The sequence below is a fragment of the Capricornis sumatraensis genome, chromosome 22 (assembly GCF_032405125.1).
Source record: "Capricornis sumatraensis isolate serow.1 chromosome 22, serow.2, whole genome shotgun sequence".
NCBI classification, from domain to species: Eukaryota; Metazoa; Chordata; class Mammalia; order Artiodactyla; family Bovidae; genus Capricornis; species Capricornis sumatraensis.
Genome location: NC_091090.1, coordinates 53,925,397 through 53,995,290, shown reverse-complemented (window position 1 = coordinate 53,995,290; position 69,894 = coordinate 53,925,397). Strand labels below are relative to the sequence as shown.

The window sequence follows — 69,894 nt, the reverse complement described above, 5'->3', positions numbered from 1 at the left end:
CCCCCCGTAAAGTCAGAGGTGTAGATGAGAGCATAAACAGACTCTGGCTTTCGGGTTAGATGCTCGGGAACAGGGGGTTTCCTTTGCGTATGCCAAGCCTCCTTCCTCATGACCTTTGCCATGGGCGGAGTTCCTCACGCTGGCCCCCGGCAAAAAGCCATTTCTGTTTACAATCGATGGTCTTGGGAAGGAACTGATGGAAAATAAGACCGATTCAAATACTGTGCAAACAGAAGTAGCGACACGTCCTCACCTCCTGTCTTTTCAGCTACCCAGGTGTTTATGCGCTTCCTCGACTCCTCCGAAGCGCTGACAAAGTCCAGCTCTTCCATCTCTGCTTGGTAGAACACGCGGCAGGCATCTTTGAAAGACTAGGAGAGACGGAATGACAGAATGACATGGCTACAGAAAGAGACAACGCCAACGGCTGACTTCACCACGCATAACCTCGACACACATCATTCGATGGTTACTTGTGTAATGTGCAAACGAATGTGCACAATTAACCCTCAATCCACTTTCTCAGTTTTCAGCTACAATAAATAAATAACTCAGTGAAATCACAGGCTTCCCAGGTGGCACAGTGGTAAGAATCGGCCTGCAAATGTTGGAGGAGCCTGGAAGGCTGCAGTTCACAGGGTCACGAGGCTGAGCATGCATGCATGAAGGTGGAGGGAGATGGGTTGGTAGCAATAAACTGGTAGAACTAAAAAAAAAAAAGGTGAGAATAAACGTGTAGGTAATAAAGCATGGAGCAATAAAGCATGGAGCTAAGACGGATAAAAACAAGTAAACCAGGTTGTAAAAGAAATTCGTACCAGCCCATACAAACCTACAAATATTTGACCTCATGCTGACTATATTCACTTTATACCACCTGTTTTAAAACAGTTAATTTAGAGTATGAAACAAGTGTGAAAAATAATGAAAAAAGTTATATAACAGAATAAGATCGTTATCCTAAACATACAAAGAACTCAGTTTAAAAAAAAAGACATAAAACCCATATTTAAAACTACACAAAGGACACATAAATAGGCAATTTTCAGAAAAGATACAAATGTTTGATCCACATGCAAAGCTGCTCAGTCTCATGAACAATCAGAATGTTGAAGGCTCAGGCCTGTAGCGCTGAGCAGAGGGTGGACTGCCCACCCGCTACCCTTCCTGAGGACGACGGGGAGGGCTGCAGCCGTCAGGGCGGGAATGAGGCAGAATTCACTGAGATCTGAGAGCCTCCTCTGTCCCTTCCTTCTAAAGTCCATCTGAGTAGCACACACAGGACAGAACCACACACACACGGTCCCTGCCGGCTCAGCCCGGGCTGGGCCACACCCCACACCCACCCAGGGGCTGGCGGCTGCGTCTCAGTACAGCCACCCCTGAGCACACCGCCCACCACCTTGAGAAAGGGTGAGGCGGACACACACTGCTGCTGAGGCTGAAGCTCATCCCTGTGCCCACCAGATAGGAAGAGCAGATCTATCAGAAAAGACTTTGATGCTGGGAAAGATTGAAGGCAAAGGAGAAGGGGCCGACAGAGGATGAGGGGTTGGATGCATCACCAACTCAATGGACATGACTCTGGGCAAACTCTGGGATGTAGAGAGGACAGAGGAGCCTGGCCTGCTGCAGCCCACGGGGTAGGAAAGAGTTGGACACGACTCAGTGACTGAACAACAGCAGGCACACATGCACTGAGAAGCAAAGACTTTCTCTATGTACAGGGGACAAGCCCTGATACTGGGCGTGGGGGCAGGGCGGGGACGAGAGTGGGAGGACTCTGGCCTTGTCTGCCTTTTTATATCATAAGAACACACTGAGATGACTTGAGGTGCGTATGAAAAAAATTTTAAAACCATGAAAGCACTGTAATTAAATAAAACCAGAGAAAAAAAGACAAAAACTTTAAAAAAAATTCTGCATAGGAAAAGATAATCAAAATATTTACAGGTATAAAATAATTGAACGTCTCACAATGCACCAAAAAATTCCAACAGGTGAAAAACAACATCAGAAATATTCTATTCGATCACTTCCCTGTTTGGGCCAACTCATCTCCAAGTGTGGTATGGTCTGTGTTAGTTCTCTGACAATCAACTCATCGAAGCTTCAGGAACATGTGAACAGGGCTGTTACAGGGCTCCTCTTACAGGCAATGACCGAACGGTTCCAGGAAGCGTGAGGTCGTGACTGGGGTCCCACATCCCGCCCACCGTGTGGGTCTCAGCCCACAAGGCCTCTCTGCACCACAAGGCCCGCCTCCCATCTACACAGGACCTCAGTCTCTATCTGCCTCCGGCAATCGGGAGTATGACTTACCAAGAGGAAATCGTAAGTCTTCTCTCCAAAAAGCCTGTTGGCGGTTCTGAGCAAGTACTGTGTGCCGGTCCTATTAACTTCACTGAGAAGCTTCTGGAAACCCAGGTGGACATCTTCACCTCCGCCACTGCTCTTGCTTAGAGAAAGCGTCTGAAATCAAAAACAGATAATACCCTCCACTGCAGTACGCCCTGACTACAGGAAATGGACCCAACACTAAAGTCAGCCTAAGCACCGCACTGATCCTCACCGCAGCTTGAAACAAGACTCACGCAAATAACGGCACAGTGGCTCTGGGAAGGCCCCCAGCCCACCTCCCGCTCGGGCTCAGGCCACGACGGCGGGAGAAGAAATGCCCCTGGGCGAGCCCAGGGCCCTGTGCTTGCAGTCTGCCTGCAGACAGGGCCGCGGACCAGCCTCCCGTTTCTGCACAAACAGGCCACGTCTTTCGGTCTGGACTGGCCTCGGAACGGACTCTGACCACTGGGACAAGAAGTGGCTCTTCTGGGCCGAGGCCTTTGTAAAGGCCTGGCATCTCCACGTTCCCAGTCTTGCCCCTGTTGCCAGGGTGCAGAAATGCCCAGCCATCATGCTGGGGCCTCGTAACAACGCGGCAGAGCGGACACATGGAGGAGAGTGCCTAGCAGATCGGGGCCGCTCCTGGACCAGGAGGAGCCCAGCGGGCACCGTGCGGCCAGGCCGCAGAGTCCCAGGCACGTTCCTGGTCATTCCCAGTCGTGGGCGGTTTGTTCGGGAGCCACAGAGAGAAGGTCCAGACAGCTGTCTGGCGCGGATCCACAGTAACACAGGGCTAAAGCCTGGGCACGGGCTTTGCACCCAGCGGCCGGCCGAGGCCGGAGGGCCGGGGGCACCACTGCTGGAGGAGAGGAGGTCGGGTGGGAGCCCTGGAGAGAGGCCCGTGCAGGGCAGGAAGGCCGGCCCTCCCCCTGGAATCGGAATCTGCACAGGAGGTGCCCAGAGAGAGGGCGGCCCCTTCAGAGCCTGGGAGAGCGGGAGGGGAGAAGACAGTGCCGAGCTCAAGAGGGGACTGCTCCCTTTTCAGCAGGACTTAAAGGGAATACGCGCGTCTCCCAGGTGGCGCAGTGGGAAAGGATCCACCTGCCGGGGCAGGAGACAAGACTCGCGGGTTCCATCCCTGGGTCGGGAAGATCCCCTGGAGGAGGACTGGCAACCCACGCCAGTGTTCTTTCTGGAGAACGCTATGGACAGAGGAGCCTGGAGGGCTGCAGTCCACAGGGAAGCAGTCAGAGATGACTGAGCAGGAGCACCCGCGTATTTGCATCCTGACACTTGCTGGGTGGAGGGGGCAAGTGTTTCTCACTCCCAGCCTCTCCAGCTGGCACAGGACCCTGAAAGTGATGGCCTTAGGGAAGAGGTCAAACTCACAGCCCTGGCTCAAGGGCGCGATCAGGACTCTGTTACACCTGGAGGCCCTCTGGAACCCAGGACCTTGGGAAGGGTAACGGCACCCCACATGCGGGAAGACTGTGACCCCCAGGGAGCCAGAGGTCAGCGCCCCGCCTCCACTGTGGCCCAGGAGCTGACGTCCACACCCTGTGCCGCCAGCCCGGGCTGGCTCTGGGCGTCTCGGCAGGATGGGCCTCGGCCAGCACGGCCTTGAGCAGCGGGTCCGAGCAGAGGCTCGATGAACGCTTGCTCGTTGAAGCCTGTCCTGCTGGAATCGGGTGCTGTGCTGTCAGGAGCCCCAGGCCACACACCAGAGAGACACTGGAGGGGGCGCCCAGGGAGGGGCAGACAGGGGAGTAGGCCTGGCTGTCGAGCAAGGTCTTTGGGATTCGGATTGTGGACCCCGTCTCACCCGTCAAAGAAACAGCGTCTTCTGCCACTCAGAACAGGCTTCCCGAACGTACCTGGCACATCTGTGCTGCGGTGTTGCCCTTGGCCCCCATGAAGACCATGGCCAGGGCAGAGGAGAGGCTTAGGGGCGAGATAAACACATTTTTCGAGTTGTCCTCACCCAGCTTTTTCAGAAGGGTCAAGGCAAAGGTGCCATTTGCTTCTGACAGCTCATCCATGGTGGCGAGGCTGAAAGGATGGATTTAAAATCAGTGTCACGCAAATTCAGGCCACAGGTCGACCGTGTCTCACTCTGCTCTTAACTGTTGTTAGCATTGATGCTTTGCTTCGAAGAGAAAACAGGTACACGCACAAAACTCGGTTTCCTCGGGGTTTCCCCTGCTGCCCCAGGCCCAGGCCCTGCTGACTCCCGTGGGGACAAGGGCCTTGGGACGCACCCACGTCCACCTCCAGGGCCCGGCCTCGGAGGTCGCCAGCCCCGCCACGGAGGGTGTTTGGTGCAGAATAGGACACTGTGGGGCTGGGCGGAGGAATGTGAGGGTTCAGGGCCTCTCTGCCAGGTGTGAAGGGATGACAGCTGAGAGATCCCCAGTTCTTCAACAGAAAGCAGTGTCAGTCCTAGATACCAACCTGGGAGAAACAAGCAGGTGAGCCCGAGGACAGGGCCCGAAGCCGCAGGGCGTGCAGGCTGGCAGCCCCGCTCCGGGCCCTGCATCAGCTCCCTGATTTCTGCTCCCTGCATGAGGACGGGGACGCACCAGGTAATCTGTGCTCCTGATGGGTGCAGGGCAGCTCACCCCAGAACACTCCACTGCAGCACACTGATTGCTCTGAAGTAAAGTGACTTGAGAAACAGCTGGTGCAGAAAGCATACGCTGCCCTTCTTCTGTTCCCCCTGGAGCTGAAAATACATCTCCACGTGGAAATACCCTCCTGTACCAGGAGGTAGAGAGACATCTTTATGGCCAAAGAGGGGAACAAAAGGCTGAAAAGGCTGTTCAAGAAACCAGCAAACCCTGTTACTTCACGACCTTGCTGCCCCAGGCAAACCCCGTTGTCTCGTCAAATCTTTACACACACAAAGCTGCCTGCCTGGTCACTTCTTGAGCCTTGTTTCTTCGAGGTTCGCACAAAATTCAGTGGGGTTGGTTTTCTGCTATTGATTTGTCTGAGGTCCATTTAATTCCTAGACCAGCCGGGAAGAACCTAGAGGAAAGGAAACAGCCTCCCACCACCACATACACACATTCTCTTTCATCTTTAATATCCAGTTTCTTGCTCAGTAGCTGAGTCACGTCTGACTCTTTTGTGACTTCGTGGACTACAGCCTACCTGGCCCCTCTGTCCATGGATTTTCCAGGCAAGAAACTGGAGTGGGTTGCCATTTCCTCCTCCAGGGGATCTTTCCGACCCAGGAATGAACCCGAGGCTCCTGCCTTGCAGAAGGATTCTTTCCACTGAGCCCCCAGGACAGGCGTTAATATCCAATACCTTAACACTAATACAGAGAAAACCAGAAGGTCACTTGTCTTCAAAGGCCACAGCGAGGCTGGTAATAGTTCTTTTTCTCCACTGACAACAGTTGCTGATGGTCATTAAAGGCGAGAGCATACCCACTCCCTGTAAAATCACTAAACTGAAAAGGAAGGAATGAAGAGGTGAGGCCCAGAGGGTTTGTTCAGGATACTCTGACCACAGAAAATACATCATTTGTGAGATAAGTGAACAGCCCACGCTGATGCAGGCCCCGAAATCAAACAGGAAGCGCCGCTTCGTGCACTGCCCCGGGCACTGACACAGAGCACCAGAGGCAGCACCGAGCCCCCCAGGCAGGGACTCGGGAGGGTCCTGGTCCCCAGCGCTGGTGGGAATTGCTCTGATAGTTCAGGCCCTGCAGACTCAACTCAGGAACAAGGCACAGGAAAGTCATCAAAAACAACACAAAATGAGCCTAATTAGCAAACTCCGTGGCGGCTGACCTGCAGAGCAGCCAGAATCCAGGAAGCGGTCCACCACGGGAAAGAATGGAGCCAACGCAGCTCCCGAAAGAGCCGAGTAAAGAAGCAGCTTAGTTCTGCTGGGCTCCAAGGAGCAGAGTGAGAGCTGAGCGGCAGGTCATGGCTCTGCAGTCCACCCCTCATCCCTGTGGCAGCGCCCCCTCCCCAAATACGAGAAAGAGGGAGAGAGGGCAGGAGAGCAAACTAAAACCTCCTTTTTCAAATAGAAACTTGAACAGTTTGAGAACCATTCATTTCCAATACGGACAAAGTAAGACCGCAATTTCTTTTCACTCTGTGCAAATGATGCTACAAAGTGGTGCCCCAGTGTTTCCAGTGTAATTAAGAATTGCTGTTTAGCCACTAAGTCCTGTCCGATTCTTTTATGACCCCGTGGGCTACAGCCTGCCAGGCTCCTCTGTCCATGGGACTCTCCAGGAAAGAATACTGCAATGCGTTGCCACGACCTCCTCCAGGGGTCCTTCCTGACCCAGGGTTCAAACCCATGTCTTTTATGTCTCCTGCACTGGCGGGCGGGTTCTTCACCACTAATGCCACTAGGGAAGCCCCGGGGTGGATCAAGCAGCCTTAATCCCCATAGAGTCTGGTTTACTGGGGACTTGGCTCCTGCGCTGTCCCTGCCTGGTCTGTGTGTGTGTGTGTGTGTGTTATCTAATGTGTAATCCGGATGGTTCTTTCTACTCTATAGGTTTACTGAGGGGGTTACGTCAACTGACGCCTGGCCCACAGTCGGTGTTCAATAAATGGTGAATGGAACTGCACACGCTTTTCCTTCTTCTCGTGTCCAGAAAGCTTGGTGGGCGAGCTGTGTGGGCTTCCCGGGGTCTGACAGCAAGCCCTTTGTGTGTGTAGCGCGCTCTTAGTGCAAGCAGAAAAGAACAGTGGCTCCATTTACACTCGTTTCTCTCTACTGTCCTGGCTGGAGTGATCAGGCCAGAAGCCGCGCTGCAATACAACACTTAGGACTGGAACTGGCCTCATGTGGTTCCAAATACTTAGTTTACAAGGCCAATATGACTGAAACCATGGCCTTTCTCTGGGGTGGTATAACGCTGAGGGTGCAGTTAGTCACCAGTTGTGGGGAATCCTAGACACGCTACGCCCCAGAACACTGATAACCACAGCCCTTCCTGTTTATGGGGACCTCAATCCAAGGGATACTTTTCACACGCCCTCTCTGTCTCAGCCTTAAAGCACACCAGCGGGGAGGCACACAGTCTGGCCAGTCCCAGCAGAACCCGGCCTCCCCCAGCAGCTCAGTATTCCTGGCAGCATGTGAACGTTCATTTCCCATACTTTTTTTTCCCCTCAAACTAGAACTTTATGGGGGGTGGGCGGAGAGAGAAGGGAAGAAAGTAACTCAGGTTGTTGGGACCTGACCTGAGCCATGACAGGCTCGACAGGCCACACTAGGCCTAAGCTTCAGGTTCTTGTGAGCATAAGTCACAATCCTGGGAAGCCCCACAAGGTCCCCGATGACACCAAGGTCCCCAATGACACCAAGGTCCCCCCCGATGACGTCAAGGTTAAGTCAATCACCACGATGACCCAAGGTTGAGTCAATCACCACACGCCAACTACACTATTGCTGAGACAAAAGACCGCCTGTATATAAGCAGCTGTGATTTAGAGCTCGGGGCCCTCGTCAAGATTCCACTGTGCTGGATGAGACTTGGGCCCTGACTCGAGCTAGCAATAAACCCCTTTATGCTTTTGCATTGCTGTGGACGTCTTATTCTCTCAGTTTTGGGGACTCAGACACTGGCCATAACAAGGTGCCAACTTATCGAGCACCCAGGTGCGACTAAAGTTTCTCCCAGGCCCTCTTAGCCCTGAAGATGCCCACTCTCGGAATACTGCGCCTGCAGCGTGTCTGGCGAAAACAAAACCAGCCGTAACAAGCTCTGAAACGGTCCTCAAGATCATCCTCGCAGGCCTGAGGGACCCTGAGCGCAGGCCGCGCGGTGGGCAGGAGACCGCTGGGCCCCGGGTCCGCCTGGGCACTCAGGCCGGCTCCTATCCGCCCTCCGGCCTCCGCCCCGTCCCCCGGGTCCGCAACGCCCGGCGCTCGCAGAGGGTACCTGGGCGCGCGGGGCCCGGGAAGGCTGGGTGCCGCCCCTTGCGGCGCCTCCGGTCCCTGGTCTCGGCCGGCGCCGCCGCCACACTCACCGGGTCGCCACGTCCGCCGCGGCCGCCTGACTCGAAAGGAAAACCCCGCCCGCCGCCCGCCGTCCGCCGCCCGCCGCCCGCCGCCCACCGCCCGCCTCGCGCGCAGGCCCGTTCCGCGGCCCCTACCTCCCCACAGGTCCTCGAGCGCGGCCGGAGCGGGCGGGGCGAGACAGAGTCGCCCGGCCAAAACACCGCGCCGGGAGGGCCGCGCCGGGCCGGACCGGACCCGAGGGCGAGGGCCGAGCGTCAAGGGCGAACCCGAGCGGGAGGGGCGAGGAGCGCAGGACCGGAGGGCGGGGCCTAGCGGGAGGGGCGGGGCGGGCAGGACAGGGGGGCGTGAACGAGTGGAATGGGCGGGGCCGAGAGGGACGGTGGGGCGGTCAGGACCCGAGGGCCGGATCCAGCGGGAGGCGCCGGGCCGAGCAGGAAGGGCGGGCCTGGCCGGAAGGGACCGAACTGGACCGGAGGGCGGTGCCGCACGGCTGGGCGGGGCCGAACAGCAGGGGCGAGCCAGGCGCCAGATGAGCCGCGAGTCCGGTCCGGCCGCAGCGCGGGGACCGCTACCCGGGGCCGCAGGAGGAGCGAGGCCCGGCCCTAGGAGGCCTTCAGCGGGCGAGCCCCGGGTCTTCGCGGGGCGCACGGGCTGATACGTGGTCCAGAGAGGCGCCGCCCGGGCACCTGGGCTTGAGTCTCTGCCCGAAGCCAGGCGCGCTCCTCCCGGTGCACAGAGGCCCGTGTGAACCAAGCACGGTGGGACCCTGGCCTGCCGGCCCAGCGCAGCCTTGGAGGGCGGACAGGGCGCCGGTGACCGCAGTAGGGAAATTAGCGACCTCGTCTGAAACATGACAGGTTCAGTTTGGAAACCTGGGAGAGCTGGGGGCGTCCCTGGTGGCTCAGAGAGTAAAGAATCGGCCCGCAGCATAGAAGACCCAGGTTCGATCCCTGGGTGGGGAAGACCCACTGGAGAAGGAAAAGGCAGCCCACTGGAGTACCCTTGCCTGGAGAATCCCATGGCCAGAGGAGCTTGGCGCCATTGCAAAGACTCGGACTTACTACCCACACACAGGACTGTTCAAGTCTGAGTGTAGGCTGTCAGCCCACTTTGGTGATGGATACACTGTTAATTCTCCCTATTGCTTCTATCTCTCTTCTTTTAATGACCGCACATTGAAATCAAACCAGATGATCCTCTATTAAATGTTGACATTGTTTATTGTGTATGACAAGTGTTTCTTTTGTTGATGAATCCTTCGAACCTGAAACGAAAGGAAAACTTGCAGCGAAACAGTTGGTGTCTCGTGTTTAGAGAATTCGCTTCAAATGTGCAGACGATGCCCACAAAGTTTGTCTTTGTGACCCCGGCCAATTCATCCCTGGTGCGAACCCTGCAGAACCCCTGATCCTCAGAAAGAAAAGGACATGTTCTTTCCCCACTTGTCCCCAGGTAGGGGGCTGGTTTCCTCTCTTTCCAGTTCAAAGGACTCAGCACTCCCTGGAAAGTACAAGTAAACAGAGCCTGTTAGGCATGCCTCAGGCAGTCTGAATTTCCAGCCAATGCTCTGGAACCAGGAACAAAGGAGGCTGACCGAGGGTCTAAACACAGCTTTGTCATTTGTGAATTGGGGATTGTTACAAGTCAGTGTTTTCATTCGCTGTGCTTTATTTTTGAAAATAACCCTTCTTTCAAATGTTGGAAATAATACATTGGCAAAAATACTTTTAGAAAGCACGTCGCAACCCATATCCAGGTCACTTAACACAAGTCAGTTTTGACACACACAGCAACTCACCCAGGACCAGATCACAGAGCAGCCACTAAACGTCCCCCTGGGTCAGTCAGCATTCTGTCCTGCTGAGGCTTCAGCTCTAACACAGAAGGAGAGGGTGCTCACCTCCTCACCGCAGGTTCTACCGGGACGTTTGCACCACTAATAGGATTGTTTCTAAGTGAATTTTCCAGCATTGCCTGAACTGAGTGACTCATGAAACGCTAGAGAATGTCTGCCTGATGTCCGTGGTGGAGATGCATGCAGATTGATAAGGCTGTCTGAAACTAGTTCACTGGGGACTTAAATGCATAACAAAAAAAGACACCCTAATGGGTGAGACCAGCGATGATTATGTCAATTGCTTACTGATTCACACTAATTAAGTGGATATTTACTAAACATCTGTAATGCAAAGCTCTAGACGAGTCCAGGGGTGGAACTTCTGGCCTCCAATGGAGGACATGAAATAAGTTCCAGGATATAAGCTCCAGGCAGCTATCTATATCTGTCTGGCTTCCTTAGAGACAGTGACCCCTGGGATGTTTCCCACAAACAACAGAAGTAATCCAGATGACACAGAGCATATCTGGTTAGCATCCACAGTCTTTACAAGCTTTTCGGATCTGATGGCCCAGCAGTACTTGCAGAGAAACTGCAGCAGCCCCGCCCAGAGATTCAGGCGTGAAATGTGCTCAAGGCCTGGTTCTTCTGAAAGACAGACCAGGTGGGCAGCAGACAGCACACTATGAGGCCGTGGACACAGAGCGGGATCCCTCATATGGACAGAATGCCTGAAACCTTGCCTTTTGCCAGTGTGTGTGTGCTCACTTAGTCATAGCCGACCATTTGCAAGCCCGTGGCCATGCACTGTAGCCTGCCAGGCTCCTCTCCCCGTGGGATTTGCCAGGCAAGAATATTGCAGTGGGCTGCCACTTCCTTCTCCAGGGGGTCTTCCCGACTCAGGGATCGAACCCACATCTCCTGCTTTTCCTAGGGAGCAGGTGGATGTTTTCCCAGTGTGCACCTGGGCAGTGACAGGTCATTAAAGAAGCGGGTTAAAATCAGACTCTGCCCAAAGAGAGAGAATTGATGAGACTGCTCCCTCCTTGGGGCACTTGTTGTTCAGTCGCTGAGTTGTATGTGACTCTGCGACCCCATGGCCTGCAGCACACCAGACTTCCCTGCCCTTCACCATCTCCTGGAGTTTGCTCAAGCTCATAATCATTGAGTCCATGATGGCGTCCAGCCACCTCATCCTCCCTCGTCCCCTTCTCCTCCCGCCTTCAGTCTTTCCCAGCATCAGGGTCTTTCCAGTGAGTCAGCTCTTCCCATCAGGTGGCCTAAGTATTGGAGCTTCAGCATCAGTCCCTCCCATGAATATTCAGGGTTGATTTCCTTTAGGATTGACTGGTTGGCTCTCCTTGCAGTCCAAGGGACTCTCAAGAGTCTTCTCCAGCACCACAGTTCAGAAGCGCCACATGGATTCAGACCTCCGGCTCCTCCATGTCTTCTCTTTCGGGACAGTTTGGGAAGGACCCTGAGCTCCACCCGAGCAGGACAGCCCTCTCCCACCACGCTCCCTGCTCCTAGATTTACTGCAAAGACCTCAGCTTCCTTGAGCGCTTTTGGGGACCTGGGCAAACATCCTGCCTTCTTTCCGGCTAGCAGAGGTTCAGGCACTGACACCAGAACATGTTTGTCTGGGGGGATCACCCGGCTCTCCTTCCAGATGCATAGGGACCACGTGCGAGACAGGACTCCTCACCCCACCGGCTCTCCTTCCCTATGGCGACCCCGGCCTGCCAGCGGGGTGACCCAGGGTCCTCAGTGCCCGCCTGATGTTGACCTTCCGGTGCCCCTGCCAGAATTCCTAGGAAACTCCAGCGTGAATCGACTGCCTCCACGGTCACAGTTAAGATAACTGACTCCAAGGGGAAGACAGAGAGGCGCAGCCAGGCACTGCCCTCCTCCCAGGAGATAGTAATCTACCCCACAGCCCGCAGGCCGGGAGCCCTTCCCGAGCTGTGCCAGGCAGCCAGGCGGACTTCCCACCCTGAGGGCCTGTGACCTCAGCACAGGAAGGCCAGGCCCACTCCACATCACACCACACAAGCTGGGGGCTCCCCCACGAAGCTCCCCTAGGGCTCATGGGCCGGCCTAGACATCCTAAAGTTCATCAGGAATAAAGAACCACTCTCGACACTGCAACCTTCACCGACTCACACATGAGCTAGGAAATTATTACGAGGAGTAATTGCTACCGTCCACGGTTCTCAGAGGAACGGAGAGGCAGAGCGAAACAGAAAGGCGCCCGGCAGTGAGGGGGCCCCGTGTGCACCGCAGGCCCTCCCCACCTTCTGGGCGACTCCTGCACGCGTTCCTCTGTCTCCTCTAGACACTTCCCTGAGGGCGGGACGTGGGAAGGAGGCCCTCTCCCGGCTGACCTCGGCCACCTGGGCAGCGGTGAAACCCTTTGGCTCCCAGGAGGACCATGGCCAGGACCGAGGAGAGGCTCACGGGAGAGAGAAGCACGTTGCCTGAAGGGCCGTCTTCACACAGGGCCTTTGAAAGGCGGAGGGCGAAGGTGCCATTTGCTTCACAGAGTCGTCTGTGAAGCTAGGTTTGAGTGAGGCCCTCAGTAACTCTGAATGCCGTCCACCTGACCCAGGACACTGTCCTTTCAGGGTGGAGCATAAAATAGTCTACGGAGCAAGATCCGTGTATGGGTGCTTTCCGTCCTAATAGAAAGTCCACGGTTAAGGTCGCTAACTATGTGTGGTCCTGGCAGCAGGTCAAGAGGCTGAGAGCCTCGGGGAATGAACACCAATGGCTAACGGGGGCGCCCACCTCCCCCGCAAACACTGCTGGGCTCCTGGGAGCAGTGAAGTCCAGTCCTTTCCCATCTGAGAAGGGGGAGGACAGGGCCAGAGGGGAGGAGGGGAGAGACCCCTCGTGAGAGCCTTGTCGGCCCTCTGCCGGGTCCCCACAAGGCCCCGTGTATCGTTGCACGTACTCCTGAGGAACCCCTGGGAGATGTTCAGTTATGAAGCAGACCAGGTCTCCCCATTTCCCAGCTGATAGCTGAGAAATGTTTGAGAAGCTGAACTGGAGCCAGACAGGCTGGAATCCGGGAGGAAATGGGCCGTGAGGCGAGGAATTTCCACCTACAGCGGCTGCTCCGTGCCAGCCGGGCCTCGGGTCCTGATGGTCAGCAAGTGCCCCTGAACCCCGGCCCAGCTCAGGGCGCCTGCCCTCCACTCCCCAGCCCTCAGGGACCCTCGGACACGGGACGTGGGGCCCAAGCTCTGTGCTTTTCTTTAAAATTTGAAGTTCTTTCTTTACCAGAAACAGGATTTGAAGGCTCCCTCCTTCCTTCCCTCAACAGCCACGAGCGGACACGGAACCTGACATTGGAAACCAGGTCCCGAGGGACACAGGAGAGGAAAGGACTAAAGACAGGTGTTCAGGAGAGGACCGTCAGGGTGACGGGGTGCAGCCAGGGCGAGCACTGAGGCCGTGGGAGAGGCAGGGGAGGTCAGAGGGCGTCAGGCAGGCCAGCGCGGTGGCCCCGGTCCTCCTGAAACCGGACATGGACCAGACATGGCACGGCCATCAGCCCCCAGCCCACCTGTGGCCGTCTTTCCTTGGTAACGAGACCTTCACTCACACCACGGCTGGCCTCAGGCCCTGAGAGGCCCCTGTATCCTCCCGGCCCAATCCAGCCCCCCACAGCCACCACCAAGCCTTGCCTCCTGTCCCCTTAAAGCTCTCCCGCCAGGCTGGCCCTGACCCCACGTCTATTCTGGCCCGCATTCTCCCTGCTGCCGCTCGGAGCCTGAGAACAGGAGTGTCCCCACTCCCCACCTCCCGCCACTGAGGCAGGCAGAGGCGGTCCTGACCCTCCACTCGGGCTCTTGCCTGGGGCTCAAACACACTTGGCCGACAGGGCTCATCCTCCTGCCAGACCTGAGAGCTCCTTCAGCCCCGCCGAGGCGCTGGGACCTCTGAAAGCTCCGCTTACCCAGTTCCCCATCCTTCAACCAGGAAGTCACCCTTCTGCCTCCAGGTGGCAGCGCAGCGGCTTCTCCATCCCCACCTTCTAGATGTGACCTAAGCCCGTCCCCCGCCGGCGCTCCCCTTCAGCTCTCTCTCGCGCGGGAGGGGCTCACCTGCCTCCTCAGCTCCAGATGCTGACAGCTCCCAGCAGGGAGTGGCCTCTGGTCCCGGAGGCCCCGCGAACAGAGCCCGAAGGGCGGGGCCTCCTCCAACCCTGCCCCGCCCACAACTTGAGGTTCAGCCCACTGCCCTGGGAGCTCTGGTTCTGGTTCTGGCCTCCACGGATGCAGACGGTGGAGGTGCGGGTCAGGGGGTGGGGTGTGGAGGGCGAGGGTGGGGGCGGGTAACAGTCGCGGGGTGGGTAAGGGGCGGGAGTGAGGGTCAGTGTGGGCCGACCCAGGCCTCCGGGAAGCGGAGTTTTTTCAAAGTCTTTATATGGTGATCTGACTTTCAGCTCTAGAGAAGAAACCGAGTTGGTCCTGGCAAGCGCACCCAGCAGGTCTGGGTCACCCGTCAGAGCACCATCTCCCACCACCACCACGGTCAGTCCCCCTTGGCCTCCTAACTCTCAGCCCAGTGAGCCCTCTACGGGTATTGTTAGCAAAAGACCATGCCTGCATCTCTGCCTGCGGGCACTCAGATGCCATTTCTCAGCAGCCTACAAAGAGCAATGCTGAGCATGGCCCTGTTCTGCAAAGATTTCCTGACCTTGGAAGGCCTTTCTCCCTCTAAACGTGTTTCTTCTGTAACTTTGAAAAACCTTTCTTTAAAGTATTTTCTTCCTTTACTTTGAAGGCCTTTCTCCCTGTAAACTGGTTTCCCCCATGAGTGCTCCGTCCTTGCATAATGGAGATTGTCAACTCAAATAGCAGGGACGTCTCGGCCTCTCCCCCGAGCGTGGCCCTGGGCCGGGCGCTGGGCACCTGGCTGAGGACACGACCTCCGACCTGAGGTGCCTCACAGGTGATGAGAACACCAGGTGTGCTCAGAGGTACCTCCTAGATGTAATGAGAAAACATCTAGATGGTGGCAGCCACACACAAATTCCCCAAGAAAGTCCCCGGCAGACACTGCACTCTGGACGGACTTTATGGAGGAGCTTCCATGTTCTGTATGGTTCCCGCTAGGTGACCAGCCTTGCTGCTGCTGCTAAGTCGCTTCAGTCATGTCCAACTCTGCGACCTCATAGACGGCAGCCCACCAGGCTCCGCTTTCCCTGGGATTCTTGAGGTAAGACTATTGGAGTGGGTTGCCATTTCCTTCTCCACTAGGTGACCGGCCTTAGGACAGCCTCATTCTCCTTGACTTGATTTTGTGTCCGTACCATCAACCGCAGTGTCTGGACAGATTTCTAAAGGGATGGTGAGGCTTCCTGGGGGGTGCGATTATGCACAAATGATAAAGCTCTTCAGCCAGACGCAGAGGGAAACAGCATTTTAGATCCAGGTCTTCCCGGGGATGTCAGAGATCAGGTCCTCTGAGAATGACCTGGGAGGTCCTGGGAGGTGGTTGGGGGGGGGGGGCACAAGGAACCCAGAGAAGGGCGCCCAGTGGTTCCGGGTTCCACACATCAAGTGCTGGGCAGTCGGCTCCCCTGCTCCCTACAGCCCGGTCCTCAAGTGTTTTAGCTTCTGTAAAGAAACAGGAGGTGGCCGGGAGGAGGGACCCTGAGCCAGGAAGGTGTCCCACTATTTGGCAACACTGAAAGAGCAGGCTGATGGTTAAAAATGAACGTTGATTAACCAGGAGATTCCTGGATCATGAGGCTAACCCAGCACCACCCCCAGTGAGGTCAAGACCCCGAAATGGCACCAGGAGCTGAGATGAAGGATGTGTGAGTCACAGAGGCGCCCTTGGGGTCTGCAGCCCAGTCAGAGGGCCGGGACCCCTCCTCTGCTCACTAATCTCACCCCACCACCACCCTGCGTGTCACATGGCAGAAAAGCGGGACTTCAAGTATGGCTGTACGGAGGGTTTTTTCCAGACCAAGGAATTTTATGAAAACTACACAGATTGAAAGCTTCAGTTTCACAAAGAGGTTTCTCTCTAAAAGCCCTGTTCAGTCCTAATTAGATTTATGACGCAGAGGAAAGCACCAGGTTGGACCTAAAGAGACACTCAAGAAGAAGTCAAATGATAGGGGTAAGATTCCCTGAGACTCAGAACTGAAGCAATCGCGGTGTGCCTCAGAAAGGGGTAAGAGGTCCTGGGTGGGGCGGCGAGGGTGGCGGTGACCTGCCCGGGAACGGAGAGCTGGGAAGGGAGGACCCGGGGTGGTCCCCCCACAGGACAGCGGGAACAGGGAGTCGGGGGGACGCACAGGCTGGGGTACAAGGGGTGGGCGTATGACGTGATGCCAAGGAGGGGGGCCTCAGAAACAAGAAAGGAGCAGACATAATTCACAAGCAATATTCAAATTCAAAATCAGAGTTTCAGACGTGTATCTCTCAGCCTGTGTTTAAGACTTGTGCCAGCGTTGCTTGTATTTCCTTCTCATGAATGTCTGAACCTGACTTCCTGACAGCAGTTACACCTATTAGCTCCACAGAGTTGGTGGGCAGAAGACAGTGCGTGTCACATTTGTTAACTTCAGTGAGAAGTGATGGGAAGCTTGGTACACATCTGTCTCCACCACTGTTGACGGGAAATACCACCACTGACTTTGCACGTCACCCACTAGGCCCCCAAAGAGAAACCTCCAGACACACCGCTGTGCTGGAGATGTGGTGGGTTCCAACGTGAAAGGGGCCCAACTATGTGTCCAGCCAGCATTGCTCACAGGCAGCACCGCTGACAAGTGGGGTCAGATGACCATTCCTGACGTGGCTCCTGTGCCCCTCCACTAGAGGCCAGCTGCGCCTCCCTCCATTAGGACAACAGAAACACCTCCGGGCGTGCCACCTGTCTTCAAGGGGGACAGTGCCCACCAGCTGATAATGATGTCACAGACTCATTCAGCCCAGGAGGGCATAAACCATGATAACCGGAGGAAGACAGGAAAAATCTGTTTGGGACTAAATCTAACCTGGCCTGGGGAATACAGGGAAGGGCATATATAGAAATGAAAGTGAAAATGCTTCACCAGCAATTTCACAGAATTTTCCAGACCCAGCGGAGACTTTGTCACAATGAGAGTTTTGGTGATTCCTGTATCCCCTACCACCCCGACCCCCAGCCCGGCCAGAGATTACCTGCTCCATGAGCAGAACCAGGACCCCGGGGAAGCCCAATGGGATCCCTGGATGCATCTCAGGCGAACGTGCACACACCCTGGCGCTAAGTGCTGTGGCTGATCACATTACATGTGAACCACATACATGATATGGAGCGTATGTTAATGTCCTGCGTACGGCGAGGTTTCAGGACACATTCACCCTGAGTCTGTGGTGATCGGATATCGGAAACCAAGACACCTGTTTACTCACCTGTTTACTCAGCCAGTCCTGGTTACTGGGGCTGATAACCGGTGACTCTGGGCAACAGGCCCCGGTGGGCGAGAGCCCCATTCCCTCAGCACCCGCCGCCAACACTTCTCTGAGCCGGAACCACGCACACTCAGCTCTCAGAGCCCAGAGCGGCACGCCGGGGGCAGGGCAGGCGTGACCCAGCTCTAAGCAGGGGAGACATGCTGAGGAATCAGGTGAGTCTGAGCTGAGAACCGCAGAGAGCCCCCGACTGCTGCTGGCCCGCCTTCAGATTTCTGTCTTCACCACCATCCAGAACAGAGTTCCGCAGAAAAACAGTGCGATTCTCAGTGAAGAAGAGCCACATTTAAATCACCATGTCCTGAAGTGGTTTGCCAGAAGTTTTACCTTCATTTTCCATTCGAAGGATTCTTAACAAAAGAAACCCCTTGTTCAGTTCATTTCAGCCCCTCAGTCATGTCCAAGTCTTTGTGACCCCATGGAGTGCAGCACGCCAGGCCTCCCTGTTTATCATGAACTCCCGAGTCTGCTCAAACTCATCGAGTTGGTGATGCCATGCAACCATCTCATCCTCTGTCACCCCCTTCTCCTCCAGCCCTCAGTCTTTCCCAGCATCAGGGTCTTGTCCAATGAGTCAGGTGTTTGCATCTGGTGGCGAAAGTATTGGAGCTTCAGCTTCAACATCAGTCCTTCCAATATTCAGGACTGATTTCCTTTAGGATTGACTGGTTTGATCTCTTTGCAGTCGAAGGGACTGTCGAGAGTCTCTCCAACACCACAGTTCAGAAGCATCAATTCTTTGACGCTCAGTCCTCTTTATGATCCAACTCTCACATCCATACTTGATTCTGCAGTTATAAGACCATTCCATTAAGCTGGGGAAGGGCTGTCTGTGCCTCTGGGGACACCTCTGGACAAAAGCAGGGCTGGGTGCATAAGGCAAGGATGGGGGTGCGACCGTGTCAACCAGCAGCTCTGCTGCTCCAGGATTTATTTCACTTGCTTTGCTCAGTCGCTAATTTGTGTCCAACTCTGAGGCCCCGGGGACTGTAGCCCACCAGGCTCCTCTGTCCACGGGGTTTCCCAGGCAAGAATCCTGGAGTTGGCCGTTTCCTCCTCCAGGGGATCTTCCCGACCCAGGGATAACCCTTCATCTGCTGCACTGGCAGGCGGATTCCTCACCCGGGAAGCCCAAGGAGCACTGAGGGTGAGCCAAAGGCCAGAGGGACATTGACCCGAGGACGCTGGCTCGGAAGAGGAAGGTGACTATTCCTTCCCAGGAGGGAGGAACATGCCACCTGCACCTGTGACCTCAGATAGCCAAGGAATGTTGCAAGTACAGGCAGAGCAAGCTGCCAGGACCGTCAGGCCCTCCTTCCGGGAGGCTGAGAGTGAGGAGTGGAACTACAGGGCTGGGCAGTGCAGGCACTAAAGCAGAGAGCCACCACTTTCCAGCGGTTTCTGAGGTTTGAACAGAGAGAGAGGAAGGGAGGGGAGCCTGTGCCTGCTGCAGGAGGTGGGGGAAGGGAAGACCTCTGTGCAGCTGAGTCCACAGGCCTCTGGAGGAAAGCGCCTCCTCCTTAGGGGACCTCAGTCACTGTCAGCTGACTAGACCAGGCCCCCCCACGTGCTGGCGGCCAGTCTGCCTTACTCAGAGTCGACTCATTTATTCCTCATCTCCTGTAAAAACTACCTTCACGGCAACATCTCGATGGGTGTTAGACCAGTTAACTGGTCCTCTGAGCCAGTCAAGGCGACACACAAAATTAACTGTCACACTGGGCTACCTCGTTTTTCCGGTGGTCATGTATGGATGGGAGAGCTGGACATAAAGAAAGCTGAGCACCGAATAGTGATGCTTTTGAACTGTGGTGTTGGAGAAGACTCTTGAGAGTCCCTTGGACTGCAAGGAGATCCAACCATTCCATCCTAAAAGAAATCAGTCCTGAATGTTCATTGGAAGGACTGATGCTGAAGCTGAAACTCTCATAGTTTGGCCACCTGATGCAAAGATCTGACTCACTGGAAAAGACCCTGATGCTGGGAAAGACTGAAGGGAAGAGGGGAAGGGATGGCAGAGGATGAGATGCTTGGATGGCAAGACCGACTTGATGGACATGAGTTTAAGTAAGCTCCGAGAGTTGGTGATGGACAGGGAGGCCTGGCGTGCTGCAGTCCATGGGCTTGCAGAGTCAGACACGACTGAGTGACTAAACTGTGCTATCTGTTTCTCTCATGGAAACACATGCTGTCTGGAGTTCAAAAACCAAGTATAGAAATATCCCGACCAAAATGTCTATATATTTTTATGTGAAAAGACTGGATTGAGATCTTCCATTTCTCAGGATTTGCTTTGCGCTTGACTGGTACTCAGCATCTGAAAAAAGACTACTTTTCTCCATAAAAAATTCTGTAGTCCACGGCTGGACTGGCTCCGTAATTTGCAGGGCTGGTGCAAAATGAGAATGCAGGACCCTCTGCTCAAAAGCTATAAAGACTCTGAAGACAATGAAAGCAGAGCACCGAGCCGGGGGTCCTTCTGGGGGGCCCAGGGAGGCCCACTGGCCACCCCTCCTTGAAGCCAGAGCTGGTCACAGACAAGATCAACCGGGAGGATGGTAAGTGACGGCGAGCGTGGCTCGGTCACGTCTGACTCTCTGTGACCCCGAGTTTGTGGGATTCTCCAGGCCGGAATCCTGGAGTGGGGAGCCAGTATCTCCCGGGGACCTTCCCAACCCAGGGATCGAAGCCCGGTCTCCTGCACTGCAGGCGACTCTTCCCGGCCTGAGCCACCAGGGAAGGACTATGACGAGGACAGGAATTCCGAGTTTATTGATGACAAACACACGGGAGATTATAAGGCAATTCTATTAAAATTTTAATAAGATCATATTGAAAAACACAGTTTTGAAGAAACTGCCAATGACATTTAACACAGTAGATTCAGCTAAGAGAGAGACGGGCAGAGGCCGAGCTGTGTGACAGATTCTGTAACACCCGGGACCATGGCGTCCATCCTCACAAGTTGCTGCTGATGGCCTGATGGGGACGAAGGACAGACGCCTCTGACCCTGGCTGGACAGACAGCTCACTTCAGGTTAGAGGGAGGCCAGTGGACCCCGCACTGCTCTCCACTCAAACCTCAGCATCGGCTAGGCGCGGGCCCCATGTCTCAGCAGGGAACACGGGCGGCTGCAGAAAGCTTCGTGCGGTGTAGTCGCTCATTCGTGTCGGACTCTTTGCGATTCCATGGCCTATAGCACACCAGGCCTCCCAGTCCATCACTAACTCCCGGAGTTACTCAAACTCATGTCCATTGAGTTGGTGATGGCATCCAACCATCTTATCGTCTGTCGTCCCCTTTTCCTCCTGCCTTCAATCATTTCAAGTGAGTCAGCTCTTCGCATCAGGGGCCAAAGTATTGCAGTTTCACGTTTAGCATCAGTCCTTCCACTGAACATTGAGGACTGATTTCCTTTAGGATGCACTGGTTGAAACCTTAGCCGCCTCTTTCTTCCGGTACCTGCGGGAGGATGGAAAGTCACCCAGCATGCATCCATGACGTGCTCTGAAAAGCCCCCATCTCGTGAACAGGGCCTGTCTGCTCATCTCTGACCCCAGGGGGCAACTGAACATGCTCAGAGAGTGTGGACGGTCAAGCACTTGAACAGGCCTCTGACCACAGACCCTCCAATGCAGACACAGTGGCTCGGGGATGGACTTCTCCCGGTCTGGGTCCACGGCCCTCCCCTCTTCTCCTGGTTTATGGAGGGCTCACGTTCGGGGGTCTCTGAGGCCCGCTCCCCTTCCCCGTGGCTGCCGTAGCCTCTGCTTCTTTCTGGTCTCAGGAGCAGGGCCACCGAGCAATGGAGACAGGGAAGCCCTGCTCATCCTTCCAGGCCTGGAGCAGAGCGCGCTCCCCGAGGACCTGGACGGGGCGGGCGGAGGGAGGACCCAGAGAGCAGGCAGCCAGTGCTCGCCACCAGCAGGACCACCGAGCGCCCACCTCCGATGGGAGCTGCAGCTCCGAGAAGGCACGGGACACAAAAACATACACACAGACACACACACACACAAACACAGACACACAGAGACGGACACACACAGAGACACAGACACACAGATACACACACACAGAGACATACACACACAGACCCCCCCACACACAGAGACACACACACACACAGGTGCACACACACACACACATACAAACACAGACACAAAGATACACACAGGCACACACGCAGACACAGAGATACACACAGACACACACAGACACAAAGATACACAAAGACACACACATACACACACACAGACACATGTACACACACAAAGACACACACACACACAGACACAAAGACACACACACACAGATACACAGACACACACACAGACACAAAGATACACACAGACACACTCACACAGACACGCACAGAGACACACAGACACACACACAAACACACACACAAAGAGCACAGACACACACACAGACACCCACAGACACACAGAGACACACACACAGCACAGATATACACACAGACACACAGACACACACACAGACACAGAGATACACAGACACACTCACACACACACACAGACACACACACAGACACCCACAGACACACACACAGGGGCAGTCACAATCAGCCTTTTATTTGTGGACTTTTGCCAAGGTCACTTGGGGTTCCAGACTCTTTGCAGAGAATGGGGAGAGCCGTGAGGAGCAACGGGGGGCCCCCACCACCTCGTCACGGCGAGCAGAAGCGGCCGCAGAACAGGATGGCCCCGGTCTTGCCATGCTGGATGAAGAAGAGGAAGGGGCGGTCGGCACAGAACCGGGGCACGACACTGAGGGCGCGCATCATGACCACTGCCCCTGTGGCAGCCGCGGCCTCCGTGCCCTCCTCGGTGACCTCCACGAAGGACTTGTGCACGACCTTGGACAGGTACAGGTCTCGCCGGGTCGACATCCCTCTGAAGTCAGCCTGGGCCTCCTCGAAGGCGTCGGTCATGCCCAGTTCTTGGAGGATACACTCCATGTCGTAAGTCTCCTCCAGCGTAAACCGGGGAAGAAACACCTCGACCTCCTCCTCGTCCATCGCATCCGGCTTCATCCACGCGACGAATTTCTCGTAGGTCAGGGCCTTCTCCACCTGGAGGAGAAGGTAGAAGATCTCAGGGTCTGCAGCACCGCTGCCCCAGGGACCGTCTGCTGTGACCCACACACCGTGCCCTGCGGGCCACACACGAGTTCCCGGAGCCCAGTGCCCAGCACGGATCGGGACGAGAGCCGAGGCTCAGGCCACAGCTGCCTGGTTACCGTGTACACGTCAGTGCTTTCACTGGGCAGCAGGATGACCATGTTCAGCTCTTGGCTGACGTAGGGAAGCACCAGAATCTGGGTGCTTATTTCTCCAATGTAGGATATTTTACAGGTGGACTTCTTGAACATCATTTGCACAGGTTTCTCCACGTTCTATAAAGGAAATGGATAAACGTTAACTTGAAACAAGACCCGTGGACACGCGGGACGAGTCATCAGAGCCGGCCCCCTGCGCCCACACACTCTGTCTTGTCTCCAGACCACCCCCTCCAGCTCCGCATCGTCAGCTCGTCTGCACGGCTCCAGATCCCACCCCTGGTTCCCAGCGCTCAGGCCTCAGGCTGCTGTTCTCCTGCTGACCCAGGAGGGCTCCACTCGGACGTTCCCGGCAGGACCTCGCCCCCGGCGCCTACCTGCCTGACATCTCATCTGGACGCAAAGGAGCCTGCAGCTCGGCTCGCACACTGGCGGCTCGTGTCCCCTCCACCTGTTCCATCTGTACGTTCCCACCTCTGCTCATGGCGACACCACTCATCCCGCCGTCAAACCCTGCCGTGTCCTGGGCACCTGGCCTTCCCGCCCACAGCTGACCATGAACAACCATGTGGGCTCTGGTTTTAAAGACAACAGCGCTGCCTGGTGGCTCAGGGGCAAATAATCCGCCTTCCAATGCAGGAGACACAGGCTCCAGCCCTGGTCTGGGAAGACCCCACAGCCCAGGGGCTTCTAAGCCCACGGGCCACAGCTACTGAGCCTGGGCTGAGAGCCCGGGAGCCTCAGCTCCTGCGGTCACGGGCCTGGAGCCCGAGCTCCGCACCAGGAGAGCACCAGCACGAGAAGCCCGAGCCCCGAGCCCAGAGGGCCTCCGCCTCGGCAGCGGCAGGAAAGGCTGAGCGGCAAGGAGCCCCGCACAGCCGAGTAAATAGATACAAGGATCAGAAAACCACAAGGCAATCTCACTTGTGCTTCCTACCCCTGCCACTCTCAGCCCAGCCACCGTCCTCAGGAAAACTTCCAAGTAACCTCCCAGGTCCTGCACACGGGCCCGAGGGGCTCTGGGGCATCAGAGCCACTGTGAGAGGCCACGGGCAATGTGAGAGTCAGAGGAGGGACACAGGAACCAGGAACCCGGGTCGTGGAGACCGCTAGGGAGGCTCCTGGACGCCCTGCAGAGAAAGGCGTCTGTGTAGGTAGCTCCTGACGGGAGGGGTCAGACGGTAGGATCCAGGCCCATGAGCATCACAGCCACAGTCTGGAGTTTGAACTGGGTCTCGGGGGCTCTAGCAGGCCCAGAGAGCTGCGAGCTGCCCCGTGGGATGTGCTATACAACACGGTACACCCGCCGCACGGACCGCCCCTGATGACACAGCAGAGGAGGAGCGGGGGAGAGGAAGCCAGGGTTTGCCCGGATCCACATCTGGGCCGCCAAGGCCACACGAGGCTCACGTTCCTGAAGGTCAGCCTCCTGGCACAATCCATAAACAAAGGGGACCCCAGGGACCATTTCCAAAACCTCCTTTGCTTTATGAAACATTCTTGCTCACCTTGCTGACTCTGAATGGCCTTTCCTCAGTGTGCTCTTTGTTAAACTGTTTATCCCAGTTTCCTTTGAAGTAGATGGCATTCATGAGAACCAGACGTGTTGTGGGGTTAACTGAATTTGCAGGGAGCAAGTCTCTAATTTTACCTGCACGGAAGATTTAAAGGACCAGTTAGCTAACAGGGTTTCCTGGTGAGGTGCTGGGCAGGGTAGTTACTGGCCCGTCCCCTGGAGGAGTCAGTGCCCAGACCAGAGGGTTCACTGTCCCCCAGACAACCACGTGCAGCGAGTTGTCTGACTACTCGATAAGTTGGGTCCCACTCTTTGTGACCCCATGGACTGTAGCCCACCAGGCTCCTGTGTCCTGGGGTTCCCCAGGCAAGAATACGGGAGCAGGTTGCCATTTCCTCCTCCAGGGGATCTTTCTGACCCCGGGATCCAACCCGCCTATCCAGCTTTGGCAGGTGATTCTTTGCCATCTGAGCCACCAGGGAAACCCATGCAGGGAGCCTGGCCTGAAAGCAAAATCAGGGACAAAAACCTTCAAGTCTCTGCTCAGAAAGATACCATGAGTTGCATAAAACACATAAAATGAACAAATAAAAGGGCAGAATTATTCACAGGGACAGAAAAAGGAATGTTCAGTCTACAGCGTGAGGGGACCCTCCTGAAGGGGAGAGGTCAAAGCCAGTGTGGAGACCACGGAAACGAAGAAGCGCAGGTGGCCCAGGGTCTGACCGTGTGTCCTGCAGTGATGCTCAGCGACCCGCAGAGCACGCACTCTGCTGGACAGGCAGGGAGGTGGCGCCGCATCCAGAGTCTTCCTTCCACCCTTTGTGAAAAGGCAGACTATGGGAACATTAACTGCAACAGCCAAAAGTCAAAGTGTGATTGCTCTGGAAGAGGTGCACTGAATATTGATGAGGAGGGGGAAAGCTAGAGAAATTGATTGCTGATTAAATTTCAGAAGTGGATTTGAAAGTTCCAGGTCTTTAGAGAAAAAGCCATTTCTGTTTACAATCGATGGTCTTGGGAAGGAACTGATGGAAAATAAGACCGATTCAAATACTGTGCAAACAGAAGTAGCGACACGTCCTCACCTCCTGTCTTTTCAGCTACCCAGGTGTTTATGCGCTTCCTCGACTCCTCCGAAGCGCTGACAAAGTCCAGCTCTTCCATCTCTGCTTGGTAGAACACGCGGCAGGCATCTTTGAAAGACTAGGAGAGACGGAATGACAGAATCACATGGCTACAGAAACAGACAGGGCCAACAGCTGACTTCTTCACCACGCATAACCTCAACACTGATCATTTGACGGTTACTTGTGTAATGTGCAAACGAATGTGTGCAATTAACGTTCAATCCGGATTCTCAGTTTTCAGCTACAGTGAATAAATAACTGAGTAAAGCACAGGCTTCCCAGGTGGCACAGTGGTAAAGAATCCGCCTGCAAATGTTGGAGACGAGGGTTTGATCTCTGCAATGGGAAGATCCCCTGGAGAAGGAAATGGTAACCCACTCCAGTATCCTTGCCTGGACAATCCCATGGACAGAGGAGCCTGGTGGGCTACAGTCCCCGGGGTCCCAAAGAGTCAGACACAACTGAGCAACTGAGGACTAAGCAACAACAACACAGCCATTCAGGGCAACGTGGCCACAATGCCGCCAGCACACGTTCCGGGCTTCCCTCCTGTATGACCCTGGAAAGGCCGCTGCGTCTCTCTGGTTCCTTGCCCCCTGGAAGCAAGGACCCAGTGGTAGCTACGTCTCAGAGGTGCTCTGAGGACCAGGATAATTGCCTCTGTCCGATGTCACGTGGCTGAGTTCTCCCCACACCATGGACCCTGCATCTCGTGGTCCGGGTGTCTCATTTCATAGAACCCTCACGTCATTCAGGCTCTGCCAACCTACTGCTCCACTCTTAATCGGGGCTTTTGAAAAAGACGTCAGTGTCTCAGTCCACGAAAATAGTCTGGAAGCAAAGTGGTCACCTCCAAGTCGATACCTCCTCATACCCTTGGTGACTTCAACAGCTTTTAAACACATCTGAAAACAAGGGCCTGCTTCTTAAATTACTGTTTAGTAATAATGACCAGTCAGAAAGCAAACTAAAGGAATATCTCATTATGCACTGCGATTGGTGTTGGATCCTTGGACACTCGATCACTGTGAAATAACTGACAAATATTTTGAATGTTTTATTTGATAGCCCATATCAAAATAACATTTTAAACATCAATGATTTTCTTCAAATATCCTCTAGAAAAGAAAGGAACTTAAGGAAAATGAGCCAATTCTTTGTGTTTATTGGGAATTTTTCTTTTTTGTATATCTAAGGATTACACAAATATGACAGTACCAGGAGAAGGAAATGGCAGCCCACTCCAGGGTTTTTGCCTGGGACAGTCCATGGGCAGAGGAGCCTGGCAGGCTGCAGTCCACAGGCTTACATGCCTGAGCACGCAGGCATGAGGGTGGAGGGAGATGGGTTGGTAGCAATAAACTGGGAGAACTGAAAAAAGACGGCAATAAACGAGCATGCAGCTGAGACGGATCAAAACAAGTGAACCAGGTGGTAAAAAAAATTCACACCAAGCCGCACAAAGCGTACAAATATCTGACCTCATGCTGACTACATTCACTTTACACCACCTGTTTTAAAACAGTTAATTTAGAGTCTGAAACAATGTGAAAAATAATGGAAAAAGTTATATAACAGAATAAGATCGCTATCCTAAACATACAAAGAACTCAGTTAAAAAAAAAAAAAACATAAATCCCAAAAGTAAAAGTACACAAAGGACACATAAATAGGCAATTTTCAGAAAAGATCCAAATGTTTCATCTACAAGCAAAGCTGCTGAGTCTCATGAACAATCAGAATGTTAAGGGCTCAGCACGTGTAGCGGTGAGAGAGGGTGGACTGCCCACCCACTACCCTTCCTGAGGACGGGAAGGGCTGAAGCCAACGGGGCGGGAATGAGGCAGAATTCACTGAGATCTGAGAGCCTCCCTCTGTCCCTTCCTTGTAAAGTCCATCTGAGTAGCACGCACACACAGGACAGAACCACACATACACAGTCCCTGCCGGCTCGGCCCGGGCTGGGCCCCACCCCACGCCCCCCCAGGGGCCGGCAGCTGCGTCTTGGTACAGCCACCCCTGAGCATGCCACCCACCACCTTGAGAAAGGGTGAGGCGGACACACACTGCTGCTGAGCCTGAAGCTCCGTCACTGTGGCCACCAGATACGAAGAGCCAACACGTCGGAAAAGACCCTGATGCTGGAAAGATCGAATCCAAGGAGAAGGGGCCGACAGAGGATGAGGGGTTGGATAGATCACCAACTCAATGGACATGACTCTGGGCAAACTCTGGGACGTAGAGAGGACAGAGGAGCCTGGCTGGCTGCAGCCCACGGACACGACTCAGTGACTGAACAACAGCAGGCACACATGCACTGAGATGCAAAGACTTTCTCCGTGTACAGGGCACAAGCCGTTATGCTGGGCGTGGGGGCAGGGCGGGGACGAGAGTGAGAGGACTCTGGCCTTGTCTGCCTTTTTATATCATAAGAACACACTGAGATGACTTGAGGTGCGTATGAAAAAAATTGAAAACCATGGAAGCACTCTAATTAAATAGAACCAGAGTGAAAAAGACAAAACTTAAGAAAATTCTGCGCAGGAAAAGATAATCAAAATATTTACAGGTGTAAACCAATTGAACAAGTCTCATAATGTACAAAAAACTTCCAACATGTGAAAAACAACACCAGAAATATTCTATTCGATCACTCCCGTTTGGGCCAACTCACCAGCAACTGTGGTATGATCTGTGTTAGTTCTCTGACAATCATCTCATCGAAGCTTCAGGAACACGTGAACAGGGCTGTTACAGGGCTCCTCTTACAGGCAATGACCGAACAGTTCCAGGAAGCATGAGGTCGTGACTGGGGTCCACACCCCACCCACCGTATGGGTCTCAGCCCACAAGGCCTCTCTGCACCACATGGCCCGCCTCCCGTCTGCACAGGACCTCGGTCTCTATCTGCCTCCGGCAATCGGGAGTATAACTTACCGAGAGGAAATCGTAAGTCTTCTCTCCAAAAAGCCTGTTGGCGGTTCTGAGCAAGTACTGTGTGCCGATCCTATTAACTTCACTGAGAAGCTTCTGGAAACCCTGGTGGATATCTTCACCTCCTCCACTGCTCTTGCTTAGAGAAAGCGTCTGAAATCAAAAACAGATTATACCCTCCACTGCAGTACGCCCTGACTACAGGAAATGGACACAAACTGAAGTCAGCCTAAGCACCGCACTGATCCTCAAGGCAGCTTAAAGCAAGACTCACGCAAATAAAGACACAGTGGCTCTGGGAAGCCTCCCAGCCCACCTCCCGCTCAGGCTCAGGCCGCGACGGCGGGCGCAGAAATGCCCCTGGGCAAGTCCAGGGCCCTGTGCTCGCGGTCTGCCTGCAGACAGGGCCGTGGACAGGCCTCCTGTCTCTGCACAAACAGGCCACGTCTTCAGTCTGGACTGGCCTCGCAACGGGCTCTGACCAGCGGGAGACAGGAGAAGTGGCTCTTCCAGGCCCAGGCCTTTGTAGAGGCCTGGCACCTCCACGTTCGAGTCTTGCCCCTGCTGCCAGGGTGCAGAAATGCCCAGCCATCCTGCTGGGGCCTCGTGACAACGCGGCAGAGCGGACACATGGAAGAGAGTGCCTAGCGGATCGGGGACTCTCCTACACCAGGAGGAGCCCAGCGGGCACCGTGCGGCCAGGCCGCAGAGTCCCAGGCACGGTCCCGGTCATTCCCGGTCGTGGGCGGTCTGTTCGGGAGCCACAGAGAGAAGGTCCAGACAGCTGTAGGTGTGGTTGCACAGTAACACAGGGCTAAAGCCTGGGCACGGGCTTTGCACCCAGCGGCCAGCCGAGGCCGGAGGGCCGGGGGCACCACTGCTGGAGGAGAGGAGGTCAGGCGGGAGCCCTGGAGAGAGGCCTGTGCAGGACGGGAAGGCCGGCCCTCCCCCTGGAATCGGAATCTGCACAGGAGGTGCCCAGAGAGAGGGTGGCCCCTTCAGAGCCTGGGAGAGCGGGAGGGGAGACAGTGCCGAGCTCAAGAGGGGACTGCTCCCTTTTCAGCAGGACTTAAAGGGAATACGTGCGTCTCCCAGGTGGCGCAGTGGGAAAGGATCCACCTGCCGGGGCAGGAGACAAGACTCGCGGGTTCCATCCCTGGGTCGGGAAGATCCCCTGGAGCAGGACATGGCAACCCACGCCAGTGTTCTTTCTGGAGAACCCCATGGACAGAGGATTCTGGAGGGCTGCCGTCCACGGGGAAGCAAACAGTCAGAGATGACTGAGCAGGAGCACCCGTGTATTTGCGTCCTGACACTTGCTGGGTGGAGGGGGCAAGTGTTTCTCACTCCCAGCCTCTCCAGCTGGCACAGGACCCTGAAAGTGATGGCCTTAGGGCAGAGGTCAAACTCACGGCCCCGGCTCAAGGGCGCGATCAGGACTCTGTTAAACCTGGAGACTCTCTGGACCCCAGGACCTTGGGAAGGGGAAGGGCACCCCACATGCGGGAAGACTGTGACCCCCAGGGGCCAGACATCAGCGCCCCGCCGCCACTGTGGCCCAGGAGCTGACGTCCACACCCTGTGCAGCCCACCCGGGGCTGGCTCTGGGCGTCTCGGCAGGATGGGCCTCGGCCAGCAGGGCCTTGGGCAGCAGGTCTGAGCAGAGGCTCGATGAACGCTTGCTCGTTCAAGCCTGTCCTTCTGGAATCGGGTGCTGCGCTGTCAGGAGCCCCAGGCCACACACCAGAGAGACACTGGAGGGGGCGCCCAGGGAGGGGCAGACAGGGGAGTAGGCCTGGCTGTCGAGCAAGGCCTTAAGATTTGGATCGTGGACACCGGTTCACCGGCCAAAGAAAGAGCATCAGCCGCCGCCCACAACCGGCTTCCCGAACGTACCTCGCACATCTGGGCTGCGGTGTTGCCCTTTGCCCCCATGAGGACCATGGCCAGGGCAGAGGAGAGGCTGAGGGGTGAGATAAACACATTTTTCGAGTTGTCCGCACCCAGCTTTTTCAGAAGGGTCAAGGCAAAGGTGCCGTTTCCCTCTGACAGCGCATCCATGGTGGTGAGGCTGAAAGGACGGATTTAAAATCAGTGTCACGCAAATTCAGGGCACAGGTCGACCGCGTCTCTCTGCTCTTAACTGTGAGCACTGACGCGCTACCTCGCCAGCAAGCAGGCATTCGCACAGCACGCGGTTTCCTCGGGGCCCCTGCGGCCCCAGGCCCAGGCCCTGCTGATCCTGCTCCGGTCAAGGGCCTTGGGACGCCCCCACGTCCACCTCCAGGGCCCTGCCTCGGAGGTCGACAGCCCTGCCACGGAGGGTGTATGGTCTAGAACTGGACACTGTGGGAATGGGCTGGGGTGCACGAGGGTTCAGGGCCTTTCTGTGCGTGGTGGGAAGGGATGACAGCTGAGCCTGACACCGACCTGGGAGAGACAGAGCAGATGAGCCCGAGGAAAGCGCCTGAAGCCGCAGGGCTGCAGGCTGGCCACCCCGCTCCAGGCCCTGCGTCAGCTCCCTGATTTCTGCTCCCTGCATGAGGACGGGGGCGCACAGGGTAATGTCTGCTCTTGATGGCGTGCAGGACAGCTCACCCAAAACCCTGCACTGCAGCACACTGATTGCTCTGAAGTAAAGACACTATGCCAAAGCCTTTGACTGTGTGGATCTCAATAAACTGTGGGAAATTCTGAGAGAGATGGGAATACCAGATCACTGACCTGCCTCTTGAGAAATCTGTATGCAGGTCAGGAAGCAAAAATTAGAATTGGACATGGAACAACAGACTGGTTCCAGATAGAAAAAGGAGTGTGTCAAGGCTGTATATTGTCACCTTGCTTATTTAACTTCTATGCAGAGTACATCATGAGAAACTCTGGGCTGGAAGAAGCACAGGCTGGAATCAAGATTGCCGGGAGAAATATCAATAACCTCAGATATGCAGATGACACCACCCTTATGGCAGAAAGTGAAGAGGAACTAAAAAGCCTCTTGATGAATGTGAAAGTGGAGAGTGAAAAAGTTGGCTTAAAGCTCAACGTTCAGAAAACGAAGATCATGGCATCTGGTCCCATCACTTCATGGCAAATAGATGGGGAAACAGTGGAAACAGTGACAGACTTTATTTTTTTGTGCTCCAAAATCACTGCAGATGGTGATTGCAGCCATGAAATTAAAAGACGCTTACTCCCTGGAAGGAAAGTTATGACCAACCTAGATAGCATATTGAAAAGCAGAGACATTACTTTGCCAACAAAGGTCCGTCTATCCAAGGCTATGGTTTTTCCAGTGGTCCTGTATGGATGTGAGAGTTGGACTGTGAAGAAAGCTGAGCGCCGAAGAATTGATGCTTTTGAACTGTGGTGTTGGAGAAGACTCTTGAGAGTGCCTTGGACTGCAAGGAGATCCAAGCAGTCCATTCTGAAGGAGATCAGCCCTGGGATTTCTTTGGAAGGAGTGATGCTGAAGTGTAACTCCAGCACTTTGGCCACATCATGCAAAGTGTTGACTCATTGGAAAAGACTCTGATTTGGGAGAGACTGGGGGCAGGAGAAAAGGGGACGACAGAGGATATGATGGCTAGATGGCATCACGGACTCGATGGACGTGAGTCTGAGTGAACTCCAGGAGTTGGTGATGGACAGTGAGGCCTGGCGTGCTGGGATTCATGGGGCCGCAAAGAGTCGGACACAACTGAGTGACTGAACTGAACTGAAAGAGTCTTGAGAAACAGCTGGTGCAAAAAGCTTACGCTGCCCTTCTTCTGTTCCCCCTGGAGCTGAAAATAAATCTCCACGTGGAAATACCCTCCCTGTACCAGGAGGTAGAGAGACATCTTTACAGCCAAAGAGGTGAACGCAAGGCCCAAAGGCTGTACAAGAAAACATCAAACCTGATACTTCACGACCTTGCTGACCCAGGCAAACGCCCCTGTCTGTCAAATCTTCACACACACAAAGCTGCCTGCCTTGTGACTTCTTGAGCCTTGTATCTTCGACGTTTGCACAAAATTCAGTGGGGTTCGTTTTCTGCTATTGATTTGTCTTAGGTCAATTTAATTACTCGACCAGCCAGGAAGAACGTAGAGGAGAAGAATCACTACCGTTACACACATTCTCTTCCAGCTTTAATATCCAATTTGTTGCTTTCTATCTAAGTCGAGTCCGACTCTTTTGTGATCCGGGGACTACTACCTGGCCCCTCTGTCCATGGATTTTCCAGGCAAGAATACTGGAGTGGGTTGCCATTTCCTTCTCCAGGGGATCTTTCCAACCCAGGGATTGAACCCGATGCTCCTGCCTTGCAGAAGGATTCTTTCCACTGAGCCACCAGGGCAGGCGTTAATATCCAATACCTTAACACTAATACAGAGAAAAGCAGAAGGTCACTGGTCTTCAAAGGCCACAGCGAGGCTGGTAATAGTTGTTTTTCTCCACTGGCAACAGTTGCTGATGGTCATTAAAGGTGAGAGCATACCCACTCCCTGTAAAATCGCTAAACTGAAAAGGAGGGAATGAAGCAGTGAGGCCCAAGCCCTTTGTGTGTGTAGCGCTCTCTTAGTGCAAGCAGAAAAGAACAGTGGCTTCATTTACGCTCGTTTCTCTCTACTGTCCTGGCTGGAGTGATCAGGGCAGAAGCTGAGCTGCAATACAACACTTAGGACTGGAACTGGCGTCATGTGGTTCCAAATACTTAGTTTACACAGCCAGTATGACTGAAACGATGGCCTTTCTCTGGGGTGGTATAACGCTGAGGGTGCAGTTAGTCACCAGTTGTGGGGAATCCTGGACACGCCACGCCCCAGAACACTGATAACCACAGCCCTTCCTGTTCATGGGGACCTCAGTCCAAGGGTTACTTATCACACGCCCTCTCTGCCGCGGCCTTAAAGCACACCAGCGGGGAGGCACACAGTAGGGCCAGGTACCACTGGGTTGGGAGCCAAAGTCCCAGCAGAACCCGGCCTCCCCAGCATTTCAGTAATCCTGGCAGCATGTGAAGGTTCATTTCCCATACTTTTTTTCCCTCAAACTAGAGCTTTATGGGGGTGGGGGAGAGAAGGGAAGAAAGTAACTCAGGTGCCAACTTATCGAGCACCCAGGTGCGACCAAAGTTTCTCCCAGGCCCTCTTAGTCCTGAAGATGCCCATTCTCGGAATACTGCGCCTGCAGCGTGTCTAGCGAAAACAAAACCAGCCTTAACAAGCTCTGAAACGGTCCTCAGGATTATCCTCTCAGGCCTCAGGGACCCTGAGCTCAGGCCGCGCGTTGGGCGGGAGACCGCTGGGCGCCAGGTCCGCCTGGGCACTCAGGCCGGCTCCTATCCGCCCTCCGGCCTCCACCTCGGTCCCCCCGGTCCGCAACGCCAGGCGCTCGCCGAGGGTACCTGGGCGCCGCCCCCATGCGGGTCCTCCGGTCCCCGGTCCCGGACGGCGGCGCCGTCACACTCACCGGGTCGCCACGTCCGCCGCGGCCGCCTGATCCTAAAGAAAACCCAGCCCCGCACGCGCCCCCGCAGCCGCCCGCCGCCCGCCTCGCCCGCAGCCCTGTTCCGCGGCCCCAACGTCCCCAAACGTACCTGAGCGCGGCCGGAGCGGGCTGGGCATGGACGGAGGCGCCGGGCGTAAATACCCCGCCGAGAGGGGCGGGCCGGGCCGCACCCGGCTGGACCGGAGAGAGGGACCAGCCGGGAGGGACGGAGCCGAGCGGGAGGGGCGGGCCGGGCCGGGCCGGGCCGGAGGGCAAGGCGGAGCGGGAGAGGCGTGGCCTAGCGGGAGGGGCGTGGCCGAGGGGAGGGGCGGGGAGGGCCGGAAGGAGAGCGGGACCGAAGGGAGGGGTGGGGCCGAGCGGGAGGTACCGGGCCAAGCGGCAGGGGCGGGGCAGACGGGAAGGGGCGGGGCGGGCAGCACAGGATAGCGGGGCTCGAACAGGAGGGGCGGGGCGATTCGGGCCGGAGGGCGGGGCCGGGCCGGAGGGCGGGGCCGGGCCGGAGGGCGGGGCCGGGCCGGAGGGCAGGGCCGGGCCGGACCGAAGGGCCCGGGTCGAGCTGGAGGGCCGGGGTCCAGCGTGAGGGGCTGAGCAGAGGGGGAGGGCCAGGCCCGGCCGGACCGGACCGAACTGGACCGGAGGGCGGTGCCGCATGGTTGGGGCGGAGCCGAACAGCAGGGGCGAGCCAGGCGCCAGGTGAGCCGCGGGTCCGGTCCGGCCCCAGTGCGGGGACCGCTACCCGGGCCGCAGGAGGAGCGAAGGCCCGGCCCTAGGAGGCCCTCAGTGGGCAAGCCCCGGGTCTTCGCGGGGCGCACGGGCTGATACTTGGTCCTGAGAGGCGCCGCCCTGGCACCTGGGCTTGAGTCTCTGCCCGAAGCCAGGCGCGCTCCTCCCGGTGCACAGAGGCCCGTGTGAACCAAGCACGGTGGGACCCTGGCCTGCCGGCCCAGCGCAGCCTTGGAGGGCGGACAGGGCGCCGGTGACCGCAGTGGGGAAATTAGCGACCTCGTCTGAAACATGACAGGTTCAGTTTGGAAACCTGGGAGAGCTGGGGGCGTCCCTGGTGGCTCAGAGAGTAAAGAATCGGCCCGCAGCATAGAAGACCCAGGTTGGATCTTGGGTGGGGAAGACCCTCTGGAGAAGGAAAAGGCAGCCCACGGGAGTATCCTTGCCTGGAGAATCCCAGGCCAGAGGAGCCTGGCGCCATTGCAAAGACTCGGACTTACCACGCACACACAGGACTGTTCAGGTCTGAGTGTAGGCTGTCACCCACTTTGGCGATGGCTACACTGTTAATTCTCCCTATTGCTTCTATCTCTCTTCTTTTAATGACCGCACATTGAAATCAAACCAGATGATCCTCTATTAAATGTTGGAATTGTTTATTGTGTATGACAAGTGTTTCTTTTGTTGATGAATCCTTCGAACCTGAAACGAAAGGAAAACTTGCAGCGAAACAGTTGGTGTCTCGTGTTTAGAGAATTCGCTTCAAATGTGCAGACGATGCCCACAAAGTTTGTCTTTGTGACCCCGGCCAATTCATCCCTGGTGCGAACCCTGCAGAACCCCTGATCCTCAGAAAGAAAAGGACATGTTCTTTCCCCACTTGTCCCCAGGTAGGGGGCTGGTTTCCTCTCTTTCCAGTTCAAAGGACTCAGCACTCCCTGGAAAGTACAAGTAAACAGAGCCTGTTAGGCATGCGTCAGGCAGTCTGAATTTCCAGCCAATGCTCTGGAACCAGGAACAAAGGAGGCTGACCGAGGGTCTAAACACAGCTTTGTCATTTGTGAATTGGGGATTGTTACAAGTCAGTGTTTTCATTCGCTGTGCTTTATTTTTGAAAATAACCCTTCTTTCAAATGTTGGAAATAATACATTGGCAAAAATACATTTAGAAAGCACGTCGCAACCCATATCCAGGTCACTTAACACAAGTCAGTTTTGACACACACAGCAACTCACCCAGGACCAGACCACAGAGCAGCCACTAAACGTCCCCCTGGGTCAGTCAGCATTCTGTCCTGCTGAGGCTTCAGCTCTAACACAGAAGGAGAGGGTGGTCACCTCCTCACTGCAGGTTCTACCGGGACGTTTGCACCACTAATAGGATTGTTTCTAAGTGAATTTTCCAGCATTGCCTGAACTGACTGACTCATGAAACGCTAGAGAATGTCTGCCTGATGTCCGTGGTGGAGATGCATGCAGATTGATAAGGCTGTCTGAAACTAGTGCACTGGGGACGTAGATGCATGACAAAAAAAGACACCCTAATGGGTGAGACCAGCGATGATTATGTCAATTGCTTACTGATTCACGCTAATTAAGTGGATATTTACTAAACATCTGTAATGCAAAGCTCTAGGCGAGTCCAGGGGTGGAACTTCTGGCCTCCAATGGAGGACATGAAATAAGTTCCAGGATATAAGCTCCAGGCAGCTATCTATATCTGTCTGGCTTCCTTAGAGCCAGTGACCCCTGGGATGTTTCCCACAAGCAACAGGAGTAATCCAGATGACACAGAGCATATCTGGTTAGCATCCACAGTCTTTACAAGCTTTTCGGATCTGATGGCCCAGCAGTACTTGCAGAGAAACTACAGCAGCCCCGCCCAGAGATTCAGGCGTGAAATGTGCTCAAGGCCTGGTCCTTCTGAAAGACAGACCAGGTGGGCAGCAGACAGCACACTATGAGGCCGTGGACACAGAGCGGGATCCCTCATATGGACAGAATGCCTGAAACCTTGCCTTTTGCCAGTGTGTGTGTGCTCACTTAGTCATAGCCGGCCATTTGCAAGCCCGTGGCCATGCACTGTAGCCTGCCAGGCTCCTCTCCCCGTGGGATTTGCCAGGCGAGAATATTGCAGTGGGCTGCCACTTCCTTCTCCAGGGGGTCTTCCCGACTCAGGGATCGAACCCACATCTCCTGCTTTTCCTCGGGAGCAGGTGGATGTTTTCCCAGTGTGCACCTGGGCAGTGACAGGTCATTAAAGAAGTGGGTTAAAATCAGACTCTGCCCAAAGAGAGAGAATTGATGAGACTGCTCCCTCCTTGGGGCACTTGTTCAGTTGCTAAGTCGTATGTGACTCTGCGACCCCATGGCCTGCAGCACACCAGACTTCCCTGCCCTTCACCATCTCCTGGAGTTTGCTCAAGCTCATAATCATTGAGTCCATGATGGCGTCCAGCCACCTCATCCTCCCTCGTCCCCTTCTCCTCCCGCCTTCAGTCTTTCCCAGCATCAGGGTCTTTCCAGTGAGTCAGCTCTTCGCATCAGGTGGCCTAAGTATTGGAGCTTCTGCCGGGAGCCAGGGTGAGGAACTCCGCCCATGGCAAAGGTCATGAGGAAGGGGGCTTGGCATATGCAATGGCGTGATCAAGCCTCAGGAAACCTCCTGTTCCCGAGCATCTACCCCCAAAGCCAGAGTCTACCTAGAAATTATTAGTATAGTGGGTTGGTTAGGAATTATATTGGTGAAGGGTTTTTCATTTGTGCCAATAATTACTGCTAATTCCCTGCCCTGGGTGTGACAAGGGTGTCTCAGGTCAAACCTCTCTGCTGACAAACTAGCCTGTGTGACAGGATTATCCATACTCCATGATCGTTTCATGATTGCTTACTACCTCTCAACCATAAACAGCACAGAGAGTTTTGGAGTATTTTGAGAGTCTTAATTAGCATAGGGCTTTTCTCATTGTTGAGTCAATGATTGCCGCCAGGCCTCCATATCCTTAAGCACCTGGGAATATATTAATCAATGTTTTTGGAATATAGAAAAGGAAATATAGTAGTTTTTGATGTTAGCAATACTAGACTTTTTGAGTTAATGAATTTTCTCTTTTGTAATAAATAACTGTACTTTGTTATAAATCACTGTGTCCTTGCTATGTAAAAATGTAACTTTATCACTATCTTAAGACTAAATAGATCTTAAGGGGAACATTGGTGAAGGGTTTTCATTTGTTGGGCGGATGTTTGCTGCTAAATCTCCATATTCCCTGCCCTTATAATGAATATAACTAGCATACAGGAGAAATAAGTATTAACCTTTAAGATTAATCATGTTAACCTTGGGTTAAATAAATTCCTTTCTTGATTGTAACTCACTAACACCCTCACCCTATATGAATGCAACTTTATTTGGAGGGTGGTGCTTGGTTTAAGAAAAAACATCCTTGGAAAAAATAAGTTTTTTGGTTATCAGAAAGAAAGGGTCGTAAATGTCAGCAGGCCTCATGGCCAGAAGATGATGTAAAACCCCTAAGACCTTTTTTTATGTAAAGCACCTGATTTTGATAAAGGTCAGGACTGCTGACCCCTGCGTGACTCTGTATTCATCCCTATGTGTAACAAAAGGTGTATCAGCAAATCCAAAAATAAAGAAATGGGATCAGTTTCCGGAAAGACTGATTCCCCAGTGTCGCTTCTTTCTTGCTCCCGTTTTTCTGGCTGAATTAATGTGGGTACTCACCAAGCCTGCTAATTTTGCCTGGGCTTCTGGGATCGGACCAGGGAGGCCTCAGTGCCTCCTCTCCTTCGGGAGAATGGAAGGACGCCTGCGGCCTACGTAGGTGGTGATTGGTATTCCACATAAACCAAGTTATTCAGCCTCTTTTTCTCCACTAATATTTCCTACTACACTGTCCGTTTCTAATCTCTCTCTATATCCGTAATTAAACATGGATTTTTCCAAGGACGCCGAAGCCGTCCCTACCTTCGAATCACCCTGGATCCACCGGGGCTGGACCCCGACAAGCTTCAGCTTCAGCTTCAGCATCAGTCCCTCCCATGAATATTCAGGGTTGATTTCCTTTAGGATTGACTGGTTGGCTCTCCTTGCAGTCCAAGGGACTCTCAAGAGTCTTCTCCAGCACCACAGTTCAGAAGCGCCACATGGATTCAGACCCCAGGCTCCTCCATGTCTTCTCTTTCGGGACAGTTTGGGAAGGACCCTGAGCTCCACCCGAGCAGGACAGCCCTCTCCCACCACGCTCCCTGCTCCTAGATTTACTGCAAAGACCTCAGCTTCCTTGAGCGCTTTTGGGGACCTGGGCAAACATCCTGCCTTCTTTCCGGCTAGCAGAGGTTCAGGCGCCGACACCGGAACACGTTTCTCTGGGGGGATCACCCGGCTCTCCTTCCAGATGCATAGGGACCACGTGCGAGACAGGACTCCTCACCCCACCGGCTCTCCTTCCCTATGGCGACCCCGGCCTGCCAGAGGGGTGACCCAGGGTCCTCAGGGCCCGCCTGATGTCGACCTTCCGGTGCCCCTGCCAGAATTCCTAGGAAACTCCAGCGTGAATCGACTGCCTCCACGGTCACAGTTAAGATAACTGACTCCAAGGGGAAGACAGAGAGGCGCAGCCAGGCACTGCCCTCCTCCCAGGAGATATTAATCTACCCCACAGCCCGCAGGCCGGGAGCCCTTCCCGAGCTGTGCCAGGCAGCCAGGCGGACTTCCCACCCTGAGGGCCTGTGGCCTCGGCACAGGAAGGCCAGGCCCACTCCACGTCACACCACACAAGCTGGGGGCTCCCCCACGAAGCTCCTCTAGGGCTCGTGGGCCGGCCTAGACATCCTAAAGTTCATCAGGAATAAAGAACCACTCTCGACACCACAACCTTCACCGACTCACACATGAGCTAGGAAATTATTACGAGGAGTAATTGCTACCGTCCACGGTTCTCAGAGGAACGGAGAGGCAGAGCGAAACAGAAAGGCGCCCGGCAGTGAGGGGGCCCCGTGTGCACCGCAGGCCCTCCCCGCCTTCTGGGCGACTCCTGCACACGTTCCTCTGTCTCCTCTAGACACTTCCCTGAGGGCGGGACGTGGGAAGGAGCCCCTCTCCCGGCTGACCTCGGCCACCTGGGCAGCGGTGAAACCCTTTGGCTCCCAGGAGGACCATGGCCAGGACCGAGGAGAGGCTCACGGGAGAGAGAAGCACGTTGCCTGAAGGGCTGTCTTCACACAGGGCCTTTGAAAGGCGGAGAGCGAAGGTGCCATTTGCTTCACAGAGTCATCTGTGAAGCTAGGTTTGAGTGAGGCCCTCAGTAACTCTGAATGCCGTCCACCTGACGCAGGACACTGTCCTTTCAGGGTAGAGCATAAAATAGTCTACGGAGCAAGATCCGTGTATGGGTGCTTTCCGTCCTAATAGAAAGTCCACGGTTAAGGTCGCTAACTACGTGTGGTCCTGGCAGCAGGTCAAGAGGCTGGGAGCCTCGGGGAATGAACAGCAATGGCTAACGGGGGCGCCCACCTCCCCCCCAAACACTGCTGGGCTCCTGGGAGCAGTGAAGTCCAGTCCTTTCCCATCTGAGAAGGAGGAGGACAGGGCCAGAGGGGAGGAGGGGAGAGACCCCTCGTGAGAGCCTTGTCGGCCCTCTGCCGGGTCCCCACAAGGCCCCGTGTATCGTTGCACATACTCCTGAGGAACCCCTGGGAGATGTTCAGTTATGAAGCAGACCAGGTCTCCCCATTTCCCAGCTGATAGCTGAGAAATGTTTGAGAAGCTGAACTGGAGCCAGACAGGCTGGAATCCGGGAGGAAATGGGCTGTGAAGCGAGGAATTTCCACCTACAGCGGCTGCTCCGTGCCAGCCGGGCCTCGGGTCCTGATGGTCAGCAAGTGCCCCTGAACCCTGGCCCAGCTCAGAGCGCCTGCCCTCCGCTCCCCAGCCCTCAGGGACCCTCGGACACGGGACGTGGGGCCCAAGCTCTGTGCTTTTCTTTAAATTTTTCAGTACAATTTTTAACAGAAACAGGATTTGAAGGCTCCCTCCTTCCTTCCCTCAACAGCCACGAGCGGACACGGAACCTGACATTGGAAACCAGGTCCCGAGGGACACAGGAGAGGAAAGGACTAAAGACAGGTGTTCAGGAGAGGACCGTCAGGGTGACGGGGTGCAGCCAGGGCGAGCACTGAGGCCGTGGGAGAGGCAGGGGAGGTCAGAGGGCGTCAGGCAGGCCGGCGCGGTGGCCCCGGTCCTCCTGAAACCGGACATGGACCGGACATGGCACGGCCATCAGCCCCCAGCCCACCTGTGGCCGTCTTTCCTTGGTAACGAGACCCTCACTCACACCACGGCTATCCTCAGGCCCTGAGGGGGCCCTGTATCCTCCCGGCCCAATCCAGCCCCCCACAGCCACCACCAAGCCTTGCCTCCTGTCCCCTTAAGGCTCTCCCGCCAGGCTGGCCCTGACCCCACGTCTATTCTGGCCCGCATTCTCCCTGCTGCCGCTTGGAGCCTGAGAACAGGAGTGTCCCCACTCCCCACCTCCCGCCACTGAGGCAGGCGGAGGCACCCTGCTCTTGCCTGGCCCAGCCCTGGGGCTCAAACACACCTGGCCGACAGGGCTCATCCTCCTGCCAGACCTGAGAACCCCTTCAGCCCCTCCGAGGTGCTGGGACCTCTGAAAGCTCCTCTTACCCAGCTCCCCATCCTTCAACTAGGCAGTCACCCTTCTGCCTCCAGATGGCAGTGCAGCGGCTTCTGGGTCCCCACCTTCTAGAGGCGCCCTGAGCCCAAGTGCCCCGCCAGCACTCCCCTTCAGCTCTCTCTCGCACACGGGAGGGGCTCCTCAGCTCCAGAGGCTGACAGCTCCCAGCATGGAGTGGCCTCTGGTCCAGGAGGCCCTGCGAACAGAACCTGAACGGCAGGGCCGCCTCCAACCCCGCCCCGCCCACAACTTGAGGTTCAGCCCACTGCCCTGGGAGCTCGGAATCTGGACAGACCCAGGCCTCCGGGATGCTGAGGGTTGGGCTGGCGGTCAGGGTGGGGATTGTGGGGGTCGGGGGGTGGGTAAGGGTCGGGGGCAGTGGGGGTCAGGGTGGGCGCGTGAAGTGCGGGGCAGTCGGCTCCCCTGCTCCCTGCAGCCCGGCCCTCAAGTGTTTTAGCTTCTGTAAAGAAACAGGAGGTGGCCGGGAGGAGGAGCCCCGAGCCCAGGAAGGTGTCCCACAATATGGCAACACGGAATGAAAGAGCAGGCTGATGGTTAAAAATGAACGTTGATTAACCAGGAGATTCCTGGATCACGAGGCTGACCCAGCACCACCCCCAGTGAGGTCAAGCCCCCGAAATGGCACCAGGAGCTGAGATGAAGGATGTGTGAGTCACAGAGGCGCCCTTGCTCTGCAGCCCAGTCACAGGGCTGGGACCCCTCCTCCCGCTCACTAATCTCACCCCACAGCCACCCTGCGTGTCACGTGGCAGAAAGCGGGACTTCAAGTATGGCTGTACGGAGGGTTTTTTCCAGACCAAGGAATTTTGTGAAAACTACACAGATTGAAAGCTTCAGTTTCATAAAGAGGTTTCTCTCTAAAAGCCCTGTTCAGTCCTAATGTGAATTTATGACACAGAGGAAAGGACCAGGTTGGACCTAAAGAGACACTCAAGAAGAAGTCAAATGATAGGGGTAAGATTCCCTGAGACTCAGAACTGAAGCAACCGCGGTGTGCCTCAGAAAGGGGTAAGAGGTCCTGGGTGGGGCGGCGAGGGTGGCGGTGACCTGCCGAGGAATGGAGAGCTGGGAAGGGAGGACCCGGGGTGGTCCCCCCACAGGACAGCGGGAACAGGGAGTCGGGGGGACACATAGGCTGGGGTACAAGGGGTGGGCGTATGACGTGACACCAAGGAGGGGGGCCTCAGAAACAAGAAAGGAGCAGACATAATTCACAAGCAATATTCAAATTCAAAATCAGAGTTTCAGACGTGTATCTCTCAGCCCGCGTTTAAGACATGTGCGAGTGTTGCTTGTATTTCCTTCTCATGAATGTCTGAACTTGACTTCCTGACAGCAGTTACACCTATTAGCTCCACAGAGTTGGTGGGCAGTTTCCAGAAGACAGTGCATGTCACATTTGTTAACTTCAGTGAGAAGTGATGGGAAGCTTGGTACACATCTGTCTCCACCACTGTTGACGGGAAATACCGCCACTGACTTTGCACGTCACCCACTAGGCCCCCAAAGAGAACCCTCCAGACACACCGCTGTGCTGGAGATGTGGTGGGTTCCAACGTGAAAGGGGCCCGACTATGTGTCCAGGCAGCATTGCTCACAGGCAGCACCGCTGACAAGTGGGGTCAGATGACCATTCCTGACGTGGCTCCTGTGCCCCTCCACTAGAAGCCAGCTGCGCCTCCCTCCATTAGGACAACAGAAACGCCTCCGGGCGTGCCACCTGTCTTCAAGGGGGACAGTGCCCACCAGCTGATAATGATGTCACAGACTCATTCAGCCCAGGAGGGCATAAACCACAATAACCGGAGGAAGACAGGAAAAATCTCTTTAGGCTGAATCTAACCTGGCCTGGGGAATACAGGGAAGGGCATATATAGAAATGAAAGTGAAAATGCTTCACCAGCAATTTCACAGAATTTTCCAGACCCAGCGGAGACTTTGTCACGATGAGAGTTTAGGTATTTCCTGTATCCCCTGCCACCCCGACCCCCAGCCCTGCCAGAGATTACCTGCTCCATGAGCAGAACCAGGACCCCGGGGAAGCCCAGCTGGGATCCCTGGACGCATCTCAGGCGAACGTGCACACACCCTGGCGCTAAGTGCTGTGGCTGATCACATTACATGTGAATCACATACATGATATGGAGCGTATGTTAATGTCCTGCGTACGGCGAGGTTCCAGGACACATTCACCATGAGTCTGTGGTGATCGGATATCGGAAACCAAGACACCTGTTTACTCACCTGTTTACTCAGCCAGTCCTGGTTACTGGGGCTGATAACCGGTGACTCTGGGCAACAGGCCCCGGTGGGCGAGAGCCCCGTTCCCTGGGCACCCGCCGCCAACACTTCTCTGAGATGGAACCACGCACACTCAGCTCTCAGAGCCTCAGAGCCGCACGCCGGGGGCAGGGCAAGTGTGACCCAGCTCTAAGCAGGGGAGATGTGGCTGAGGAATAGGGTAGTCTGAGCCGAGAACTGCAGAGAGCCCCCGACTACTGCTGGCCCACCTTCAGGTTGCTGTCTGCACCACCATCCAAAACAGAGTTCCGCAGAAAAACATGCAATTCTTGGCAAAGAAGAGCCACATTTAAGTCCCCATGTCCTGAATTGGTTTGCCAGAAGTTTTACCTTCATTTTCCATTCAAAGGATTCCTTAACAAAAGAAACCCCTTGTTCAGTTCATTTCAGCCGCTCAGTCATGTCCAAGTCTTTGTGACCCCATGGAGTGCAGCATGCCAGGCCTCCCTGTCCATCGTGAACTCCCGAGTCTGCTCAAACTCATCGAGTCGGTGATGCCATGCAACCATCTCATCCTCTGTCACCCCCTTCTCCTCCAGCCCTCAATGTTTCCCAGCATCAGGGTCTTGTCCAATGAGTCAGGTGTTTGCATCTGGTGGCGAAAGTATTGGAGCTTCAGCTTCAACATCAGTCCTTCCAATATTCAGGACTGATTTCCTTTAGGATCGACTGGTTTGATTTCCTCGTAGTCATAGGGACTGTCGAGAGTCTCTCCAACCCCACAGTTCAGAAGCGTCAATCCTTTGACGCTCAGTCCTCTTTATGATCCAACTCTCACAGCCGTACATGACTATGCAAAAAATCATAGCTTTCCCTGGATGAACCTTTGTCAGTAAAGAAATGTCTCTGCTTTTTAATATGCTGTCTAGGTCGGTCATAAGTTGTCATCCAAGGAGCAAGCATCTTTAATTTCACAGCTGCAGTCACCATCTGCAGTGATTTTCGAGCCCAGGGAAATGAAGTCTCTCACTGCTTCCATTGTTTTCCCATCTATTTGCCGGGAAGTGATGGGACCAGACGCCATGACCTTCCCTTTTTGAATGTTGAGTTTTCAGCCAACTTTCTCCTTCCTCTCTTTCACTTTCATCAAAGGCTCTTTAGTTCCTCCTCGCTTTCTGCCATAAAGGTGGTGTCATCTGCGTATCTGAGGTTATTGGTGTTTCTCCCGGCAGTCCTGATTCCAGCTTGTTACACACTAATATAGAGGTTTCATTGTCGATAGCTCCCTGAACTTAATTTCAGCATGCAGGTCTCAAAAGAAAAGAAATAGAAACAACAGAGAGAAGTAAGAGCACACACATCACCCAGGTGGGTTCCCAGCCGACACCCAGACTTTTCCATCCCTGGGAAATCCTGAAGAGTCAGTCTGGCCCCCAGCTGGGAAAGGATGCCGGGCTGTGTGCCCACCCCAAGGGTGCGACGTCCCACTGCGGTCATGGGGGCTGCGGTTAATAACCCCAGGCTGCACACTGACATCAGCATCGGCTCTGTGAACAAACGCAGCTCCGGTTTCTTCCTTCAACTGTTACAATGCTGTTTGTGTCACCTTGTGAGTCAGAAGGTTCCTTAGACTGGGGCCTAATATCAGGAGCTAAGAAATTCCAAGCCCACTGCTTTCGTACCTAAAGTGCCCCTTACTTGCTGGTAATGATTGTCATGCTTGCAGGCAGGTATGAGGTACAGGCAGGGTCCAGGGTCTGAAGTCGGTCAGAGGTATGCTGCCCTTTTTCTGAAGCGTGACCCAGGCTACCTCCACTTTCATTTCCCTAAAGTGTCAAACTCGGGAGATCGAGGAAGACAGGGAGTGCAGATTTTGGCAAGAATGTAGGTTGGATCACACAGGATTTGTCCTTTTGTGACTGGTGTGTTTCACTTGGCGTCCTATCCTCAAGGGTCATCCACGTCAGAGCCTGTGTCCCACTTACCTTCCTCTTTTAAAGGCTGGATGTGTCTCTGTTGTGTGTAGAGACTACACTTTGTTACCATTTGTCTCTGCACGGACATGTGGGAGGCTTGCACTCTTGGTTGTTGTGAATAATTTTGCTAAACACACGGGGCTGCAAGTGTGTGTCTGAGACGCTGCTCTCAGTTCTTCTGGGCCACAGACAGAAGTGGAACTGTGCCTCATGCGGGCCTTCTGTGTGGAGGATTTGAGGAATGGCCATTTTGTTTCAGACCCATTTTCATAAGCAGATGGATCATCATGGGATCTTTCTTCCAGATTGCCAGTGGATGGCAAAGTGCTTGGATCTGAGGTTGTGAGACCACGCCATGAAGCCGGGGAAGGGCTGTCTGTGCCTCTGTGGGCACCTTGGGACAAAAGCAGGGCTGGGTGGGTAAGGTGGGGATGGGGTTGTGACGGTGTCAACCAGCAGCTCTGTTGCTCGAGGATTTATTTCACTTGCTTTGCACAGTCGCTAATTTGTGTCCAACACTGAGGCCCCGGGGACTGTAGCCCTCCAGGCTCCTCTGTCCACAGGGTTTCCCAGGCAAGAATCCTGGATAGGTAACCATTTCCTCCTCCAGGGGATCTTCCCGACCCAGGGATCTTCCCGACCCAGGGATCACCCTTCATCTGCTGCACTGGCAGGCGGATTCTTCACCCGGGAAGCCCAAGGAGCACTGTGGGTGAGCCAAAGGCCAGAGGGACATTGACTTGAGGACGCTGGCTCGGAAGAGGAGGATAACTATTCCTTCCCAGGAGGGTGGAACATGCCACCTGCACCTGTGACCTCAGATAACCAAGGAATGTTGCAAGTACAGGCAGAGCAAGCTGCCAGGACCGTCAGGCCCTCCTTCCGGGAGGCTGAGAGTGAGGAGTGGGACTACAGGGCTGGGCAGTGCAGGCACTAAGCAGACAGCCACCACTTTCCGGCGGTTTCTGAGGTTTGAACACAGAGAGAGGAAGGGAGGGGAGCCTGTGCCTGCTGCAGGTGGGGGAAGGGAAGACCTCTGTGCAGCTGAGTCCACAGGCCTCTGGAGGAAAGCGCCTCCTCCTTAGGGGACCTCAGTCACTGTCAGCTGACTAGACCAGGCCCCCCCACGTGCTGGCGGCCAGTCTGCCTTACTCAGAGTCGACTCATTTATTCCTCATCTCCTGTAAAAACTACCTTCATGGCAACATCTCGATGGGTGTTAGACCAGTTAACTGGTCCTCTGAGCCAGTCAAGACGACACACAAAATTGACTGTCACACTGGGCTACCTCGTTTTTCCGGTGGTCATGTATGGATGGGAGAGCTGGACATAAAGAAAGCTGAGCACCGAATAGTGATGCTTTTGAACTGTGGTGTTGGAGAAGACTCTTGAGAGTCCCTTGGACTGCAAGGAGATCCAACCATTCCATCCTAAAGGAAATCAGTCCTGAATGTTCATGGGAAGGACTGATGCTGAAGCTGAAACTCTAATACTTTGGCCACTTGATGCAAAGATCTGACTCACTGGAAAAGACCCTGATGCTGGGAGAGATCAAAGGCAGGAGGGGAAGGGACGGCACAGGTGAGATGCTTGGATGGCATCACCGACTCAATGGACATGAGTTTAAGTAAGCTCCAGGAGTTGGTGATGGACAGGGAGGCCTGGCCTGCTGCAGTCCATGGGCTTGTAAAGAATCAGACACGACTGAGCAACTGAAATGAACTGAACTGGGCTACTTCTTTCTGTCATGGAAACACATGCTGTGTGGAGTTCAAAAGCCAAATATGGAAATATCCCGACCAAAATGTCTATATATTTTAATGTGAAAGATTGGATTGAGAAGATCTTCCATTTCTCAGGATTTGCTTTGAGCTTACCTGGTACTCAGCATCTGAAAAAAGACTATTTTTCTCCATAAAAAATTCTGTAGTCCACGGCAAGACTGGCTCCGTAATTCGCAGGGCTGGTGCAAAATGAGAATGCAGGACCCTCTGCTCAAAAGCTATAAAGACTCTGAAGACAATGAAAGCAGAGCACTGAGCTGGGGGTCCTTCTGGGGGGCCCAGGGAGGCCCACCGGCCACCCCTCCTTGAAGCCAGAGCTGGTCACAGACAAGATCAACCGGGAGGACGGTAAGTGACGGCGAGCGTGGCTCGGTCACGTCTGACTCTCTGCGACCCCGAGTTTGTGGGATTCTCCAGGCCGGAATCCTGGAGTGGGGAGCCAGTATCTCCCGGGGACCTTCCCAACCCAGGGATCGAAGCCCGGTCTCCTGCACTGCAGGCGACTCTTCCCGGTCTGAGCCACCAGGGAAGGACTATGACGAGGACAGGAATTCCGAGTTTATTGATGACAAACGCACGGGAGATTATAAGGCAATTCTATTGAAAAATTTTAATAAGATCATATTGAAAAATCTAGTTTGAGGAAACTGCCCAACATGTAGCGCAGTAGGTCCAGCTAAGAGAGAGACGGGCAGAGGCCAAGCTGCATGACAGGTTCTGTAACACCTGGGACCACCACGTCCACCGTCACAGGTCCCTGCTGACCTGTGGCCTGATGGGGACGAAGGAGAGACGCCTCTGACCCTGGCTGGACAGACAGCTCACTTCAGGCGACAGTGGGCACAGGCTGGGGGAGGGCGGGCGCTGACGCCACTGGCCCCACTGCCCGCTCCCAAGGGCAGCGTCTCTGCAGCCTGTCTCTCCTCACGGCTCAGGTGCTGACTTGGGCACAGCAGAGACAGCGGACTAGAGACAGGCTGAGAATGTGGGTCACACCATCAGGTTAGAGGGAGCCCAGCTCCTGATGACGCCACAGGGAGGCCAGTGGACCCCGCACCACCCTCCACCCGAACCTCAGCATCGGCTAGGCACGGGCCCCACGTCTAGGCAGGGAACACGGGCGGCTGCAGAAAGCTTCGTGCGGTATAGTCGCTCATTCGTGTCTGACTCTTTGCGATTCCATGGCCTATAGCACGCCAGGCCTCCCAGTCCATCACCAACTCCCGGAGTTACTCTAACTCATGTCCATCGAGTCGGTGATGGCATCCAACCTTCTTATCCTCTCTCATCCCCTCCTCCTCCCGACTCCAATCTTTCCCAGCATCAGGGTCTTTTCAAGTGAGTCAGCCCTTCGCATCAGGGGCCAAAGTATTGCAGTTTCACGTTTAGCATCAGTCCTTCCACTGAACCTTCAGGACTGATTTCCTTTAGGATGGACTGGTTGAAACCGTAGCCACCTCTTTCTCTCCAGAACCAGCGGCACAATGGAAAGTCACCCGGCGTGCATCCATGACGTGGTCTGAAATGCCCCCACCTCGTGAACAGGACCTGTCTGGTCATCTCTGACCCCGGGGGCAACTGAACATGCTCAGAGAGTGTGGACGGTCAAGCACTTGAACAGGCCTCTGACCACAGACCCTCCAATGCAGACACAGTGGCTCGGGGATGGACTTCTCCCGGTCTGGGTCCACGGCCCTCCCCTCTTCTCCTGGTTTATGGAGGGCTCACGTTCGGGGGTCTCTGAGGCCCACTCCCCTTCCCCGTGGCTGCCGTAGCCTCTGCTTCTTTCTGGTCTCAGGAGCAGGGCCACTGAGCAGAGGAGACAGGGAAGCCCACTCATCCTTCCAGGCCCAGAGCAGAGCGCGCTCCCCGAGGACCTGGACGGGGCGGGCGGAGGGAGGACCCAGAGAGAAGGAGCCAGTGCTCCCCACCGGCAGGACCACCGAGCGCCCGTCTCCAATGGCAGGTGCAGTTCCAAGAAGGCAGGGGACACAAAAACATACACACACAGACACACAGACACAAACACAGACACACAGAGACACAGACACACAGAGACGGACACACACAGAGACACAGACACACAGACACACACACAGAGACACACACACAGAGACACACACACACAAACCCCCCTACACACACACACAGGTGCACACACACACACACATACAAACACAGACACACACACACAGACACACACACACACAAACACAGACACAAGAGACACAGACACAGACACACACACAGACACACACACAGGTGCACACACACACACATACACACACACAAGACACACAGACACACAGAGACACACAGACACACACAGAGACACACACACAGATACACAGACACACAGAGACACACACAGACACACACAGATACACACACACACACAAAGACACAGGCACACACACACAGTCACACAGACACACAGACAGAGACACAAAGGTACACACAGACACACAAAGACACAGACACACACACACAGGCACACAGACACACACACACAAAGATACAGACACACACACAGACACAGAGATACACAGAGACACACAGACACACACACACATGCAGACACACACACAGGCGGGTCCCAATCAGCCTTTTATTTCTGGACCTTCACCAAGGTCACATGGGTTCCAGGCTCTTCGCAGAGATCGGGGAGAGCCATGAGGAGCACCGGGGGCCCCCACACCTCGTCACGGCGAGCAGAAGCGGCCGCAGAACAGGATGGCCCCGGTGTTGCCGTGCTGGATGAAGAAGAGGAAGGGGCGGTCGGCACAGAACTGGGGCCCAGCGCTGAGGGAGCGCGTCATGACCACCGCCCCTGTGGCAGCCGCGGCCTCCGTGCCCTCCTCGGTGACCTCCACGAAGGACTTGTGCACGACCTTGGACAGGTGCAGGCCTTGCCGGGACGACATCCCGCTGAAGTCAGCCTGGGCTTCCTCGAAGGCATCGGTCATGCCCAGTTCTTGGAGTAACTCTTCCATATCGTAACTCTCCTCCAGAGTGAACCGGGGAAGAAACACGTCCACCTCCTTCTCTTCCATGAGAGCCGGCTTCGTCCACGCGACGAATTTCTCGTAGGTCAGGGCCTTTTCCACCTGGAGGAGAAGGTAGAAGATCTCAGGGTCTGCAGCAGCCCCGCCCCAGAATAGTCCGCTGTGACCCACACAACGTGCACTGCGAGCCAGGGGCGGCCTGCCGGCTGCACACGAGTTCCCGGAGCCCAGTGCCCAGCAGGGATGCGGACCAGACCCGAGCCCCAGGCCACGGCTGCCTGGTTACCCTTCTCAAGTCAGTGCTTTCACTGGGCAGCAGGATGACCATGTTCAGCTCTTGGCTGACGTAGGGAAGCACCAGAATCTGGGTGCTTATTACTCTAATGTAGGTCATTTTACAGGTGGACTTCTTGAACATCATTTGCACAGGTTTCTCCACGTTCTATAAAGGAAATGGATAAATGTTAACTTGAAACAAGACCCGGGGACACATGGGACGAGTCATCAGAGCCGGCCCCCTGGGCCCACACACTCTGTCTTGTCTCCAGACCCCCCTCAGCTCCGCCTCGTCAGTTTGTCTGCACGGCTCCAGCTCCCACCCCTGGTTCCCGGCGCTCAGGCCTCAGGCTGCTGTTCTCCTGCTGACCCAGGAAGGGTCCACTCGGACGTTCCCGGCAGGACCTCGCCCCTGGCGCCTACCTGCCTGACATCTCATCTGGACGCAAAGGAGCCTGCAGCTCGGCTCGCACACTGGTGGCTTGTGTCCCCTCTGCCTGCTCCATCTGTACGTTCCCACCTCTGCTCATGGCGACACCACTCATCCCGCCGTCAAACCCTGCCATGTCCTGGGCACCTGGCCTTCCCGCCCACAGCTGACCCATGAACAACCATGTGGGCTCTGGTTTTAAAGACAACAGCACTGCCTGGTGGCTCAGGGGCAAATAATCCGCCTTCCAATGCAGGAGACACAGGCTCCAGCCCTGGTCTGGGAAGACCCCACAGCCCAGGGGCTTCTAAGCCCACGGGCCACAGCTACTGAGCCTGGGCTGAGAGCCCGGGAGCCGCAGCTCCTGCGGTCATGGGCCTGGAGCCCGAGCTCCGCACCAGGAGAAGCACCAGCACGAGAAGCCCGAGCCCCGAGCCCAGAGGGCCTCTGCCTCGGCAGCGGCAGGAAAGGCTGAGCGGCAAGGAGCCCCGCACAGCCGAGTAAATAGACACAAGGATCAGAAAACCACAAGGCAATCTCACTTGTGCTTCCTACCCCCGCCACTCTCAGCCCAGCCACCGTCCTCAGGAAAACTTCCAAGTAACCTCCCGGGTCCTGCACACGGGCCCGAGGGGCTCTGGGGCATCAGAGCCACTGTGAGAGGCCACGGGCTCTGTGAGAGTCAGAGGAGGGACACAGGAACCAGGAACCCGGGTCGTGGAGACCGCTAGGGAGGCTCCTGGACGCCCTGCAGAGAAAGGCGTCTGTGTAGGTAGCTCCTGACGGGAGGCGTCAGATGGTAGGATCCAGGCCCATGAGCATCACAGCCACAGTCTGAAGTTTAAACTGGGTCTCGGGGGCTCTAGCAGGCCCAGAGAGCTGCGAGCTGCCCCGTGGGATGTGTAATACAAGACGGTACACCCGCCGCACGGACCGCCCCTGATGACACAGCAGAGGAGGAGCGGGGGAGAGGAAGCCAGGGTTTGCCCGGATCCACATCTGGGCCGCCAAGGCCACACGAGGCTCACGTTCCTGAAGGTCAGCCTCCTGGCACGATCCATAAACAAAGGGGACCCCAGGGACCATTTCCAAAACCTCCTTCGCTTTATGAAACATTCTTGTTCACCTTGCTGACTCTGAATGGCTTTTCCTGCGTGAACTCTTTGTTAAACTGTTCATCCCAGTTTCCTTTGAAGTAGATGGCATTCACGAGAACCAGACGTGTCATGGGGTTAAGTGAATTTTCAGGGAGTAAGTCTCTAATTTTACCTGCACGGAAGATTTAAAGGACCAGTTAGCTAACAGGGTTTCCTGGTGAGGTGCTGGGCAGGGTAGTTACTGGCCCGTCCCCTGGAGGAGTCAGTGCCCAGACCAGAGGGTTCACTGTCCCCCAGACAACCACGTACAGCGAGTTGTCTGTTTACTCGATAAGTTGGGTCCCACTCTTTGTGACCCCATGGACTGTAGCCCACCAGGCTCCTGCATCCATGGGGTTCCCCAGGCAAGAATACGGGAGCAGGTTGCCATTTCCTCCTCCAGGGGATCTTTCTGACCCAGGGATCCAACCCGCCTATCCTGCTTTGGCAGGTGATTCTTTGCCATCTGAGCCACCAGGGAAACCCATGCAGGGAGCCTGGCCTGAAAGCAAAATCAGGGAGAAAAGCCTTCAAGTCTCTGCTCAGAAAGATACCATGAGTTGCATAAAACACATAAAATGAACAAATAATAAGGGCAGAATTATTCACAGGGACAGAAAAAGGAATGTTCAGTCTACAGCATGAGGGGACCCTCCTGAAGGGGAGAGGTTGAAGCCAGTGTGGAGAGCACGGAAACGAAGAAGCGCAGGTGGCCCAGGGCCTGACCGCGTGTCCTGCAGTGATGCTCAGCGACCCGCAGAGCACGCACTCTGCTGGACAGGCAGGGAGGTGGCGCCGCATCCAGAGTCTTCCTTCCACCCTTTGTGAAAAGGCAGACTATAGGAACATTAACTGCAACAGCCAAAAGTCAAAGTGTGATTGCTCTGGAAGAGGTGCACTGAATATTGATGAGGAGGGGGAAAGCTAGAGAAATTGATTGCTGATTAAATTTCAGAAGTGGATTTGAAAGTTCCAGGTCTTTAGAGAAAAAGCCATTTCTGTTTACATTCGATGGTCTTCAGAAGGAAGTGATGGAAAATAAGACCGATTCAAATACTGTGCAAACAGAAGTAGCGACACGTCCTCACCTTCTGTCTTTTCAGCTACCCAGGTGTTTATGCGCTTCCTGGACTCCTCCGAAGCGCTGACAAAGTCCAGCTCTTCCATCTCTGCTTGGTAGAACACGCGGCAGGCATATTTGAAAGACTAGGAGAGACGGAATGACAGAATCACATGGCTACAGAAAGAGAAAACGCCAACAGCTGACATCTTCACTACACATAACCTTGACACAGATCATTTGAAGGTTACTTGTACAATGTACAAACGAATGTGCGCAATTAACCTTCAATCCGTGTCTCAGTTTTCATCTACACTGAATAAATAACTGAGTAAAGCACAGGCTTCCCAGGTGGCACAGTGGAAAGAATCCGCCTGCAAATGTTGGAGACGAGGGTTTGATCTTTTTGTGGGAAGATCCCCTGGAGAAGGAAATGGTAACCCACTCCAGTATCCTTGCATGGACAATCCCATGGACAGAGGAGCCTGGTGGGCTACAGTCCCTGGGGTCGCAAAGAGTCAGACACAACTGAGCGACTAAGCAACAACAACACAGCCATTCAGGGCAACGTGGCCACACTGCCGCCAGCACGCGTTCCGGGCTTCCCTCCTGTGTGACCCTGGAAAGGCCGCTGCGTCTCTCTGGTTCCTTGCCCCCTGGAAGCAAGGACGCAGCAGTAGCTACGTCTCAGAGGTGCTCTGAGGACCGGGAGAATTGGCTCTGTCCGATGTCACGTGGCTGAGTTCTCCCCACACCGTGGACCCTGCATCTCGTGGTCCGGGTGCCTCATTTCATAGAACCCTCACGTCATTCAGGCTCTGCCAATCTACTGCTCCAGTCTTAATCGGGGCTTTGAAAAGATGTCAGCGTCTCAGTCTAAGAAAATAGTCTGGAAGCAAAGTGGTCACCTCCAAGTTGATACCTCATCATACCCTTGGTGATGTCAACAGCTTTTAAACACATCTGAAAACAAGGGCCTGCTTCTTAAATTACTGTTTAGTAATAATGACCAGTCAGAAACAAACTAAAGGAATATCTCATTATGCACTGCGATTGGTGTTGGATCCTTGGACACTCGATCACTGTGAAATAACTGACAAATATTTTGAATGTTTTATTTTATAGCCCATATCAAAATAACATTTTAAACATCAATGATTTTCTTCAAATATCCTCTAGAAAAGAAAGGAACTTAAGGAAAATGAGCCAATTCTTTGTGTTTATTGGGAATTTTTCTTTTTTGTATATCTAAGGGTTACACAAATATGACAGTACCAGGAGAAGGAAATGGCAGCCCACTCCAGGGTTCTTGCCTGGGACAGTCCATGGGCAGAGGAGCCTGGCAGGCTGCAGTCCACAGGCTTACATGCCTGAGCATGCGGGCATGAGGGTGGAGGGAGATGGGTTGGTAGCAATAAACTGGGAGAACTGAAAAAAGACAGCAATAAACGAGCATGCAGCTGAGACGGATCAAAACAAGTGAACCAGGTGGTAAAAAAAATTCACACCAAGCCGCACAAAGCGTACAAATATCTGACCTCATGCTGACTACATTCACTTTACACCACCTGTTTTAAAACAGTTAATTTAGAGTCTGAAACAACGTGAAAAATAATGAAAAAAGTTATATAACAGAATAAGATCGCTATCCTAAACATACAAAGAACTCAGTTTAAAAAAAAAAACACATAAATCCCAAAAGTAAAAGTACACAAAGGACACATAAATAGGCAATTTTCAGAAAAGATCCAAATGTTTCATCCACAAGCAAAGCTGCTGAGTCTCATGAACAATCAGAATGTTAAAGGCTCAGCACGTGTAGCGGTGAGAGAGGGTGGACTGCCCACCCGCTACCCTTCCTGAGGACGGGAAGGGCTGAAGCCAACGGGGCGGGAATGAGGCAGAATTCACTGAGATCTGAGAGCCTCCCTCTGTCCCTTCCTTCTAAAGTCCATCTGAGTAGCACGCACACACAGGACAGAACCATACACACACGGTCCCTGCCGGCTCCATCCAGGCTGGACCCCACCCCACACCCACCCAGGGGCTGGTGGCTGCGTCTCAGTACAGCCACTCCTGAGCATGCTGCCCACCACCTTGGGAGAGGGTGAGGCGGACACACACTGCTGCTGAGCCTGAAGCTCCGTCACTGTGGCCACCAGATACGAAGAGCCGACACGTCGGAAAAGACCCTGATGCTGGGAAAGATCGAAGGCAAAGGAGAAGGGGCCGACAGAGGATGAGGGGTTGGATGCATCACCAACTCAATGGACATGACTCTGGGCAAACTCTGGGACGTAGAGAGGACAGGGGAGCCTGGCCTGCTGCAGCCCACGGGCTCAGAAAGACTCGGACACAACTCAGCGACTGAACCACAACAGGCACAAAGGTAGTAAGATGCAAAGACTTTCTCCGTGTACAGGACCCAAGCCCTGATACGGGCCGTGGGGGCAGGGCGGGGACGAGAGTGGGAGGACTCTGGCCTTGTCTGCGTTTTCACATAACAAGAACACACTCAGAGATGACTTGAGGTGGGTATGAAAAAAACTGAAAACCATGGAAGCACTCTAATTAAATAGAACCAGAGTGAAATAGACAAAACTATTGACATGTATAAACCAATTGAACAAGTCTCACAATGCACAAAAAACTTCCAACGTGTGAAAAACAACACCAGAAATATTCTATTCGATCACTCCCCTGTTTGGGCCAAATCATCTGCAAGCGTGGTATGATCTGTGTTAGTTCTCCGACAATCAACTCATCGAAGCTTCAGGAACATGTGAACAGGGCTGTTACAGGGCTCCTCTTACAGGCAATGACCGAACGGTTCCAGGAAGCGACAGGTCGTGACTGGGGTCCCACATCCCGCCCACCGTGTGGGTCTCAGCCCACAAGGCCTCTCTGCACCACAAGGCCCGCCTCCCATCTACACAGGACTTCGGTCTCTATCTGCCTCCGGCAATCGGGAGTATGACTTACCAAGAGGAAATCGTAAGTCTTCTCTCCAAAAAGCCTGTTGGCGGTTCTGAGCAAGTACTGTGTGCCGGTCATATTAACTTCACTGAGAAGCTTCTCGAAAGCCTGGTGGACATCGTGATCTTCACCTCTGCACTTGCTTAGAGAAAGCGTCTGAAATCAAAAACAGATAAAACCCACCACTGCAGTACGCCCTGACTACAGGAAATGGACCCAACACTAAAGTCAGCCTAAGCACCGCACTGATCCTCACCGCAGCTTGAAGCAAGACTCACGCAAATAACGGCACAGTGGCTCTGGGAAGGCCCCCAGCCTGTCTCCCGCTTGGGCTCAGGCCGCGACGGCAGGCGAAAAAATGCCCCTGGACGAGTCCAGGGCCCTGTGCTCGCGGTCTGCCTTCAGACAGGACCGTGGACAGGCCTCCCGTCTCTGCACAAACAGGCCACGTCTTTGGGTCTGGACTGCCCTCGGGATGGGCTCCAACCAGCGGGAGACAGGAGAAGTGGCTCTTCCGGGCCCAGGCCTTCGTAGAGGCCTGGCACTTCCACGTTCCCAGTCTTGCCCCCTGCTGCCAGGGTGCAGAAATGCCCAGCCATCCTGCTGCGGCCTCATGACCACGCGGCAGAGCGGACACATGGAGGAGAGTGCCTAGCAGATCGGGGCCGCTCCTGGACCAGGAGGAGCCCAGTGGGCACCGTGCGGCCAGGCCGCAGAGTCCCAGGCACGTTCCCCGTCATTCCCAGTCGTGGGCGGTTTGTTCGGGAGCCACAGAGAGAAGGTCCAGACAGCTGTCTGGCGCGGATCCACAGTAACACAGGGCTAAAGCCTGGGCACGGGCTTTGCACCCAGCGGCCAGCCGAGGCCGGAGGGCCGGGGGCACCACTGCTGGAGGAGAGGAGGTCGGGTGGGAGCCCTGGAGAGAGGCCCGTGCAGGGCGGGAAGGCCGGCCCTCCCCCTGGAATCGGAATCTGCACAGGAGGTGCCCAGAGAGAGGGCGGCCCCTTCAGAGCCTGGGAGAGCGGGAGGGGAGACAGTGCCGAGCTCAAGAGGGGACTGCTCCCTTTTCAGCAGGACTTAAAGGGAATACGTGTGTCTCCCAGGTGGCGCAGTGGGAAAGGATCCACCTGCCGGGGCAGGAGACAAGACTCGCGGGTTCCATCCCTGGGTCGGGAAGATCCCCTGGAGCAGGACATGGCAACCCACGCCAGTGTTCTTTCTGGAGAACCCCATGGACCGAGGATTCTGGAGGGCTGCAGTCCACGGGGAAGCAAACAGTCAGAGATGACTGAGCAGGAGCACCCGCGTATTTGCATCCTGACACTTGCTGGGTGGAGGGGGCAAGTGTTTCTCACTCCCAGCCTCTCCAGCTGGCACAGGACCCTGAAAGTGATGGCCTTAGGGCAGAGGTCAAACTCACGGCCCCGGCTCCAGGGCGCGATCAGGACTCTGTTACACCTGGAGGCCCTCTGGACCCCAGGACCTTGGGAAGGGTAAGGGCACCCCACATGCGGGAAGACTGTGACCCCCAGGGAGCCAGAGGTCAGCGCTCCGCCGCCATTGTGGCCCAGGAGCTGACGTCCACACCCTGTGCCGCCAGCCCGGGCTGGCTCTGGGCGTCTTGGCAGGAAGGGCCTCGGCCAGCACGGCCTTGGGCAGCAGGTCTGAGCAGAGGCTCGATGAACGCTTGCTCGTTCAAGCCTGTCCTGCTGGAATCGGGTGCTGCGCTGTCAGGAGCCCCAGGCCACACACCAGAGAGACACTGGAAAGGGGCACAGCGACGGGGCAGACAAGGGAGTAGGCCTGGCTGTCGAGCAAGGCCTTAAGATTCGGATGGTGGACCCCGGCTCACCGACCAAAGAAAGAGCATCAGCCGCCGCCCACAACCGGCTTCCCGAACGTACCTCGCACATCTGGGCTGCGGTGTTGCCCTTTGCCCCCATGAGGACCATGGCCAGGGCAGAGGAGAGGCTGAGGGGTGAGATAAACACATTTTTCGAGTTGTCCGCACCCAGCTTTTTCAGAAGGGTCAAGGCAAAGGTGCCGTTTCCTTCTGACAGCGCATCCATGGTGGTGAGCCTGAAAGGACGGATTTAAAATCAGTGTCACGCAAATTCAGGGCACAGGTCGACCGCGTCTCTCTGCTCTTAACTGTGAGCACTGACGCGCTACCTCGCCAGCAAGCAGGCATTCGCACAGCACGCGGTTTCCTCGGGGCCCCTGCGGCCCCAGGCCCAGGGCCTGCTGATCCTGCTCCGGTCAAGGGCCTTGGGACGCCCCCACGTCCACCTCCAGGGCCCTGCCTCGGAGGTCGACAGCCCTGCCACGGAGGGCGTATGGTCTAGAACTGGACACTGTGGGAATGGGCTGGGGTGCACGAGGGTTCAGGGCCTTTCTGTGCGTGGTGGGAAGGGATGACAGCTGAGCCTGACACCGACCTGGGAGAGACAGAGCAGGTGAGCCCGAGGAAAGCGCCTGAAGCTGCAGGGCTGCAGGCTGGCCACCCCGCTCCAGGCCCTGCGTCAGCTCCCTGATTTCTGCTCCCTGCATGAGGACGGGGGCGCACAGGGTAATGTCTGCTCTTGATGGCGTGCAGGACAGCTCACCCAAAACCCTGCACTGCAGCACACTGATTGCTCTGAAGTAAAGACACTATGCCAAAGCCTTTGACTGTGTGGATCTCAATAAACTGTGGGAAATTCTGAGAGAGATGGGAATACCAGATCACTGACCTGCCTCTTGAGAAATCTGTATGCAGGTCAGGAAGCAAAAATTAGAATTGGACATGGAACAACAGACTGGTTCCAAATAGAAAAAGGAGTACGTCAAGGCTGTATATTGTCACCTTGCTTATTTAACTTCTATGCAGAGTACATCATGAGAAACTCTGGGCTGGAAGAAGCACAGGCTGGAATCAAGATTGCTGGGAGAAATAGCAATAACCTCAGATATGCAGATGACACCACCCTTATGGCAGAATGTGAGAGGAACTAAAAAGCCTCTTGATGAAAGTGAAGTGGAGAGTGAAAAAGTTGGCTTAAAGCTCAACATTCAGAAAACGAAGATCATAGCATCTGGTCCCATCACTTCATGGCAAATAGATGGGGAAACAGTGGAAACAGTGACAGACTTTATTTTTTTGTGCTCCAAAATCACTGCAGATGATGACTGCAGCCATGAAATTAAAAGACACTTACTCCTTGGAAGGAAAGTTATGACCAACCTAGACAGCATATTCAAAAGCAGAGACATTACTTTGCCAACTAAGGTCCGTCTAGTCAAGGCTATGGTTTTTCCTGTGGTCCTGTATGGATGTGAGAGTTGGACTGTGAAGAAAGCTGAGCGCCGAAGAATTGATGCTTTGAACTGTGGTGTTGGAGAAGACTCTTGAGAGTCCTTTGGACTGCAAGGAGATCCAACCAGTCCATTCTGAAGGAGATCAGCCCTGGGATCTCTTTGGAAGGAATGATGCTAAAGCTGAAACTCCTGTACTCTGGCCACCTCATGTGAAGAGTTGACTCATTGGAAAAGACTCTGATGCTGGGAGGGATTGGGGGCAGGAGGAGAAGGGGACGACCGAGGATGAGATGGCTGGATGGCTCACCGACTCGATGGACGTGAGTCTGAGTGAACTCCGGGAGCTGGAGATGGACAGAGGCCTGGCGTGTTGTGATTCACGGGGTCGCAAAGAGTCGGACACGACTGAGCGACTGAACTGAACTGAAAGAGACTTGAGAAACAGCTGGGGCAAAAAGCATACTCTTCTTCTGTTTCCCCTGGAGCTGGAAATAAATCTCCATGTAGAAATACCCTCCCTGTACCAGAAGGTAGAGAGACATCTTAACGGCCTAAGAGGGGAACAAAAGGCTGAAAAAGCTGTTCAAGAGACCAGCAAACCTGTTACTTCACGACCTTGCTGCCCCAGGCAAACCCCCTTGTCTGTCAAATCTTCACACACACAAAGCTGCCTGCCTGGTCACTCCTTGAGCCTTGTATCTTCGAGGTTCGCACAACATTCAGTGGGCTTGGTTTTCTGCTATCGATTTGTCTGAGGTCCATTTAATTATTCGACCAGCCAGGAAGAACATAGAGAAGAAGAAACACTATCCCTACACACATTCTCTTCCATCTTTAATATCCAGTTTCTTGCTCAGTAGCTGAGTCACGTCTGACTCTTTTGTGACTTCGGGGACTACAGCCTACCTGGCCCCTCTGTCCATGGATTTTCCAGGCAAGAAACTGGAGTGGGTTGCCATTTCCTCCTCCAGGGGATCTTTCTGACCCAGGGATGAACCCGAGGCTCCTGCCTTGCAGAAGGATTCTTTCCACTGAGCCCCCAGGACAGGCCTTAGTATCCAATAGCTTAACACTAATACAGAGAAAACCAGAAGGTCACTGGTCTTCAAAGGCCACAGCGAAGCTGGTAATAGTTCTTTTTCTGCACTGACAACACTTGCTGATGGTCATTAAAGGTGAGAGCATACCCACTCCCTGTAAAATCACTAAACTGAAAAGGAAGGAATGAAGAGGTGAATCCCAGAGGTTTGTTCAGGATACTCTGACCGCAGAAAATACATGAATCGTGAGATAAGTGAACAGCCCACGCTGATGCAGGCCCCGAAATCAAACAGGAAGCGCCGCTTCGTGCACTGCCCCGGGCACTGACACAGAGCACCAGAGGCAGCACCGAGCCCCCCAGGCAGGGACTCGGGAGGGTCCTGGTCCCCAGCGCTGGTGGGAATTGCTCTGATAGTTCAGGCCCTGCAGACTCAACTCAGGAACAAGGCACAGGAAAGTCATCAAAAACAACACAAAATGAGCCTAATTAGCAAACTCCGTGGCGGCTGACCTGCAGAGCAGCCAGAATCCAGGAAGCGGTCCACCACGGGAAAGAATGGAGCCAACGCAGCTCCCGAAAGAGCCGAGTAAAGAAGCAGCTTAGTTCTGCTGGGCTCCAAGGAGCAGAGTGAGAGCTGAGCGGCAGGTCATGGCTCTGCAGTCCACCCCTCATCCCTGTGGCAGCGCCCCCTCCCCAAATACGAGAAAGAGGGAGAGAGGGCAGGAGAGCAAACTAAAACCTCCTTTTTCAAATAGAAACTTGAACAGTTTGAGAACCATTCATTTCCAATACGGACAAAGTAAGACCGCAATTTCTTTTCACTCTGTGCAAATGATGCTACAAAGTGGTGCCCCAGTGTTTCCAGTGTAATTAAGAATTGCTGTTTAGCCACTAAGTCCTGTCCGATTCTTTTATGACCCCGTGGGCTACAGCCTGCCAGGCTCCTCTGTCCATGGGACTCTCTAGGAAAGAATACTGCAATGCGTTGCCACGACCTCCTCCAGGGGTCCTTCCTGACCCAGGGTTCAAACCCACGTCTTTTATGTCTCCTGCACTGGCGGGCGGGTTCTTCACCACCAATGCCACTAGGGAAGCCCCGGGGTGGATCAAGCAGCCTTAATCCCCATAGAGTCTGGTTTACTGGGGACTTGGCTCCTGCGCTGTCCCCGCCTGGTCTGTGTGTGTGTGTGTGTGTGTGTGTGTGTGTTATCTAATGTGTAATCCGGATGGTTCTTTCTACTCTATAGGTTTACTGAGGGGGTTACGTCAACTGACGCCTGGCCCACAGTCGGTGTTCAATAAATGGTGAATGGAACTGCACACGCTTTTCCTTCTTCTCGTGTCCAGAAAGCTTGGTGGGCGAGCTGTGTGGGCTTCCCGGGGTCTGACAGCAAGCCCTTTGTGTGTGTAGCGCGCTCTTAGTGCAAGCAGAAAAGAACAGTGGCTCCATTTACACTCGTTTCTCTCTACTGTCCTGGCTGGAGTGATCAGGCCAGAAGCCGCGCTGCAATACAACACTTAGGACTGGAACTGGCCTCATGTGGTTCCAAATACTTAGTTTACACGGCCAATATGACTGAAACCATGGCCTTTCTCTGGGGTGGTATAACGCTGAGGGTGCAGGGGAATCCTGGACACACCATGCCCCAGAACACTTATAACGACAGCCCCTCCTGTTCACCGGGACCTCAGTCCAAGGGTTACTTTTCACAGGCCCTCTCCGCCCGGCCCTAAAGCACACCAGCGGGGAAGCATACAGTCTGACCAGTCCCAGCAGAACCCGGAGCTCGCCGAGGGTACCTGGGCACGCGGGGCCCGGGAAGGCTGGGCGCCGCCCCCATGCGGGTCCTCCGGTCCCCGGTCCCAGACGGCGGCGCCGTCACACTCACCGGGTCGCCACGTCCGCCGCGGCCGCCTGATCCTAAAGAAAACCCAGCCCCGCACGCGTCCCCGCAGCCGCCCGCCGCCCGCCTCGCCCGCAGCCCTGTTCCGCTGCCCCAGCATCCCGAAACGTACCTGAGCGCGGCCAGAGTGGGCTGGGCATGGACGGAGGCGCCGGGCGTAAATACCCCGCCGAGAGGGGCGGGCCGGGCCGCACCCGGCTGGACCGGAGAGAGGGACCAGCCGGGAGGGACGGAGCCGAGCGGGAGGGGCGGGCCGGGCCGGGCCGGAGGGCAAGGCGGAGCGGGAGAGGCGTGGCCTAGCGGGAGGGGCGTGGCCGAGGGGAGGGGCGGGGAGGGCCGGAAGGAGAGCGGGACCGAAGGGAGGGGTGGGGCCGAGCGGGAGGTACCGGGCCAAGCGGCAGGGGCGGGGCAGACGGGAAGGGGCGGGGCGGGCAGCACAGGATAGCGGGGCTCGAACAGGAGGGGCGGGGCGATTCGGGCCGGAGGGCGGGGCCGGGCCGGAGGGCGGGGCGGGCAGGACCGAAGGGCTGGGCTCGAGCTGGAGGGCCGGGGTCGAGCGGGAGGGGCTGGGCAGATGGGGAGGGCCGGGCCCGGCCGGACCGGACCGAACCGGACAGGAGGGCCGTGCCTCACAGTTGGGGCGGGGCCGAACAGCAGGGGCGAGCCAGGCGCCAGGTGAGCCGCGGGTCCGGTCCGGCCCCAGTGCGGGGACCGCTACCCGGGGCCGCAGGAGGAGCGAAGGCCCGGCCCTAGGAGGCCTTCAGTGGGCAAGCCCGGGGTCTTTGCGGGGCGCACGGGCTGATACTTGGTCCTGAGAGGCGCCGCTCGGGCACCTGGGCTTGAGTCTCTGCGCGAAGCCAGGCGCGCTTCTTCCGGTGTTCAGAGGCCCGTGTGAACCAAGCACGGTGGGACCCTGGCCTGCCGGCCCAGCGCAGCCTTGGAGGGCGGACAGGGCGCCGGTGACCGCAGTAGGGAAATTAGCAACCTCATCTGAAACATGACAGGTTCAGTTTGGAAACCTGGGAGAGCTGGGGGCGTCCCTGGTGGCTCAGAGAGTAAAGAATCGGCCCGCAGCGTTGAAGACCCAGGTTCGATCCCTGGGTGGGGAAGACCTGCTGGAGAAGGAAAAGGCAGCCCATGGGAGTATCCTTGCCTGGAGAATCCCAGGCCAGAGGAGCCTAGCGGGCTGCAGTCCATGGGGTCACAGAGAGTCGGACAGGACTGAGCGACCCTCACCTTCAGAGAGCTTAGTGCCTTCTCTGCCCTAAAGCCTAAGCCAGGGGCTGTCAGCAGCGACCCTGTACTCACTTCTGGCCAGATAATCCATTGCTGTGGGAAGGCCGTCCTTGCCCCTCTACCCACTAGATGCCAGCAGCAAAGCCCTGGTGTGAGTGCCTTAGTTTTATTTTTGGAGTAGTAAACATTGAGGGTTGCCACGCGGGCATGGCTTGGTTTCACTGAGTTAGACAAGGCTGTGGTCCTAGTGTGATTAGATTGACTAGTTTTCTGTGAGTATGGTTTCAGTGTGTCTGCCCTATGATGCCCTCTTGCAACACCTACCATCTTGGGTTTCTCTTACCTTGGGCGTGGGGTATCTCTTCACGGCTGTTCCAGGAAAGTACAGCCCCTGCTCCTTACATTGGACAAGGGGTATCTCCTTACTTCCACTTTATTGACTATGCCAAAGCCTTTGACAGTGTGGATCACAATAAACTGTGGAAAATTCTGAAAGAGATGGGAATACCAGACCACCTAACCTGCCTCTTGAGAAATCTGTATGCAGGTCAGGAAGCAGCAGTTACAACTGGACATGGAACAACAGATGGGTTCCAAATAGCAAAAGGAGTATGTCAAGGCTGTATATTGTCACCCTGCTTATTTAACTTATATGCAGAGTACATCATGAGAAACGCTGGGCTGGAAGAAGCACAAGCTGGAATTAAGATTGCCGGGAGAAATATCAATAACCTCAGATATGCAGATGACACCATCCTTATGGCAGAAAGTGAAGAACTCAAAAGCCTCTTGATGAAAGTGAAAGAGGAGAGTGAAAAAGTGGGCTTAAAGCTCAACATTCAGAAAACGAAGATCATGGCATCTGGTCCCATCACTTCATGGCAAATAGATGGGGAAACAGTGGAAACAGTGTCAGACTTTATTTGGGGGGGCTCCAAAATCACTGCAGATGATGACTGCAGCCATGAAATTAAAAGACACTTACTCCTTGGAAGGAAAGTTATGACCAACCTAGATAGCATATTCAAAAGCAGAGATATTACTTTGCCGACTAAGGTCTGTCTAGTCAAGGCTATGGTTTTTCCTGTGGTCATGTATGGATGTGAGAGTTGGACTGTGAAGAAAGCTGAGCGCCGAAGAATTGATGTTTTTGAACTGTGGTGTTGGAGAAGACTCTTGAGAGTCCCTTGGACTGCAAGGAGATCCAACCAGTCCATTCTGAAGGAGATCAGCCCTGGGATCTCTTTGGAAGGAATGATGCTAAAGCTGAAACTCTATGGCCACCTCATGCGAAGAGTTGACTCATTGGAAAAGACTCTGATGCTGGGAGGGATTGGGGACAGGAGGAGAAGGGGACAACAGAGGATGAGATGGCTGGATGGCATCACTGACTCGATGGACGTGAGTCTGAGTGAACTCCGAGAGATGGTGATGGACAGGGAGGCCTGGCGTGCTGCGATTCACAAGGTCGCAAAGAGTCGGACACAACTGAGCAACTGAACTGAACTGAAACATTGAGGGAGGCTCAAATATCTCACTTCTACCCTTAGTTTCTCCAGCCCTTTCCACCCCAGGTTTATTCACTTGGCTCTATCCTTCCAGCTTATCTTTGTGCAGAAATAAGCAACCTATTGTAAAATGAGAAATAAAATTGAGTCACTGTGACAAGGAGTTTTAAGCAGACCAAAAGTCCATCAAGGAGATGGACTTAGGCCTTGGCCTTACCAGGTGGAATCAGGAATTTTTGAACTGGGCCAACTGCAGACACTCCGAGGACTCTGCAAGAACACCTGCAATTGGTCACAAGAAGGGACTTTCCCCTCCCTTGCCCGATGGCCTTAGCCATCCCCTGGCCAGCCCCAGGGCTTCTAAAGCATGACTTGCAAGGTGAAGCAAACAGCATTGCAAGAGTTACACCAGAGTTGTGTTTCTGCGTGCAAACTGATGATATCAGTTTGCGGCTTTTGATTATAAGCAGGAGCCCCGAAAACTGCAATTTGAAGCCTCACCCATGGGGTGGATGCACAGCCAGGGACCTTTTCCCAACTGGGACTCCAGATAGCTGTTCCTCTGGACTCCCAGCGCTGTTCAGGGCTTTCCAGGTGGTACTAGTGCTAAAGAGCCCGCCTGCCGCTGCAGGAGACCCAAGAGACGCAGGTTCAGTCCCTAGGTCGGGAAGATCCCCGAAGCACATGGAAACCCACTCCTGTGTTCTGGCCTGAAGAATCCCATGGACAGAGGAGCCTGGCACCATTGCAAAGACTCGGACTTACCACGCACACACAGGACTGTTCACGTCTGAGTGTAGGCTGTCAGCCCAGTTTGGTGATGGATACACTGTTAATTCTCCCTATTGTTTCTATCTCTCTTCTTTTAATGACCGCACATTGAAATCAAACCAGATGACCCTCTATTAAATGTTGACATTGTTTATTGTGTATGACAAGTGTTTCTTTTGTTGATGAATCCTTCGAACCTGAAACGAAAGGAAAACTTGCAGCGAAACAGTTGGTGTCTCGTGTTTAGAGAATTCGCTTCAAATGTGCAGACGATGCCCACAAAGTTTGTCTTTGTGACCCCGGCCAATTCATCCCTGGTGCGAACCCTGCAGAACCCCTGATCCTCAGAAAGAAAAGGACATGTTCTTTCCCCACTTGTCCCCAGGTAGGGGGCTGGTTTCCTCTCTTTCCAGTTCAAAGGACTCAGCACTCCCTGGAAAGTACAAGTAAACAGAGCCTGTTAGGCATGCGTCAGGCAGTCTGAATTTCCAGCCAATGCTCTGGAACCAGGAACAAAGGAGGCTGACCGAGGGTCTAAACACAGCTTTGTCATTTGTGAATTGGGGATTGTTACAAGTCAGTGTTTTCATTCGCTGTGCTTTATTTTTGAAAATAACCTTTCTTTCAAATGTTGGAAATAATACATTGGCAAAAATACATTTAGAAAGCACGTCGCAACCCATATCCGGGTCACTTAACACAAGTCAGTTTTGACGCACACAGCAACTCACCCAGGACCAGACCACAGGGCTGCCACTAAATGTCCCCCTGGGTCAGTCAGCATTCTGTCCTGCTGAGGCTTCAGCTCCAACACAGAAGGAGAGGGTGCTCACCTCCTCACCGCAGGTTCTACCGGGATGTTTGCACCACTAATAGGATTGTTTCTAAGTGAATTTTCCAGCATTGCCTGAACTGAGTGACTCATGAAACGCTAGAGAATGTCTGCCTGATGTCCGTGGAGGAGATGCATGCAGATTGATAAGGCTGTCTGAAACTAGTGCACTGGGGGCTTAGATGCATAACAAAAAAAGACACCCTAATGGGTGAGACCAGCGATGATTATGTCAATTGCTTACTGATTCACGCTAATTAAGTGGATATTTACTAAACATCTGTAATGCAAAGCTCTAGGCGAGTCCAGGGGTGGAACTTCTGGCCTCCAATGGAGGACATGAAATAAGTTCCAGGATATAAGCTCCAGGCAGCTATCTATATCTGTCTGGCTTCCTTAGAGACAGTGACCCCTGGGATGTTTCCCACAAGCAACAGGAGTAATCCAGATGACACAGAGCATATCTGGTTAGCATCCACAGGCTTTACAAGCTTTTCGGATCTGATGGCCCAGCAGTACTTGCAGAGAAACTGCAGCAGCCCTGCCCAGAGATTCAGGCGTGAAATGTGCTCAAGGCCTGGTCCTCCTGAAAGACAGACCAGGTGGGCAGCAGACAGCACACTATGAGGCCGTGGACACAGAGCGGGATCCCTCATAAGGGCAGAATGCCTGTAACCTTGCCTTTTGCCAGTGTGTGTGTGCTCACTTAGTCATAGCCGACCATTTGCAAGCCCATGGCCATGCACTGTAGCCTGCCAGGCTCCTCTCCCTGTGGGATTTGCCAGGCGAGAATATTGCAGTGGGCTGCCACTTCCTTCTCAGGGGGTCTTCCCGACTCAGGGATCGAACCCACATCTCCTGCTTTTCCTAGGGAGCAGGTGGATGTTTTCCCAGTGTGCACCTGGGCAGTGACAGGTCATTAAAGAAGCGGGTTAAAATCAGACTCTGCCCAAAGAGAGAGAATTGATGAGACTGCTCCCTCCTTGGGGCACTTGTTGTTCAGTCGCTGAGTCGTATGTGACTCTGCGACCCCATGGCCTGCAGCACACCAGACTTCCCTGCCCTTCACCATCTCCTGGAGTTTGCTCAAGCTCATAATCATTGAGTCCATGATGGCGTCCAGCCACCTCATCCTCCCTCGCCCCCTTCTCCTCCCGCCTTCAGTCTTTCCCAGCATCAGGGTCTTTCCAGTGAGTCAGCTCTTCCCATCAGGTGGCCTAAGTATTGGAGCTTCAGCATCATTCCCTCCCATGAATATTCAGGGTTGATTTCCTTTAGGATTGACTGGTTGGCTCTCCTTGCAGTCCAAGGGACTCTCAAGAGTCTTCTCCAGCACCACAGTTCAGAAGCGCCACATGGATTCAGACCTCCGGCTCCTCCATGTCTTCTCTTTCGGGACAGTTTGGGAAGGACCCTGAGCTCCACCCGAGCAGGACAGCCCTCTCCCACCACGCTCCCTGCTCCTAGATTTACTGCAAAGACCTCAGCTTCCTTGAGCGCTTTTGGGGACCTGGGCAAACATCCTGCCTTCTTTCCGGCTAGCAGAGGTTCAGGCGCCGACACCGGAACACGTTTCTCTGGGGGGATCACCCGGCTCTCCCTCCAGATGCATAGGGACCACGTGCGAGACAGGACTCCTCACCCCACTGGCTCTCCTTCCCTATGGCGACCCCGGCCTGCCAGCGGGGTGACCCAGGGTCCTCAGGGCCCGCCTGATGTTGACCTTCCGGTGCCCCTGCCAGAATTCCTAGGAAACTCCAGCGTGAATCGACTGCCTCCACGGTCACAGTTAAGATAACTGACTCCAAGGGGAAGACAGAGAGGCGCAGCCAGCCACTGCCCTCCTCCCAGGAGATAGTAATCTACCCCACAGCTTTGTAAACTGAGAAAAGGGGACTTCCTTTTTTTTTTCAAACCAGAAACCACCTTTTACATTCAGATGCTTCGATCCACAGCATTGTCAGCTACAAACTGGTGCTTGCCGAGGTCTTTCCCTGGTAGCTCACATAGTAAAGAGTCCATCCATGGGGTCCCAAAGAGTCAGACATGACTGAGTGACTTTCACTTTGGTTACCCCCAGTAACGCAGATGGTATAGCGTCTGCATGCAATGCAGGAGACCCTGGTTCGATCCCTGGGTCAAGTAGATCTCGTAGAGAAGGAAATGGCAACCCACTCCAGCATTCTTGTCTGCAGAATCCTGTGGGCAGAGAAGCCTGGTGGTTTAGCAGGATTGAACCCTGTGTTGCGGCTGCCAACCCTCAACTCCCGCTGTGGGGAATTCAGGGTGGGGATTGAGGCACTCTCTGCTCCGGGGAAACTGGCGGAACAGGTCTTCGGATAGAGATTTTCAGGAATTGATTTCATGATGCCACTCCTTGCATTTCATCATATCTAGAAAAGCACTGACTCCCTGCATGGCAGCATCAGCTCTTTGTGAGTAGCACAAAACCTCTTATCAGTGTGTGATTTCATTGAACTCCCTCATTCATCAAAACCAAATATATTAATTTACCCCACTGCCTCTTTGGAGCAGTTTCTCAGAGCTGTCCGAGACGCGGTGTCCCAGGATAGAGTCCTCAGTCGGTTCAGTCGCTCAGTCCTGTCCGACTCTTTGCGACCTCATGGTCTGCACCACATTGCAAACTCCGGGAATTTACTCAAACTCATGTCAATTGAGTTTGTGAAGCAATCCAACCATCTGATCTTCTGTCGCCCCCTTCTCCTCCTGCCCTCAGTCTTTCTCGCATCAGGGTCTTTCCAATGAGTCAGTTCTTCACATCAGGTGGCCAAAGAATCAGAGTTTCACCTTCAGCATCAACCTTCCAATGAATATTCAGGGCTGATCTCCATTAGGATGGACTGGTTGGATCTCCTTGCAGTCCAAGGCACTCTCAAGAGTCTTCTCCAACACCATAGTTCAAAAGCATCAAT

At 54.7% G+C, this 69,894-nt stretch overlaps 3 protein-coding genes across 5 annotated transcripts in view; all 3 read right to left on the bottom strand.

Moving 5' to 3' along the window:
- LOC138097871 (serpin B6-like) overlaps positions 1–8,590 on the bottom strand; it is a 13,421-nt gene extending 4,831 nt beyond the window's left edge. Inside the window, exons 1-4 of the mRNA XM_068994084.1 lie at positions 8,475–8,590; positions 4,215–4,389; positions 2,323–2,472; positions 254–371 (exon numbers count right to left, since the gene is read on the bottom strand). Coding sequence (XP_068850185.1) covers positions 254–371; positions 2,323–2,472; positions 4,215–4,379 — 433 coding nt within the window. The 5' untranslated portion in view covers positions 4,380–4,389; positions 8,475–8,590. The remainder of the gene's footprint in view (positions 1–253; positions 372–2,322; positions 2,473–4,214; positions 4,390–8,474) is intronic.
- Positions 8,591–22,262: 13,672 nt separating this feature from the next.
- LOC138097883 (serpin B6) lies at positions 22,263–34,234 on the bottom strand. Its single transcript, XM_068994101.1, has 7 exons — positions 34,119–34,234; positions 30,434–30,608; positions 28,541–28,690; positions 25,562–25,679; positions 24,466–24,608; positions 22,919–23,074; positions 22,263–22,751 (listed from the first exon to the last, which is right to left on the bottom strand). The coding sequence occupies exons 2-7, from the start codon at positions 30,596–30,598 to the stop codon at positions 22,347–22,349; spliced, it is 1,137 nt and encodes a 378-aa protein (XP_068850202.1). The 5' UTR covers positions 30,599–30,608; positions 34,119–34,234; the 3' UTR covers positions 22,263–22,346.
- A 15,956-nt stretch (positions 34,235–50,190) lies between these two features.
- On the bottom strand, positions 50,191–58,440 carry LOC138098038 (serpin B6-like). Of its 3 annotated transcripts, none has more exons than XM_068994255.1 (6): positions 58,256–58,440; positions 56,378–56,504; positions 53,424–53,541; positions 52,326–52,468; positions 50,780–50,935; positions 50,191–50,595 (listed from the first exon to the last, which is right to left on the bottom strand). In XM_068994255.1, the coding sequence occupies exons 1-6, from the start codon at positions 58,438–58,440 to the stop codon at positions 50,191–50,193; spliced, it is 1,134 nt and encodes a 377-aa protein (XP_068850356.1). The 3 variants fall into 3 exon arrangements, with proteins under 3 accessions (XP_068850356.1, XP_068850357.1, XP_068850355.1); XM_068994256.1 differs by having other exon boundaries at positions 50,780–50,922; positions 52,316–52,468; positions 56,378–56,527; positions 58,276–58,440; XM_068994254.1 differs by having other exon boundaries at positions 56,378–56,527; positions 58,276–58,440.
- Positions 58,441–69,894: the final 11,454 nt, after the last annotated feature.

Coding starts and splice junctions, on each gene's coding strand:
- LOC138097883 (XM_068994101.1), bottom strand. CDS start 30,598: ATGGATGCGCTGTCAGAGGGAAACGGCACCTTTGCCTTGACCCTTCTG. Junction 28,691..30,433: donor CCGCAGCCCAGATGTGCGAG/GTACGTTCGGGA, acceptor TTTTGATTTCAG/ACGCTTTCTCTAAGCAAGAG. Junction 22,752..22,918: donor AAAGCACTGACGTGTACACG/GTAACCAGGCAG, acceptor CTTCTCCTCCAG/GTGGAGAAGGCCCTGACCTA.
- LOC138098038 (XM_068994254.1), bottom strand. CDS start 58,440: ATGGATGCGCTGTCAGAAGGAAACGGCACCTTTGCCTTGACCCTTCTG. Junction 56,528..58,275: donor CCGCAGCCCAGATGTGCGAG/GTACGTTCGGGA, acceptor TTTTGATTTCAG/ACGCTTTCTCTAAGCAAGTG. Junction 53,542..56,377: donor AGACTTACGATTTCCTCTTG/GTAAGTCATACT, acceptor CGTCTCTCCTAG/TCTTTCAAATATGCCTGCCG.